This window comes from Strix uralensis, chromosome 1 (genome assembly GCF_047716275.1).
Source record: "Strix uralensis isolate ZFMK-TIS-50842 chromosome 1, bStrUra1, whole genome shotgun sequence".
Taxonomy (NCBI): domain Eukaryota; kingdom Metazoa; phylum Chordata; class Aves; order Strigiformes; family Strigidae; genus Strix; species Strix uralensis.
Genome location: NC_133972.1, coordinates 74,396,402 through 74,468,490, shown reverse-complemented (window position 1 = coordinate 74,468,490; position 72,089 = coordinate 74,396,402). Strand labels below are relative to the sequence as shown.

At 42.1% G+C, this 72,089-nt stretch overlaps 1 long non-coding RNA gene across 1 annotated transcript; it reads right to left on the bottom strand.

Moving 5' to 3' along the window:
* Positions 1 to 34,323: 34,323 nt before the first annotated feature.
* LOC141953865 (uncharacterized) lies at positions 34,324 to 46,791 on the bottom strand. Its single transcript, XR_012632025.1, has 2 exons — positions 46,634 to 46,791; positions 34,324 to 34,970 (listed from the first exon to the last, which is right to left on the bottom strand). It is a non-coding gene; the product is annotated as an uncharacterized LOC141953865 (long non-coding RNA).
* Between the last annotated feature and the right edge of the window lie 25,298 nt (positions 46,792 to 72,089).

The following is a 72,089-nucleotide window of genomic DNA, read 5'->3' as shown; positions in this document are numbered from 1 at the left end:
TCTTTATTTGTGTACCCATGGCTGCCCTCCCTGTGGTGCAGGAGGAGGGTGCTTGGGAGCATTTTGTCAAAGTCCCTTTCAGTGGGGCAAAATTCCAATATCTGGGGCCAGGGGTCCAACCTGAAGCACTTGGTACTCTTAACAGTTTGATCTCAACTTTTTTTTAACAGAAGTGTATTTGCAAAGAGGAAACCACTGTTCAGTATTTCACTTAGCAGCTCTGAAATAAGGCCATATTCAAGCTATCTGCAGGGATGTGTTTGCAGAGATTTCATCACTAGTAAACAATTCTTGGTAGGCTCACAGTGTAAAATAAAGACCTATTATTTCCCATCTGTTTTGCCATTTAGCGTTTGTCCATCTTGCACTGACACTTCAGGCTGGATTGCTGTGATTAGCTTAGTGTGGCAGAGAGATTGCTTACATCATCAGTCAGAGCTCAGGCTCACAGTCCTGGGCTGAAGCTGTAGGTTAAATCCACACTAAACACTTTTACTGTCATAACAGCACTGGTGGCTATGGGAAAATTATTTCCTTTTTTCTTTCTTTCTTAGAAAGTTTTGGTGAGTAAGGTCTAGAAACAAGAAAGGTGTGGGGGTGAGGAAGCAGCTGTAGCAGAGGAAGGGCAGAAGAAACAACTTATTTCATACATATGTGCTGTGCATATGTCACGACTCACCAGGATCTGAATCTGCAGTGGGAATTAAAGAGCAAAGGGAAAAGACAGGGCAGGTTTTTCATTTGGAGTCACAGTGACTTAGAAAGTCTTCTTGGTCTTAGCTTCCCACAGTGATGGGACTGGTCAAGGCGTTTTTAATTAAGGAACAGTTCCAGCTAAAGCTGTGAGTAATAAGAGGGCTGGCTGGCTTATGTGAGCAATGATCAGTCAGCCGGGTCACCGGTTGAAATATGCTCAGCTTTGTATAGTAGCAGTTCCGATTGGATGTTGCTTGCAGTGGTGGCCTGTGTGAGTTTGGAGATCTTGGTACAGTTTTCCTTGGCCACAGATCCACATCATAAAAAGGAAGAACAAGCTCTCATTTGAGAGTTTCCATGAAAGTCTCTGCAGAGACCATGAAAGCACAGACATAAATGAGAAAATCCTACAAAGTGGACAACTTGCCATTCAGTAGAAGGCAAGCCCTTCACAGACCTATCACAGATAGGAGAGAACCTCCTGTGCAGGATTGTTGGGCACCTTATTCTGCTGAAGACATAGAAAATGCCTGACATTCACTTTTTATTACTGCCTGGCTGCCATGGGAGTCCCTTCATGCTGTAAGAAATCATTATAACAAAGAACAGTAATCATATCACTTTAATTTATGCAGCCAGCAAGGATGCAGAATTTTGAGGCAAATATGTAGAAAAACACCACCCATCTCCCTTGGGGAAGGCTGCATATAGAGACCTATAGCAAAATGAGGATTTCCAGAATGACAACTCACCTGTATAAGAAAAGAACAAGATTTAGTTTAGGGTTTTTTTCCACCTATCACTAAATACTGCTTGTATTTAGCCTGAAGCTCCTTTAACCAGGAGCTAGTCCTGGTCCCACAGACTACAAGACAAATATGCTCGTTCAGTTGATAGATGCAGAACCAAGCCCTGAATTTCCCAGAATCCAGATACTTGAAGAATTTTTAATTTAGTAGTTTCCACTGAATTAAGAATTGATGACATTTTTTTCACCACAGTAAATGGAAGGTACTGTTGCCAAAATTCCTGCTACTGTTTGAGCGTGGAAAACCTGATGGTTTCTTGAGACATCTGAATAACTCCTATTGACTTCTTGTTGTTTCCTCCCAGTGAAGAGCTACAGTCCTTTTAAATGTGAGTTGCAGGAAAACTAATTAATACATAAGGCACATGCCATGTTAAAACCGAGGGAGGTGTTGTGAGATGGATAAGGAACTTGTTCTCTTGGACTAAGATGCCTCAATAGGTAACCAAGGCCACTTCAGGCACTCTCATAGATGAGAAAGGGCTGTTTTTACCCTTATTTTGACCATGAGTGTCAAAGGCCAGATGACAAGCTCTGGATACTTGTTTAAGGGAATAAGGCTGCACATTATGTTATCCTGTTAGTGCTTCTCAGCACAGCAACAGATCCACTGTATACCTAGACACATGACTACATGCCTCAGTTCCCTGTTGTTATAGCACACTTTTGAGAAGAACAGGGTCTCAGAGGTCATTTATTCACCTGTTGTAACATCTTTGAGATCACAGAATCACAGAAGGGTTGAGGTGGGAAGGGACTCCTGGAAGTCGTCTTGCCCAAGTCAAGTAAAGTCACCTAGAGCAGGCTGCCCAGGACCATGTCCAGACAGCTTCTGAATGTCTCCAAGAAGGGAGAGTCTACCACCTTTCTGGGCAATATGTGCCAGTGCTTGGTCACTCTCACAGTGTAAACTTTTTCCTCATGTTCAGAGGGACCCTCCTGTGTTTCAGTTTGTGCCTGTTGCCTCTTGTCCTGTCACTCGGGCACTGAAAAGAACCTGTCTCTTCTTTGCACCTTCCCGTTAGGTATTTATATACTTTATATACTTTGATAAGATCCCTCCTGAGCCTTCTCTCCTCCAGACCGAACAGTCCCAGTTTCTCTCAGCCTCTCCTCATAGGAGAGATGCTCCAGTCCCTTAATAATTTTTGTGGTACTTTGCTGGACTCTCACCAATATGTCCATGCCTCTCTGCTAATGAGGAGCCCAGAACTAAACACAAGACTCCAGGTGTGACCTTACCAGAATCACCTCCCTTGACATGCTGGCAATACTTCTCCTAATGCAGCCCAGAATACCATTTGCCTTCTTTGCTGCATGAGCACATTGTTGACTCATGTTCAACTTGGTGTCCACCAGGACATCCCAGGTCCTTTTCTGCAATCTGCTTTCCAGCTGGTAGCCCCAAGCCTGTCCTCATGCAGGGAGTTGTTACTCCCTAGGTGCAGGACTTGGCCCTTCTCCTTGTTAAACTTTATGATCTTCCTGTCAGCTCATTTCTCCAGCCTGTTGAGTTCCTTCTGAATGGCAGCATGACCCTCTGGCATATGAGCCACTCCTCCGAGATTTGTGTCATCTGTAAACTTGCGGAGGATACACTTTGCCCAATCATCCTGATCATTAATGAAGATGTTAAACAGGACTGAACCCAGTACTGTCCCCTGGGGTACAGTGCTGGTTACTGGCCTCTAACTAGGTGTCATGCCACTGATCACCAGACTGAGCCTGGCCATTTGGCCAGTTTTCAATCCACCTCACTGTCTGCTCATCCAGCCCATACATCGACAGTTTGTCTATAAGGATCTTATAGGAGACAGTGTCAAAGGCCATGCTGAAGTCCCAGTAGATACTAGCCACTGCATCCACCTAATCCACAATATCCACTGTGATGAGATCATCACAAAAGTGACAGGGATTGTACAGCTGAAAAAGCGGAAATCCCTGCTTCCTTCATGAGAGGCTTTTGTGAGGGGAGTGGGAAGCAACCATGGGAACTTCCCATGGCACAACCTGCAATGAGTGCTCCAGGGCTTCAGGAAAAGTCCCCATCTTGTCGTCACTAACCCAATGAAGTCAGGTAACTCTTGAGTTCTCTCTCTGAAGTATTCCACATTATTCACTCTGGACTCCTTAAACAGAGCTAGCAGTTGTGAACATTAAATCAAGGTTTATCATCTTGTTTGTTCTCAAGGCAAATAGCTTCTGGCAGGCTTGTGTGCAGTTGGTTGTACAAACAGACCCTGAAGGGGAAACAACATCATGGAGCTGAGAGCCACTTTACTGACTTCTGAAGAAGAACTTTCTTTTCTCACTCATATCCTTCATTAGTGGTGAGCCCAGACCAGACAACTGAGAGTTGAAATTGACTCATGAGAGCAGATAGTAAAAGAGGTAATGCACACTGTGAGTAGGCCATAGTGATCAGATTGCTAAGACCATATATTTTATCCACAGAGGATAAAAGTTGTGTGTAGTCAGACCTAGAGGCAAACATTTCCTGTTACGGAGGGAGGATACAGACTCAGTACAAACCCTAGTGCTGTCACGATCCTCTTCAGTGACAGGAATAATTTATAAAAACCCAGAATATCAGATCACATCTGAAGTAATTCTCACCTAATACCATTCATGGTGAGGTGGATAATGTCTGGTTCAGGTTGTCTCTGGTGATTCATGAATACACATGTGAGCATGTATATATGAATGTGTTGATATAGGTAGTCTTTGCTATCTAAATTCTAGATAGATAAAAATAAAATTTGTATGGTTTCAGGTTTTAAAACCCATTTTTTCTGTATGTTTTTAGTCCTTGAGTCTTTCTCTCTTCCCCCCACTTTCTCTCAGATGTTTCCACAGCTACCTGGTGATCAGCTTCAGTTAAATCTGAAATACAGTTTTCACTGCTGTGCAAGTGGTGAAGAAGAGAAGCTTGCAGGTGATTTACAAGAGCTCAGATGCTGGGAACTGTACAGTGAGCTAAATTGTCTCTGTCAATAAAAATCTATCTAAGCGTTATTTTCAAATAAGAAATAATTTCAGGTTTGAGGTTCATTGTTCCTGAAACACAGATGAATGCATGCCATTCTCTCCCCCTCCCGCCTCCACTCAGACCCAAAACTGGTATCAAAACTAGCAACTGTCTTTACTTTTTTTTTATTTTTTGTTCTTCATTCATGAACAACATGGCTAACATTGTTTCTGGGAGAGAAAAGATGTGAAGACAGTAAATATCACATTTTGTCAAATGTACCCCCTTCTACCTTCACATTTTAAAGTAGTTTGGACCAGTTTCATCAGAAAGGGCAAATCCCTGAGTCCAGAGACCAAAAGGTAAGTCATGCCACCCTCACCCTCTACCCATTCATAGATGAGTGGGACTGCAGATGTCAAGGGTGCGGGGTGCCCAGGAGGAGCACCCCAAGCATTGGTGCCCATCCCAGATGGTGCCCATCTGCCATGGTATTTGTCACTCCTGAGCCACACTCAGCACCGTCCGACTGGGGAGGAAGCTGGCACTGCAGCAGCACAGGCAGAAGTGTTCATGCTTCTCATGGTACTGTCAAAGGCACCCAACCGCTACAAGTCCTGCTTTCCGTGGGAGCTCAGTGAGGTGGGGGACCACATCACCTCCTGACAGAAACCCACTCCAGGCTCTGACAGACTCTCTTGGTCCACGAGCTGTATGATGGAGGCCAGGCTGGTGGGACCATCCTGACCCTGTGCCTTGCCCTCATGCTGGCAGCAGAAGTGCCTCACCTAGGTTTGGCCACTGCACAGGGCCACAGAACTAGCAGCCACCTCAGATCACCCACATCCTAAATCATTCAGGGCTGGTTCTCTCCCTCACACACAGTAACGAGATTGATAGATTGAGATTTAATTAAAAATGATCAGCTACTGCAAGGACAGGCTTTTTCTTTTTTTTTTTTTTCCCCAGGCACTTGGTTTACATGTTTACTGTGCTAAAAACAGTTACGAGCAATCTGGATAGCCCTCTGTTAGCTGTGATGAAAACATTCTCCACTATATCTGATGGTGCCTGCCACTGAAGAGGCCTGAAAAACACTACAGCTAGATGGGGAATGAGCCTTGCTTTCTACAAATCATATGCTGAAGACTTGATGCTGGCTTTCACCTGGGGTCAGTGCTGTGGCATCATCCCTGGTAGGAACTCCTACTTGTTCACAGTGAGGTCCCTTTGGTGATTCCAACAGCCATGACCCAGGCAGTGATGCCCGTGGGCTGCTCTGGGATACAATGTGTGCCCATCTTCCCTCCACCATGCCACACTGCTCACAGACCTGTGGGAGACATGGATGTGGTTGGCACAGAACTCGCTGTCAGTGCCTGATGATCTTGGGGGTGACTGCCACATTCCGCTGGGTGACTAACATAAATCCTTATGACACCTGGCCTTTGGTGAGCTCAGGCACACAGAAATAAGCTTATACCCAAAATCTTTGCAGAAATATTACCCTGACAGGAGGCTGGCTCAGGACACAGTAGCAGCTCAGAGCTCTCAAGCCAGATGCATCTCTGCCTCAGAAACAACTGACCATTGCGGGACACAGCTGAGCACCACTGCCCATTCAGCAGCAATGTGGGGCTATGGCCCACATCTCTCCTTCACCTCACTTCACTCTCCAGGGCACCTCACGGCACCTTTCTCCAGAAGCAGTTATACAAGCCCTTTTCCTGACTGCAAAGCTGTTTTCTGCTCCCAAGTGCCACTGCTTATTCCGACACCCACCCTGCAGTTCACCACCCTCCCTCTCGTGCCAGTCTGGGGCCACCTGCACACTGGGTCAGTGTTAAAATATCCTCAGTGCAGAGTTGCACTGAGCTCAGTGGTCAAAGGGGGACACTCCTGCAAGCAGGACTGGCAAAAAGAAAAGAAAATTCATCTCTCCCTTTTGGTGATAAAGCATCCATGCATTACCAACTCACTATTCCTGAAAGTCCTTCTGGTTTGCTCACAGACCTCTACTGATAACACAAAAATTGTTCTTCCTTCCCACCTCACACACAATATGAACATACGTGCACATATGCACACACAAATATAAACATTCAATTAATCTCATGGTTAGGATGTTTTTTTTAGGTGCTTGTGGGCTGTAGCGAGTCAGAACATTCCCAAAGCAAAGCTGCTTTATTACCAATTTTGAAAACACCCCTGTCCATCATTATCAAATATCCTAAATACCCATGTTCAGCAGCATTCTGCTGGTACTTAGATTATGAGTCACTGGGTAATTTAGCCCTGTGAGAGAGATTGTAAGCTGTTCTCCCCCTGTCTTTTCCAGAGAGGAGATACCAGTGGGGGACCTTCATTAATATTCACTGTAATGTACATCTGTTTGCCCCCTCAGCCACTGCATGAAAATACACAGGGAGAGGGGGAAGGGTAGAGGGAGAGCTTCAAAATGTTTGTAGCTAAGGCAGGAGCCAGAGATGCACCCCGAGCTGTTTCTGTCAGTTTGACAGGGATGGCAAACATTTACCATCTCTAGGAGCCATTCTTTGTGGCTTTATAAGCACTGAAGCATTTGAAATAAGAAAAGCACTAGCTCTGGCTGAGGAATAATAACGGAGCTCAGGTTGATAATGCTCCTCAACAGCTCAATGTTAGGGCTGGATCTTGGGTGTGGATGTGAGTGACCCACTTAAGATTTTTTGTTGCTGTTGTTCAGAAAACCTCACCATCTACCTTCTGTCCCATTGAGACTCAGCTACGACAGAGTCATACTTCATATTCATCTATAGGAACATCTGGCCCATGTCTAACATTTAATTTCCACACCATTAGAGTCAAACAATACGTGTACATCAGTAGATAATGTAATGCATTATCACGCAAGGCAGAGAGCAGCAATTTATTAGCCTAATTTAAAATAGCCTTCAGCAAAAAATAGTGCATCTTAATTCGTGGATCTGAAAGGAATGACATATTTTCCTGTAAAATGCAAAGGTATGAACAGAGACATGCTTTTCCACAGTGGTGCATATATTATTTCTTTTTCTTGTAAATCTTTTAAAAGATGAAATATCAGTTCTCTGTACAAGAAAAAAAAAAAAAAGAAAAAAAGGAAAAGTTCAAAACCAAGGTACATCCATAATAATACAAAAGGAGAGATCTTACCAAGGGGACAAAAGAGAAAAAGCTGCCCCAGAACACAAGCAAAAGTGACCTTTCCTTTACAGTGAAGTTGTGATCTGAATGAGAAGATCACTCAGACTTTCCATGCTCATATTTGAACAAATCCAGGCTCCTCAAGTGCACATCAAGCATTTCCTCCTTTTTTTTAATCTATTTCTTTAATCTGTCTTTTCCAATAAAGATATTCCCTAGATAGGACCAAAAATATCAAAACAAATTAGAAGCCTTTGCCACCCTAGCAAAATGACTCACTTTTCACAACCCTTTGATTAAAGAACATAACTTCCTTCTAGGGGGAAATTCACTTCCCAAATGCCAGAGCAACTCTAGGCTTACGTGCCACCCAAAGTTCACTTCAGTTCTCTGAAGCAGGATGAATTTTCTTACTTTTGGTTAATAAATACATCATGGGTTCTGGCCAAGCTGCTCAGCTCCTATCTCTAATGCACCCAAAGTTTACAGCTGTCTGAAATGGAGATTTGTATTTGGCATCATTTCTGTCTATCCTTCTTTTATTTGACACCAAAATGTCATTGAAAAAATATATAGGCAGGGGCCTTGGAGCAAAGTCTAACCCAATAAATCCTGAATTGTTTTTTCCACAGTGGAACAACTGTGCTAGGAGAACTATGGAACTGCCCTGCCCAGCCTGGCGGTGGCAGAGTGCCCGCTCCCTCAAAAGTACTTTAGAAGAAAGCAGTATTACATGGGCAGCTCAATCCTGCCAGCATGTGTCAGGTGCTTTGAGCGCTTCTTGGGAATCTTAGGTAGGAGGACTGGCAGATCTGGATTTGATCAGGTTGAGCCCTGCCAAAACTGAAACCATGCAATATTTGAAGCAGAACTTTTAGATGACCAGGAAGTGTTTAAGGTAAAAAAAAAAAAAAAAAAAAAAAACAACAACAAAAAAACATGCTTATCTCAAAAATATGTGTCAGCACCACCCTTGTTTGGCAGCACCTGAATGGGGATTCCCAAGATCTCAGCTGTGGACTTTGCCCCATACTACATATAAATGAAAATCAAAACCAAAAGAAGCCTTACTGTTAGTTATTCTTTCAGCATCAAAGCCAGTTATCTCCAATTCATCACGATGAAGTGCTCCATTCAGTGGGCTTGCACAGAATAGCATAGGGATGATTGGTCATGGGGAATTATAAACATTAAAAAAAAAAGACACAACACTGCTATGAATGGAGAGAGAAAAGTCAGCAGACCCAGATTCACATGGGAGCTCTTCTGGTCAGCCAGGGGCAGGACCTGCCCAAGCACCACCTAAAGCATCACAGCTGTGCCAAGGCTGAGGGGCTAGGCTGGGAGGAAAAGGGCGAGAGAAGTATTAGTTGTTCCACTTCGCCTGCTGGCAGGTTTCTGAATAGGTCTATGAGCACACTTTGGTCAGGTCAAGTACAGTCTGGTGGAGACTCTGTGAGAGAGCTGCAAGTGCCAAGGACAATGAAACTGGAGATGCAGCCCTGTGAGGAGCATCCCAGAGCAAAACTGTCACGGGGCATGCCTGTCAGCAGTGGCAAAGGGAATTCTGGAACTGAAGCTGAAAGGTTGATGTGTTTGACCAAATTAAACAAGCCTTCAACCAGGGAGACAGTCTCCCTGCTCAGAGGCGAACTGGTACTCTTGTACTTGGAAAAATACTCTGCTACTGACTTAACATCAACAACAGCAAGAACAGGTAGGATCCAAGATCCAGGCACGTGATCCAGCTCAGCAGTCAAATAGACCACTGTTCTTCTGAAAAGAAGAGGACTATAAAAGCATAAGGTCTTGGAGATTTAGAAAGAGTCACACTTAACACATGTCCACTTGACACATGTCAAGAGGAAGAAAAAAATCAAAAAAGTCTTATACCAAACAAAAGTCACTTTATCCAACTGGCTGGTGTACTCGAAGGCTTCATTTGGATGGTTTACTAATTGGCTGCAATACAGCACCATGGCTTGGGAGGGGGCGGGGTGTGCAGTCTTAGTTTGTGTGTGAAAGAAGAGAAAAATGGCACATTAACAAAAGATTTTGGCTACCTATCTCAGCTACAAAAGAGGAGAGAATCTTCTGTCTATCTGACCCCACTGTATATAAAGTGGCCTGGAATAAAGCTGGTATATCTTACCTGACCTTTTTTTTATCATCCCTTTACTAAGAGGCAGCTGGACATATTCTCCTGGAACAGTTACTACCCTTGTAAGGGTATAGCTTATGCCGAGATACCTGCATCTCTCAAGGAAGGAAATAAGACAAAGAAAAGGTGCTTGCATTAATGCTGCCTCAGGGCACCAGCAAGTTACGGGTTGGTGGGTTTTACAAGACTACTTACTATGCTATTCAATTAAAAAAAAGAGCAGTTACCATAGCAACACCCACATCTAATGGCTCTTATGCTACCTCTGAGATACAAAGCACCTTCTTACAGAGATACATTGACCAATACAGCATGTCGTGGGAAGTTTTATGCTTCTAGCAATGGTTTAAGGGGGAGAATGTGCGTTCCAATAACCAGACATATTTATATCCCCAGGTTGTAATATTAATTTATAACAAATTATTTTGGTTCCTTGATATCTCTTTTCTTCTCATTACCATTTCCTTTCTAATAGAGCCTTCATTTTTTCTTTTCCTCCCCCCTGGATGGATGATATTTGATTAAGTACAGGATGAGATTTGCATATGGGAGCTCAGGGATATGTCCAGCAGTTAGGTGGGTCATATCTGTCTGTAGATTTCGTATCTAGGAAATACTACCACTTTATCACAGTTGAGCAGTCACGGACAAGTGGAAGCCAGGGGCTAGAAGGTGTTTGTGGAATGCAGCCTGACACTATCGTTGGTAAAGTATGGCTTTGCGGTCCTGAAAAGAGGTGGAAGGCAACATTTTTTATTTCTCTTGCCCAGGAGGGAAAAGTGGGAAGGTGAGAGGGTGGTGTATCTCCCCCAGGGGTGGAGAAGAGGGTGTGGAAGTCTCTTTCCTGTCCTTCATTGCAGGCGTGGTCAAATGGGAGAGAAGTTACATGACCCCTTGAACATGTCAAGGGCCAAGCTAACATTCCCACAGGCACCTTGGAGCTGGAGGGACACTGTAAGAAATGTGAAGAAGAGAGAAGGGACAGCTGGGCCTCAGGATGTCCTCCTTACCTCTTGGCCCTCTCTGTGGACATCTTATTTCTTTGCAACAAGTCACAGAGGGCATGTGCACTATTCATCGAAGAGCAAGATACTGCAGGATGCTGCATCTCCCTGTCCCCAGCCACTGCTTTGAATATATCCCTACAAAGAGGCACATTGCTGGACCATCATCACTTGGGTAGGCAGGACTGTCTCTTGTCCCATGGGGAGCTTGGAGGGGTGAGAGGCAATGCAAGAGTCACAGAGTTTCTTACCCTTCCCTGGGCAAAGCCTGCTACTTGAGCTCCCACCATGTTTTTGAAAAGTGGGGGTCAAAGTTGACAATTAGTTTCCAGAAAGAAAAAAAGAAAGCAAATCTTCAGTAACCTCTGATTTTCAGTCTTCTAATTATCTAGTCAGCCCAGTAGGAGAGGAACAATGTGTTTGTCCTTCCTACACCAAATATTCCTTGTAATCTAAAAAAAAATCCAGAAAAACCCTAAAGATTTGAAGAAAGAGATAGATACAGATTAATCACAGTAATTACTATTTAGATATAGATTATCTGCATAAACACAGGACACTGCTAATTTGTAACTGCAGCATCACTGAAAAATGTTTTTCATTCAAACTGCAAGACGGAGTATCAGTTCCATGTTATTTTTCCATGAGCATAGGGCTCCATGTATTATTTGCAATGCTCCTAATTTTTAATTACCCCAAATTAAAACAATGGGATGATATATGATGAGTGAAATCAAGCATATGTTAAAAACGTCTAAACAGTTTTACCTGGGAAAATGAACAGAAACATAAATTGCTTGTAGTGCATATTTAAAAATTCAATAGCAAGCTAAAATTATCATTTGCATTAATGTATTCTGAAATATGAATTATTAAGTGATTCACACTGGTGCAACAAAAGCCAGTTTGGAGAACCTAGCTTTAGCCTGAAGCATTCCTCAGCAGCCTTATCTTTCCAGTCCCCTCTAAATAGTGCTAAATATATACAGGAGATTCTTTTAATTGGAAAAATGTATACACAACACCTGTATGACCCCCCCCTCCACATTTCCAAGCAGCTTTAAAAAAAACCCCTCTCAAACAAAAGACATTCAAATATTCAACGCTATTCAAGTCTCGCGTCTCTTTTTCTCTCTTTCCTTTTTTAACCCCCTTTGTACTTTGCACTCCTATAATTTTTTTTCTTTGCTTTAATCCCAGCTATCTCTTGCTTTCTTCTTTTTTTTTTTTTTTAATCCCTTCGTTCTTCAAATACAGTTCCATTGTTTCGAGGTCAAGGCAACGACCTGCCAGAGGGAAGCGTGGCAGGCGCCCGCGCCTGGGGTACTGGCGGGCGGTGGGGGGTGCAGAGGCGGGTGTGCGGAGCTGGGCCCCGGGCCTGCTGCAGCGGCCCAGAGGAGCACCGGGCGGTGGGATGAGGAGGTTTCTCTGCCTGTGGGGCAGGAGTGCTGCCTTTCTTCTCTACACAGCAGCTGGGGACAGGAGGGAGCGTGCGGGATGGGGAGGTGGGGGGGTTGACAGCAAGCAGAAACGTTACTCAGTGCTTCATCCAGCGGAATCTTAGTTCATGGAGTAATATTTCCCCCTCTGCATTGTTTAAAAAGGGAGAAACGTGTCAGCAAGGTTTTCTGGGACTGGGGCTTGGACTTAGTAATTCAGGAGCCCTTTATATGGGATTTTTTCCCTCCCTGCCTTTTTCTTTTGGCCTGAGGAAATGCGATCCTCATGGATAGCAAGACAAACAAGTGCTGGTTAAAGAGGGACAGCCCGATGATGGAAAAGCAGCCCCAGATCACTCTTGTACTCCTGTCCTTCTTCTGATGTGCTGAAGGTCAAGCAATGAGTTTATGGCAGAGCCAAAGGTAGCAGCCTGTGTTCCCAGCGCTCTGCTTTCACTGTACAAGCTCAATTTCCCAGAACACTTCCTTAGCTCCAGTGAGAGGACTGTTGCAAAATATCTTTGACTAATCAGGGCTGAGATGCTGCTGCTTCTCAAAACAGTTTATCAGTCATAAATGCCAGATCTGTGATGTGTGTTGTACAGCTCAAGTTTGCAGACTTCCTCCTGCACTGAGACACAAAGCTCAGCATTTCTGAAATTGAATTTCTCTTCATGCCATGTGATTACAGAAATATTCTGACTCACTATTTCCATTTATCTTATGTATTAGTAAAAGGGAAAAAATGGTTGGAAAAAAGTATCTCTGTAGCATTAGTTTTATAAAAATTCATTTCATATGCAAAGTGTTAGTTACACTGCTCTGGGAAAAGTGACACCAAAGGACTTATGTGTAATTATGTCTATGTGTTGTGCATATACAAACACACATACACACAGAGCGCCTTAGGAGCTATGCTAATAAAGAGACAAAAAGTGGACGTGGCATTTACCCAATACAATAAACATAGGTCAAAAAATAAGTTGCTGTGGGATCATTAGGAGCACAGTTATGCACGAATTGCTTTACATGGCCAGCAGTATTGCTAGTCCAGTGTCTTGTCCCCACACAAGCATCCTTAGGAACCCTGGTTCCCAGGAACATTTTAATCCTAGTCTCCACTCATTAGAAATTTTGAAATTGAAGAGTTTCTTTTGCTTTTGTCAAATTTGTTAACCTGGCTGGATATTTTTGTTATCTTGTTAGGTATCATGTCCTTTTAAAAAAAAAAAAAATCTGCTATGTTCTTGGCCTCTGAGATCTGCTGGAGCAGTGAATAAATTAGTTAGATGCATGCAGGCATAAGAAATCATCTGTCTTTCATTAGCTTTGAATTTTCCACTTTCCTATGTCTTTGAATTTCCCCATGTTCTGGTACCAGGGTGCCATCACGCTTGCTGGGAGAGGAGCAGGGACGGAAGGAGCTGCAGAACAGATGCCTCCTTATACAAAGCTCCCATGTTTCTGCCTAGGAGACCCCAGCCCAAAGTGCAGATCTCAAGCTTGCCCAATGAGGCCATGCTTTGTGCATGCCCTGTGTTGATTGACCCAGGGAGACTGAACATCACTCAGTATGCGGAGATCAAAGTATGTGGAGATACTGCTCCATGTGAACTTCCAGGTGGCCAGAAAATGCTGACAGATGAACTGTAAGAGGAGTATCTACTTTGGCCCATGCTTACTTCAGGTTTCCGTCTCACACTTTGCTGCTTTTCATGACATGTGGTCCCTAGTCTGAAGTAAATAAGCATGGGTAAGGTGACCTGGCTGCACCTACCCCTGAAGATGCATTCCCAGGTAAACACACCGGCCCCTGAACGGATGCTTCCAGTCACTGGTGGTCTAGAGTGGCCAGATCCCCCTGATTCTTCACACAGGACAGAATTGAAGCCAACATTCCCCCAATCCATCCCATACCTCATCTTTACCCATATCAAACCACATCTGTGGAAAGGGGTGCCTCACCAGGAAATCCTGGGGGCTGAACACCCTGCTTCACATTCCTTTTTGGCAAGATTTTGAACCTCCTACTACCCCAGCAAGCCCAGAGTGGAAAGACCCCCTTTTGGGCATCCCATGGGTCCCAAGACCTCTCCCCTTGCATCTATCTGCCGAGCATCGTGAACTGGGGCAATGATTTCTGCTTGGGCCCCTTCTTGGAGACAGCTTGCTCCCACCTGCCGAGCTCAGCCGGGCAGTGGTGAGTCAGGGGCCATGCTTGCCCATTTCTCTACATTGTTTCACGTTCAGTTAAAAACAAAGCTGTCAGTAATTAACAAAACATGAGATATTTGAGAAACCAGATTTGCCAAGCTGCTATTTTAGCAAATCATAACGGTGTCGCTGCCAAAATCATCACTTCTCTTCTCCCCTCTGCCCCCCCTCCAGAATCAGTGGTGCGCTGTGAAATTGAAAAACTCTGTGTGCAGGAAGAAAGTGAGGTTCAAAGAGAGCTGTGGTTTTCAGTTTGTTACACTACCAATGCAAAACATGCCATAAACAAATTAATGTCACCATCTAAAAAATTCACGCTTCTTTGAATTTTTCTTGCTGTCTGAGTAGTAATAAGCACGCTGGTCGTAATCAAAGCATGCACCTACCAAAGAGCTTTGCGAAAAAAATATCATTCTCTTCCTTTAAATGGAGGGAAATCCAGGCTGGCAGAGTTGTAGTAATCCATACAGCATGGTTTGTAGGCCAGAAGTAAAGTACACAGTTCCAAAGGCCCAGTCCAGCATATTAACTGCTGGACTGCAACGTTGTCCCCTCCAGTTGATGAGCTTGGTTGCAGGACAGATTCCCAACATCAGAAGTTATTACAGGCCTGATTCTGCACCATGTTTATTTAGTGTTTTAAGGAGTGCATAACTCTTGTATCTCACAAACTGTAACTGGAACAGAGACCTCTCACCAGAATTGCATAATAGGCAAAAAACAATGAATCCTATACTCTGTAAAATCTTACTGCCTAGATGTGTATGTTTTTAAAGACGCTACATATTCACCAGCCTTTAGGCTTTGTTCTAAGTTCAACTGTGCTAGCAAATGGCCTTGCAATTTCTAAGAAATTAGGCAGAAGTCAGGTGCTGGACAGAATGAGATTCCCTAGGAGTTTTGTTACAGGAACAAAGCTGTATGAGGTCAGACATTAAATAGGGTGGAAAAAGCCATATTAAAAGCGTGAGTCAGGACTTGTTGGAGTCATCAAAAATTTTCTGTCTGACTTCTGTGGACACTGAATCAGGCTGTGAAAGTACATTATGATTTCACATTTCAGTATTAAAACTTCAGGATGTCAAAGTCAGGCTATTTACACTGCTCCAAGGCGTTTGGATTTGATAGCGTAAAGGTTGCTACTATTTTTCATATAACCCAAGCTAATAGGAGACAACTTCTTTTAGTAGCCATATATTAAACATTGAAGAATTAATTTAATACTGGGATGTTAATGTTAAACTCACTGATGTAATCAATTAGCACATCTTTGTTGACTCATGGTGACATTTTCTGAAGTGCTTAAACAGCTGAAGAATACAAACCAATTAAAATGAATTTACGTCCCTTTGAAAAAGGAGGCATTTTCAAAGGTATCCAATTTGGATACCCTTTTCTCACTAGAAATGAGGGAGAATTGAGTGTCAACTTTCTACAACTAGTTTGGAAAATCTCACCTTTAATTCTTTCTGTGGACCATATTTTAATATTTTTCCATCCCAATAGATTTACACATGCACTGTCTCTCCATCTTGATCTTCTAACAGGTACTTTCACCAAACACAGCAATACTGCAATACCCACGTGACCAAGATACTCCTCCACTGCTACAGCATCACACTTCTCAGTGTGAGATGACATATATCTGGGGATTTGATGGTGTTTCCTAGAGTGCTTTAGCTTCTTTCCAGTTTCTCACACTCCTCTTGCTGGTTGTTTCTTATCACAGACAGTCCCTTGAAATTCAAATAGTCTGCCACTGGCTGTGAGCGCATAAGTAGACACAAAGTTACTCTGTTATTCCTAACAGTGACCTGTTGTGGCTGAGAACTTTTCCGAGGATTTTTATTCCATAATGCTCCTTCATGGGAGCTGTAGACACTCAATCTACCTGATGCGCTGCAATATGGGCATTAGGTTTTATGATTACTCTGACCTCTTCATACAGGCATTTGCATAATAATTTCATGCTAAGTAGAACAGCTTCATATCTTGAGGAAGCTTCTTTGCACCATTTCCAACAGTGCACGTGGGAGCACTAGATTTCCTTCTAGTGTTCCTTCAAAATTGGGTCTCTCATATCTGAAGTTATTGGGTACATGGTCACTCCTCCCCTTCCCTCCTCCTAGCACTGGCCCTCAAGTGCAAGTTAGGTATGGTCTGGGAGCACATGTTTAGTTGGGCATACAAGCTATTAAAGTCAGGGAAAACCCAGAGTTTGAGAAACCCACCAGACCTTTGATGTGAAGTATGCCTCTGAGCAGCTCAGCAGTTACACATCTTAAATGGTTTTGCAGGTCAGCACAATCAGAAAGGTGGCCATTGCAGGACTCTAGGTACCTCTACAGTTAACAGGCAATTGGAGGTTGTAATGAGAAGGTCCATGGTGTTCAAACATTGAAGCTAGACTGTTCTCAGAGATGCTGTTCAGGCTGCTGCTGATTCACACCAAGATATTGCCTCTTCTAGAACAGCCCCAGGTGTCTGGCATGATTTGACGGCTACCACATCCATAGCACATCTCGAGGCTTGTACTCCAACCAAGTTAAGGCAGAAGAAGCTTGTTTAGCCTTAACATTTTTGATAGGATTTTTTTTTATACTTAGACCATTTTGGCCAGCTGGGGAGTGACAGTGATACTGGCAGACCTGAACTGAAAGGGGAGGGAGGCAAACGCCCATGAGGAAGATAACTGATGAACAGCTTTGAACAGGGTGTATTTGGTAATCCCTCAGTCCATATCAGCTGCAGCCAAAAGTGCTGTTTTATATCTGATTATAACCTTTGTCTTCTGAAGAGCTCTGAGTCCCTTGGTGGGTCTTAGCAGTTTCAAGAAATTATCTGTTATCTGCATATCCTACATTGCTTAGGTATACAAGTAAGATATTCCTTACTGCTCCTCTCTCAGACACTCTGGAGACATGAGACAGACGATTCCAGTCTGGATCCATTCCACTCCAATTATCCACTGTTTTTTTGTAACATATTTTTTATTTAAATAAATCAAGAGGTTCCATTTAGCACATTGCGTTTGTCTTGGCATACACTTCACACATGCAGAAACTCTATATTAAGGCTTTCATACAGCCGTTAGCAAAAGAATCAGCCAAATGTATCCCTGGTGTAACTCTACTGACTTCAGTGAAGTTTCATGAGGGTATCCCTGTTCTGTTGATTTGTCCCCCTTGTTCTCATTCCAAAAGAGAAAACCCAAGAAAATGTATGTTTGTATTTAGTTAATACAATGTATTCTCTGTTTGATACCCATGTAATCTCCTGTACTTTCCTTCATTGTCTGCTATACTGCTTGCTGGTTTATAGGAATGATTTTCACATTTATGTATCATTCTGGTTTTACAACAGATGACATAACAACATAGATGTTGCACGAACAAGCAGCAGGAAGTCAGGAAACATTAAACTTTAAGTCACCATTTGCCCTATGAACATAAGCCAGCAACCTTGAAGTGAGTCTGTTGGCACCAGCAAATGTAAGAGCAGCAGGAGTCACTTAGGTGATGAATTATGAGTGCCAATCTCCAAGGATCAGTTCTTGGCCCTATTTCAATGTAAGGGTTAGAGCAGCAGCATCAAAAAGGTGAGAAGAGCAGATCTAATAACAGCATGTTGGTCTGGTGTGAGAGGTGGTCAGCACTTCACCTGGCTTGCAATATGGTACATTGCATTGTCTGGACTGTCCTGTCATGGCTCCATGTTTCCTTCAACAGGTGTCAAGAGACGTACCTCTCTGTGCTGCATGAAAACCAGGTAAGCAGAGCACTGCCTACTACGAGAGTCAGTTCAGGAAGAATTAAAGCAGAGTGACTTCGGTCAAGGAGGTGAGACTTGAACAAGCTCCCTTACAAATTAATTTTTGCCTCTCTGCTATCAAACACTTTTATCAATGACAGGGATGGAAACGTAACTTCATTACAGAGTAAGTCTACCCTGACAAAAAGTCAGTGGGAGTGATAAAGATCGCAGATCACCAGTCTGGAGCACTTGCTAAATTAGGCATGAGCAAATGACATGCTTGATGATACAGGCCTATATCTGCCAACAGAGAATCCCTCACACTGAAGGGGTGCACAGGCTATCCCGACAGTCAGTACCCAGAGGTGTGGTAGGTGACATGATAGGTGGCATCTCACGATGATGCGTCAGCCATTGCAGTGCTCAGTTATATTAACAGAAAATACCATTTCTCCTGCCACTCATGGGTCTCCTAGGTATTTGGCAGTGGCATGATCTCTGCAGTACTGTGTCTGTTTTGGGATGTTGAAGCACTATGAGCATTCAGAAAAGATCCACTCAGGGGAATGATGGGCTCAGGGCACATGACTAGGGCACAGGCCTGAAGGTGACAGTATGGTTAGCATGTCAAGGAGAAGGCAGAAGACTTATTTAATCACCATCAAAACAGGCAGTGGAAACCTGATAATGTGTGGGCTTTCTAGTTTAGCAGATATATAACATTCTGTGGCTGGAAGTTGAAACCAGTCAAATTCAGAATAAAACTGACATGCAGATTTTTAACATTCAGGATAATTAACCAGTGGAATTATTTCCCAAGGGCTACAATAGACTGTACATCATTGGAAAAGTTTTCAATCAAGAGAGAATGCGGGTTTGGGTTTTTTTTCCCAAACAGATATGCTCTAATTCAAGGAGGACTTAATTGAGGCCAGTACTGCAGTCTGCACAATACAGAAGATCACATTAAATGTAACCCTCAATGTTTTGGGCATCTTCTACTGGGCATAGAGGCCCAAAAGCAGGATTGTACATATACAAAAATAGTCTTATTTATTGTTAACACACACAGCAGTGGGCCAGGACTAACATTATTAGGCTAAGCATTCATATGCTCAGTATCCACGGGGCAGTCACCTTGTGAGTCTCTGCTGGCCAAGGTGCTGTCAATCAAGAAGAGACCTGTCAACCTCTGTTCCGCCTTAGAACAGGCTGATCCTCAGTCCTCTTGATGCACTGCTTTCCTCTCTGCCTCTTTGCATAGGGTTTTATATCTTGTCAAGTCAATGATGGTATTCTGCTTTTTTCCCCTGCTGCATCTCTGATGATTTTACTTCTCTGCTTCAAACTGTTACTAACTGGTACTGACTCAAGAAGCTCACCTCTGTGGTCCCCCTTTGTTTTCACCTTGCCTGGCTTAGATGCTTATAAAAATCTCTCACCTCCAGATTAAAGTGGGAGTGACACCTACAGCTCATCTCCATGAAAACTGAACCCTGAATCACATAAATAATTCCAGTGGTACATTTTGATTTTACAGTCAACAAACATACAAGGACCCTAGCTGCTCCAAGACTTCCCCTCACAGGTTGCATCCCATATGCACATATATCTTAACAAAAAGTGTCAGCTCAGCCTGCTTATGCATGAGGGTTGCAGGCATACCCAAAGAAATAGAAGGAATGGTTCCCACCTTACTTACCTCCATGTAATGTGACCCATGACTATGGAAAGCTAGAAAATCAATAATTAAAAACAAATTCTGATGCTGTACACAAATACTGAGGGGTATGTACAAGGCATGTGCTTTAGATTTCATAGAGGCAAATGAAACTGTTAGATAAATAGATAGTACTAGGTACTGCTGTGCTCTTATGTTTCACATTTTATCTTTCTCAATAACTATTTGGAAAACCCAAAGGCACGACTGTGGTGGGGGATAATGTATGTGCCAAAGTTCAAACATCTACACCAATTCTCTAAGGTGTTAGAGTTGCTTAAAAGCCATAACAAAAAGAGTACATTTTTTCCCTGTTCTCTGTAATTCAAAACTTAATTACAAACCAAAATCCAGCAACTTCACTCTGGGTCTTTCAAGGGATATATAACATTTTGGGCAAAATGTTGACAGAATAATAAACATTCTACAGATGCCCTGTAGAATAGAATTATTTTAACTAAGGGAGTCTCCAGAATGTAAAGGATTTTCTAGCACAGATAACAAGTGGTACCAGTCCTTAATGTCCTGCTTCATAAGCCTGTGTAGCATGTCACCGTCCTGCGAGCTACATGGAACCTGTGCATGTGTCCCACTCAAAAATGCTATTGCAAGCAGAGGGAAAAAAAGTTACTTCAGCTTTCGTGCAAGCCTTTTTTGGTGGATAGGCAAGTAATGTTTGTTCTGGCTGTAGTAACTCTTTTAAATGTTATCTATTGCAGTTCCTGGAAACTCCACTAATGGCTGTGTGTGAAACTGTGACAGATGTATTACAGAGATACATAACACTGGACATTTTTATGTGCTTGTAACCTGATCAAAAATATTTCATTTTTATGTCCATGGATAACTTCAGAGAGTAGAACAAGAGGAAAAAAACCCAAAACACTAGCAGAGATACAAAAAAATCTGAGAGGACAATGAAATTAATTATATACACATCAACATCACCTTGAAATAAGATTCAAGTGAAATTTTAGCAAGAATCATGCTGGTATGTAGAGCTAAGTGATTTTTTTACATGAAGCTCGAGGGAGATAAGACCAAGCAACTTCATCCGATTTGCACTGCCTTGAGTTTGACCACTCTGGTGGTACCGCTGCAGGTCCACAGCCCGTGAGGCTGCACCTTGTCACCTCCACTCACTGTTATGTTGCTGTCTACAGGACTGCCTGTACTCTTGTGGAAAGTTAGGGTACACCAAAAAGAGCTCTCCAAAGCTCCCCGTGGGAACTTCCTGCAGTGGGATGTGACATGCTTTCAGTCTGGCTCACAATGGAGAGCCCACCTGATGAATTTGGCTGCATTTAAAACTCACTAATCTGAATGTCACTTCATGGCTTTATGCTTATGAGACAAGTATCTCTTCTTCCTTCAGTTTGTGGAAAAGAAATGCAACTCATCTCTTCTTCCTTGTCTCCTCACCCAAAGAGCATCAGCACCAGCAGAAATTTGTAAACACTGTTTATTTTTGTTCCTTTTTCAAAGAGTGAGGAAGATTACACAGTAACTGTTCTCCAAACAGTACGCTACTTCTGCTTTGAACAGAGAAAGTACAGGGCAGATCTGTGCAAACAATTTGTTGGTTTTGCTTTAAATTAAAGCACTTCCATTCTCAGAGAGACTGTTTCAATCTGGATGTTGAGGCAATGTTTGGGTTGCTTCTTATTCAAAAGTGCTCATCCATTCTCAGTCATGGCAGAGACTGAGCGCAGCATTACTTAGGTGTCTGCCTGGGGTGTATATGTGTGTGTATGCATGTGTCCTATTTTTGAGCTATTTGAACTTACGCTTCATATTCTAGTGCTTTCTGATAAGTAGAGTTTATGTCAGAATAATTGGCCTGAGGATTTTTCTTTCCAGTCCAGTACATTTCTGAGGTACAGCTACATGGGAGATAATGGAAATGCCTCTAGAGTATCTGTCTGACAAGGGAAATAGCAAGAGTAAGGAGTGAACACAAAACAGGGACCTTGTCAAAGAGTGTGCAAGTGAATCAGTCCAATCAGTCACTGTGGGTGACGTATCTGAACAAATTGAAGCTGACACAATGGTCAATTTGACTGGTGAAAGTATAATTTTGGATTAGGGTGAACACCTTTAATCTGTCAATTGTGGCAGTCTTAAACCTGTAATTGAAAGAGCACAGCACCGCTTTACTCCAGATGTCAGTCAAACCCATTCACCCTTTTCTGATCACTGATCAGTTTGCAGTCTCTTCTGCATTTACTTGTTAGACTCCTATTTATTTCCTCTTTTAGACAAATTTCTTTGCTCCACTTTAAGAAAATCTCAATCTAATAAGGACAGCCCTTCAGAACAACACTTTGATTCACCTGATTTTCAAGCAGATGGTATTCAGGGCACAGGAAACAACAAAACAGAGTATCACCATGTGTTTAATTTTAGCTCTCACTCCCTGAATTGCCATTTCAACTGTAAAACACTATCTTATTTTTAGTCTGCTTGTGTGCCTGAATAGTGTCAGCCCTGCCACTCCAGAACTGCAACCATGCCTCTCTAGTGTAATTCAGAATGGGCTAATTTCTGCCCTGAGAGCGCCACTCTCAGAAGATAGTTGAGTTTCCAGCCCAGCTTGCTTATCCTCCTGTCCCAGACTGGGACAGGTAAGTGAATGATTTCCGTAGGCATCTTACCCACAGACCTGTCTGTGAAATTACAGATCAAGGATACTGACTCATGGGATACAAGGATCTCTTAACAGCTTCAGGAGAAGATTTACTCCATCCCTGCCCACTTGCAGGCAGATGGTTCTATGATTTATCAAGAGAAATGGTCCATATGTTGCCCACAATCTCCCGAGACTTTTACCCCAACATCACCTCTTCTAATGTTTAGATTAAAGCAACGTGAAATGGAGAATAAAATTAGCCTGACCTTGCAATAAACAAACAGATAACAGAATGACTTGCTGTGTGAGAGGCCCTCCAGTTCTATTCAGCATCTCAGGAAAATTCAAGACAAGAGTTTCCTTATCTTTGCTCATGCTTCAGGTAAGCCATGTACCACACTAACATCCTTCTCTGAATATTGAACCTGACATTGTCCATGGCATTTTCAATTCTAGCCTCTTTAATTTTATGGTCATCACAGATACAGTTGTTTTACATGTTTGCTGGGCCCCTTGTCTTGCAGCTCTAGAGGCAAAAGGAGACAGAAACCTCTTGTTATGCTTAACAGCAATCTTGTGTTTGGGAGGCAGACCACAGGGAAGCACTGAAGAGAGAAGCAGATCCCCGTCTCCTGGTAGGAGAAAATGCAGCAAAGGATTAAAGCAGCTAAGCAAACTCGTTTCTTCAGCATGTGAGGTTGAAATAAGCAGGCAAAGAAGCTTCTCAAGAGTAAATCATCCAAACTATTAGTTATCCATCCTCTACTCTGTCATTATTCTCTGCCTGTCAGCTCCTTGTAGGGGCTGTCTGTTTCATCCCTCTTGTGTTATTAAGGTTGCCATGTCCTCCTCTCAATGGTTCCTATCAGTTATAATGAAACAGTGTGGGGAAAAAACCCAAACACTTGGTCTCCCAAATTACCAGGAATTAAAGGAACAACAACAAAATTGTTTTTAAAAAACTCCAAAACTAACAAACAGAAGAAAATGAAAACCAAAAAGAGAGAGTGAGAGAATTTTGCAATCTGTAGATGATTTCTGCTTCTGGGATTGCATACGTCATTAAGATTTATAGGTCAGTCCAGAGCTTAAATAGCAGATGTTTTCTTATTATTTATCTTCCTAGCTAAGGCACAACATTCCTTTTTAAGGAAATCTGCGTAACACATGCAATGAAAATAGACCATGTCCTAAGATCAGCCCTTCTAATCAGCTCATAAAGGCTGAGCTGAAACACCTATCAAAGAGAAGTTTCATTTCATCCTTCCATGATGGAAAGAAATGTGCTTACTAGGGTCTGATCCTGAAAATTTCAAATAACAGAACTGAATTTTGCCTCTTATCTGGTTGTCCTCTGACTATAGTTATGAACAATGGAGGAGTTTCTTGTATGAACAGTCAACTGGCTAGCAGGCTTCAGCTTCTGCACCCCATCCCAAGACCTGTTTTTTTGAGCTTTAATCAAAAGATAGCATAGCAAGTACTACTCTGAGTAACATCACTGCTCTATGTGTTCTTTATAAAGCACAACCTGTTAGTACTATGCTGCAGTCACCCAAACTGATCAAAGTGATGTCACTTCCACAAGCATCTCTCCTCATAAGAACCCTTCTAGGCTTTTTCCATATGTAACCACAGGACTGAAACCGCTTGCAAGGATCTACTTTTCTAATCATTGCACCCCTTTGTGTGCAAATCAGTGGCCAATTTCTTTCAAGCTGTTTGCGCATGCCATCCTCTGTTGTGGAGGTGGAAGGGAAAAATCAAAAGAAGCAAAATATCCCAATAACTTGAATTCTGAACTTTCTTCCTTACACCAGAAGCACCTTCTGATTCAGAACTACAGAATACCCTTTCCATCCTGTAACATACTTCTAAAACTTATGAGTTGTACACATTTATAACCTCCACAACTTTTGCACGTACTGTTCGGTCTCTCTTGTCAGTGTAATTGGGCTGAATAAGGATCTCACATGCTCCCAAACCAGCTGGGTCTGGGTCTGACCTTGGAATCGTTTTTAACTCTGGAACCACAGAATGGCTTGCATGTGAAGATCCCCTTTCTGGCTGCTCTTCCCTGAGTGCAGACTTCTGCAATTCTCCTGCTCCAGGCCTTACAAGCACTGTTGAGACCACTCATGCCTGAACAACCTACTCAAAACCACACACCTCCAGGGTGATAGATTCATTTTAGAATCAAAAGTAATTAAGAGAAAAAGGAGCACACATTTGCACAGCAACCTCACTCTCAATCCACACAAGTGTTGCAGCTCTTCAAGTAAAGCATCAAAAGCCTTCATAATCCTCTGTAGTGTCAACAGCCTCTTCTTGGGAGTCCATGGGACCTCCTTGCCCATGCAGATGTTGAGGCATGGAATGAAAGAAACCTTGTCCCTTTTCCTGACATCTCAGTTTTTTACACTAGCTGCCCTGTTTCTTGGCATCTTCAGGCAGTTAAAGCCCAAACCCCATTGCAGATGAACTGGACCAACCAGTTCCCTTGAGCCTGCCTGCCCTCTTTAGCAAATCTTTTGCTCTGAGAAATATCACTGCTGACCCCCACAGCAGCTGTGATGGTGAGGTGCCATGTGAGACTTTAACTATAAGCACTGCCCTGCACAAGCGTTGTGTAAGCATCATTCCTCCTGCTATACCTCTGTACTCAAGGACACTGTTTCTTCATTTGCTGCTGGTCTAGAGTTTCAGACCACTGAAGTCAGCTACGGCCCAGTCTCTCAGCTAGATCACAGACAACAGTAACTGTGCAGGAAATATGAAGAGCCTGTATTTCATAATTAACTACAGGCTCGTCAGTCTGACCTGTCATATAACTACAGACCTGTCAGTCTGACCTTGGTGCCAGGGCAGGTTATGGAGCAGACCATCCTGAGTGCCATCACATGGCACACATAGGACAACCAGGTGATCAGGCCCAGTCAGCACAGGTTTATGAAAAGCAGGTCTTGCTTGACTAACCTGATCTCCTTCTATGACAAGATGACCTGTTTAGTGAATGAGGGAAAGGCTGTGGATGTTGTTTACCTGGACTTTGGTAAGCCTTGGACACCATTTCCCACAGCATTCTCCTGGAGAAACTGGCTGCTCATGGCTTGGACAGGTGTGTGCTTTGCTGGGTAAAAAACTGGCTGGGTGGCCAAGCCCAAAGAGTTGTGGTGAATGGAGTTAAATCCAGTTGGTGGCTGATCACAAGTGGTGTTCCCTAGGGCTCGGTACTGTGGTCATTTCTGTTTAATATCTTTATCAACGACCTGGACGAGGGGATCAAGTGCACCCTCAGTAAGTTTGCAGACACCACCAAGTTGGGCAGGAGTCTTGATCTGCTTGAGGGTAGGAAGGCTCTACAGAGGGATCTGGACAGGCCAGATTGATGAGCTGTGGCCAATTGTATGAGATTCAACAAGACTAAGTGCTGGGTCCTGCACTTGGGTCACAACAACCCCATGCAGTGCTACAGGCTTGAGGAAGAGTGACTGGAAAGCTGCCTGGCAGAAAAGGACCTTAGGGTGTTGGTTGACAGCTGTCTGAATATGGGCTGGCAGTGTGCCCAGGTGGCCAAGAAAGCAAATAGCATCCTGGCTTGTATCGGAAATAGTGTGGCCAGCAGGTCTAGGGAAGTGATTGTCCCCCTGCACTCGGCACTGGTGAGGCTGCACCTCAAATTCTGTGTTCAGTTTTGGGCACTTCACTACAAGAAAGACATTGAGGTGTTTGAGAGTATCCAAAGAAGGGCAACCAAGCTGGTGAAGGGTCTGGAGCACATGTCTTATGAGGAGCGGCTGAGGGACCTGGGGTTGTTTAGCCTGGAGAAAAGGAGGCTGAGGGGAGACCTTATCACTCTTTACAACTATCTGAAAGGAGGTTGTGGTGAGGTGAGTGTCGGCCTCTTCTCACAAGTAACAAGTGATAGGACAAAAGGAAATGGCCTCAAGTTGTACCAGGGGAGGTTTACATTGGATATCAGCAAAAATTTCTTCACCAAAAGGGTTATCAAGCATTGGAACAGGCTACCCAGGGAAGTGGTTGAGTCACCATCCCTGGAGGTATTTAAAAGATGTGTAGACATGGCGCTGAGGGACATGGTTTAGTGGTGGACTTGGCAGTGTTAGGATAACAGTTGAACTTGATGATCTTATTAAAGGTCTTTTCCAACCTAAGCGATTCTATGATACTACAGGCAAATACTTGACCCTTATCTTCCTCTCTTGACAATCAGCACACACTGTAACAAGATGGCGAGAAGCCTTTGCCCTGCCAAGAAGCAGCTGTTGTACATTAGGGCTGCTACAGCAGATGACAGAAAAGCCCCTCCTGGTGTCCACCTCAAGACCGGTGGACTCTTTAGCCCGTTGCCAACTAATCATTCATGTGCAATGTCTTACAGGATAACACTCCTTGACATTGCATAATTGTTTGCTAGAGTTCACACAATATTATCCTATGACTATAGAGGCTCTGATACTGTGAGGAAGCACTGTGAGGAACTACTCTTTTGGATGGACCTCTCAGAGCTAGGTCAGAGCTTGTCATGCAGAACTATAGGCATAGCATAACCTATTATTCTATTCTATTCTATTCTATTCTATTCTATTCTATTCTATTCTATTCTATTCTATTCTATTCTATTCTATTCTATTCTATTCTATTCTATTCCCTGTGCTCACCATGAGTTGAATAACGAGACTGTTATTTGCCTGAAATGCTGGGGGATTTCAGCTCCAAGAACACTTTCAAGGACACAAATCAGAAAGGTTACAAGTGGAACCAGGATTTTATTTTAGGCTATTTAATGATATTTTATATTATTTTCTGTTATTTTTCTGAATCTGTTTCAGACCTGATGCTCACAAGCAGTAACACAATGTGCATGTGTAGCCAGGAGCAGGCTCATTCATTCTTCAGTTTAGCTTGAAAAAACATCCCTTGCAGTCTGGCAAAGGCAGGTCACAGAGATTCAGAAACTAGAAGCAGGAATACAGGGCAAGCAGACTGTTTTCTGAAGAGTGACAACTTGAAGAATGAGGATCAGGACCAACCACCCACAAGTGAAGAAGAAGAAGAAAAGGAAGAAGAGAAAGAAGAAGAAAAGGAAGAGGAAGAAGAAGAAGAGGTGTGTGGTACTGTGGGGTATTTTCCAAAGTAGGATTCATATTGACAACAGGGATCCTTTTTGTCTCCCAAAACTTGCTCCGCTGTGCTTCTTGGCCAGTGATGGATGAAGAACACTCTCATGCCTGCCCCACGCTTGTATTACACACAGGGAGAGCTGGAAAGTGGCAGCTCCAGATGGTGCAGCAAGCCTGGAGCCCTTCCAAGCACGGGCTGTTTTGCACAGGCAAGAACCCCTGGAGAAATGAAGCCAAGGGAAGAGCAGAGCTCACTCCTGCTACAAACTTGCGATGGGAAAGAGAGCCCGAGAGAGCCAGGGTACAAGTAGCACCTTGGAGGTGTAAGAGCTGCAGGCAAGAACCTCTCCAAAATGTCCCAGAGGAGCCCTGACAAGGGGCTGTGCTCAGTGCTACAGAGGACAAGAAGCAACCCGCTGGGGCCACCCATGGGGCCCACCCTGGGAGTCTAGAAAGCTTTCTCCCCCCAGATGCAGGGCACAAGGGCCACTTTCGTGAAGCAGGAGCAGCAGGCACCTGACCAAAATGGCCCAAAGGGACCCTGGCAAGGGGCCGTGCTCAGTGCTGCAGAGGAAGGCAAAAAACCCCGGGGACACCTGCTAGCCCACCTTGGGGGAAAAAAAAGCCTTTCTCCCCCAGCTGCAGGGCATGAGAGGCCATCTTCATGGTGTGTGAGCAGCAGGCAGTAACGCAGCCAAAATGGACCAGAGGAGCCCTGACAAGTGGTCACACTCAATGCTGCAGAGGAAGGCGAAAAACCCCAGGGGACCAGTGCCAATCTGCCCCGGGGGAAAATTCCTTCCTGACCCCAGCGCTGGCGATCGGCTACTCCCTGAGCATGTGAGCAAGACCTGCCTCCTCCTCCCACAGGCTGGTCACGCGTCCCAGGAGATGCCCAAGCCCTATTCTCCCTCAACCTGGAGCCATCTCAGGGGCATCCAAGAGTGGCAAAAGGCCCCAGCTTGATTGACCTTGAGGCAAGAATCCTTCCCGTGCTTGGCAGAGCACCCAAAATACTGGGACCCCTGGCAACATCTCTGCATCTCATTTCTTACCGCTGCTGGCCCTGGCTCTGCAGGGGATGAGTACGGTGAGCTCTGCAGTGTTCCTCAAGAAAGCATTTCCTTGGTCTTGCCACTGCTGTCCAGCTGAAAAGACCTGATAGCCTTGGGCACCTCCAGCTCCTACCAGTGTTCTTCTCTCCAGCAGCCTCATCCAGCCTCCTGTCTTCCTCCCTCAGCCCCCTTCAAGTAATTCCACTGGCTCCTCAAGGACTTCCTCTTGGATGTCTTTGGACTGCCCCCAGGCCAGCTCCGGCAGCAGGACATGGAGGATGCTGCCTTTTATACTTCCCCAGGGCACCATGACTGCTGTGTTGCTGGGTGGTGACACTGTGACATGGGGGTGACAGGGCCCCATGCGCAGCCCTGCCCACTGCCCCTCGGCCCAGCACCCTTCAGAGGAAGGCTTGTGGGGTGCTGGCCCCGAGGCAGTCCCTGCCCTTGGTGGCTGTGCACTGGGCACAGCTGCTGGGCGCCCCTGTAAATTCATCTGCATGTCCAGACCGTGTAAAGAAGGGCATGTATACCATATATGCTCATTTGGAGATGCCAGAGGTAAAAGAGAGTTCACTTCCTTCTGCATGAACTCTGCAGTGTTGTAGAGAGCATGCATGATTTCCTCACCATCCCTTAGCGTTGCACCAAGGGACATTTGCTACTACACTGTTGATGGTGAAGTCTTCCTCTTGGAAAGAAGAACTGAACTGGTTTGTGTTCTTGACCATATTTTTCCATACATTTCAAGAGCTCTCCTCCTCCTTTGGCCTTCACCCTTGATATCTTTCTTGAAAGTGATGGCAGCCCTCTCAGCCTTTGTGTTGCTCCTTCTAGTCATCTTCTCCTATAGGTCCTCCATGCCCCTAATGAACTGCTTAGTCTTTGTCTGCCTTCACCCCAGACAGAATTTCTCTTTCTTGAGCCTGAGGAATGAGAATTGTCCACAGTATTAATGGTGAGTTCTCAAAAGGGCCTTGCACAATGCTTGCCTTTCCTACAAAAATATCTTTGCCTGACCCACAAGAAGGTATTTGCCTCTATCACATTGGTGGCTCATAGTCACCCCATGACCTACTCATACCTCCAGGAACATTTGCCTACTGCCGTATGTCCAAACTGGAGCAGAAAATCATGGTGCTCCACCTGACAGTGTGTTACCTATTTCTTCATGCATGGTTTATTGATGTAGGGGTAATCTGTCTTGTCAGAGCTTCAGCTGGTATGGAGCATGGAGTCATAGAAATACACCATGAGATACAGCTTTTCCTGATTCATGGATGCCACAAAATCCATAATATGATGTGGACAATGACTATATCTTTTGGAGAAGGAAGCCTACATATCTTAACAACAGTTTTTTGCAATCTAAATTCAAAAGACCTGACCATGAACTTCACCATTTCATACAGTTGATGACATCAAAGCATGAAGGGTGAAGCCTGAGAGATGTGTTAATGAGGCTTTCACCCATGAGTAGCCTGCTGGAGTACAGCTCCACACAGTCATGACCAGCAGATCCAGCCCTCCACCAGCCGGGTGAGCAACGGACAGAGTGTGTGGGTCGGCCTGAGCATGAAGCTGGTGGTGTCAGTCCAGTCACTTTAGAAATGGATGTCTCCTCCTAGGAAAGGAAATAACCACAGCTGGCATTAACTGAGCTTCCATTTTGGAGTTTTCATTGGAGAAAGTACCAAATCAGCCCAGACACTGAAAAAGCTCCAAGAGACAAAACACTGGTGGGTCAGTACGATGTAGTTCATAGCACTGCTGTCTGTGGGGATAAGCTTTACTCTCCAGGAGTGTGCATACAGGTCACCAAGTTTTAAAATGAATTCTGCAGGTATTTAATAAAGTGGAAGATTGTTGCTGATAATGCTGATGTGGGTAAGGACTTGGCTGGCCAGGTAGTCATCTGACACTAAAAGACAACTGCCTCTCTTTAAGAGTCCTATGCATCTGTAAGATAGCTACCAAGAAGGACTGAGGATTTTGTTTTTTATATGACCACCTGAAACCACTTGAGAATGTCGGTGTGATGAAATTACTAGTGATGTTATTCAGACACAAAAGAACTTCATTGATTTTTTACATTGATAAAAGAAACTACAAAAAACACTCTTCTAGCACACACTTGGTAATTAGTTTGCAAAACTGATGCAATTAGTGCAGAAAGCTGCTAGACTATGTTTGTTCAGTTAGATTCTCAACATTATGATACAAGGTCAATGTGAAGAGACTACAGGCCTTTGCATGTGTCCAAACATGGATTTGGTGGATCAGCAAGCAGAGTGAGGCTAGAGACAAATGCTCTTGCCAGGAGGGCCCCCTGTCCAGAGGGCTTTTAGGAAGAAGACAGTCCTTAAGCAGCAAGGATTTCAAACGACATTGAGTTTGCAAACTAAAATCTACATTTTGAGTTACACTTTGAGTTACAAACTGGTAGCCAGTGCATTTTCAGACCATGTTTTCCTCTTTGCAAAGGGCCCCACAAGGCAAATGCATGCTGAAGTAGCCCATCCTGAAAGAATTCACTATAGCTGTATAATTGTGTTCCCATACTGTGGGGGAACACAGTACGGGAATGCAATCCCGTCAGTTGGGCCCCGCAATTTCAAAAGGATGTTAACGTACTTGAATGTGTCCAGAAGACAGCATCAAAGCTGGTGAAGGGGCTAGAAGACATGACCTATGAGGAGCAGCTGAGGACACTGAATTTGTGTAGCTTGGAGAGGAGGAGGCTGAGGGGCGACCTCACTGCTCCCTACAGCTTACTGAGGAGGGGAAGTAGAGGGGGAGGTGCTGATCTCTTCTCCCTGGGATCCAGTGCAAGGACATGTGGGAACAGTATAAAGGTGCATCAGGGGAGGTTCAGACTTGACATTTGGAAACATTTCTTTACTAAGAGGGTGTTCAAACCCTGGAACTGACTTGCTAGAGAGGTGGTCAATATCCTATACTGATGAATGTTGAAGAGGCATTTGGACAATGCCCTTAATAGCATGTTTTAACTTTTGGTCAGCCCTGAAGTGGTTAGGCAGTTGGACTTGATGATCATTGTAGGTCCCTTCCAACTCAACTCTTCTCTTCCATTCCATTCTACCTACAACACAGCTCAAACAGAGATGGAGGCCCAGGCCTGAGCTGAAATGGGGCTTTTGGGTCCATGTGAAGGGATGTGAGTGGGACCCCCAAGTGAGGCTGGTCATGACCTTTAAGGCCTATTAGTACTCTCAAGGCCCTGACATCCACCATGGGGCATTAACCTGTCTACCTTTAGGCATCCTAGTGAGGCACCTCAGCAAGGCTGACCTCTCTATATCACTCATAGCAGATATTCAGATTCACTTGGACAATATAATGTGAATTTGCATAGATTAGCTAGATGGTGTGACTATCCCACTGCAGGTCTCACTACCTTACCCTCTCTCAGGAAGTATGATAGTTATTCTGTTCTTGGGGCCCTCATGCTCTGCAGGATTTTGCTCTAGGTGGACTGCACTTTTGCTTTAATCCTGTGAGTCCCAAAGTTTGCTCAGTTGTTGTCAGAGAAAGACACCCTTTGGTTCTTGTCTAACCTTTTTCCCATGTATCTTCATACTAGCTCAATGAACTGTCTGTAGTGTCAGTCTATCCAAGCTCTGTTCCAGTACACCTGTGAGGAGGTAAAGAAAATGCATTTAAAAACTGTAAAGTCAGTGCTGTGTGCTAACTGTCTGTGTCCCTTGGAAAATATTTGCACTGTCTGTTACTGACATGAAAATTCTCTTGGTAATTTGTACACTGCTTTTAGCTCTTCAGGGTACCTTCCCTCTTTGGCTTCCCTAAAGAAATGTGCTGTACAGGCTAATATGAGTGTTCAGCTGAGCTCCAGCCCAGTACTTTTCTGTATTAGGCAAAAATGTTGTTTTCATTACCAATCTTTAATCCTTTAAAAAAAAAATTAAAAATCCCTGCAAATGAAACTGTTTCTCATAAAGTCCACATTGCATAAACATTTGCCCCAGGTCCTGGGAACAACAGCCAGTCCACACATGGACTACACCACAAAAGCAACAGCTCATAGTGGTCAGGCCAGGGCAGAACAAGGACATGCTCTCTTTAAGGGACAGATGGTATCTATTTAGCCAAACATTCTTCCACTAAGGCTGTTTTAATGCTCAGATCATTTTTATCAGCTTCTTATCACATTTGGGAGCCCAGCATGCTTCTGATGGAGGCTATGTAAGTGCTTCTCAGAGTGCTGTAGTTTCAGGGTTCAAGGCAACATATCAGCCTGAAGAGGAGGTGTGTGGATGTGAAGGGGGGGAATAAAAACAACCCCTTGCCATGTTTGCTGATTTTGAAATGTTCTTGGATGAATTTCCAGGTAGAATATAGATACAAGAACGTGGGAGGCTTCCTTCATCCATACTCAGTTTTGCTATACGTTCAGGGCCAGACTGTGAGCCTTTAACTCATCTATGTCTGTGCACTGTTTTGTAGGCTAATATGAAGGAGGTCTGCCACTGCTCTGAACAACTCAGAGATGCCTCACTGGCATCTGTAGCATGGTATTAAGCCCAAGTTATCGTGCCTCACATCTGACTGCAAAATTCAGTGTAGACATGCAACTTATCCTGGCACCCATTCCTAGGAATGCTTCCTTTCCCAGATACTTCTGTTGTGAGGACAAGGTGTTACTCATCATTACTACGCATATCACAGAGTGTCTTACTGTTAGACTGTCAGGCAGAGCTGTCATCTGAAACCTCCAGTGCAGTGAGGCGATACAGCCCTGTGTCACTCCTCTTGAACTGTGAAAGTACCACATGAAACTAGTAGCATGACATCTGCACAGTGTAGCATGAACCAAGGCACCTTGATGTAAAGAATGGAAGAGTGTTCAGAGAGAGCAGAGAGGAAAGTATGGGACACCTATGAAAGCAAAGAAAAGTCTTTCTCTCTTTTTCTTGCTTCACCAGGGAACTGGCTTACACAGTACTACAATAACAAGCACTGGCAGGCTGCCCAGCATCACTGTACTCTGGTTGTAAGTGAACTATGAGGCTCAAGCTATCTTCTGGGAAAAGTTCACACCAAATGTATTGTATGTTATGTTTTCCCCTTATTGTATTTTTTTTCCAAACCAGTCTATTATATTCCTTCACTGTTGCATTATGGATTTCTTTAAGATCCCTAGGAGCTGCCCTTTTAAAACCAACCATTGAGTAATCAAACAGATCTGCTTTTTAAAGTAACAGAGATAAACTAGTAATCCTCCTCTCAGAGACAGCCCTCAGAATAAAACCAGAGCACAACTCATTAAATGGTGTTGGGAATTTGTTTGCTTGAGTTTTTTCTCAGATAAAATGAAGAAGTTCAGAGAAAGAAGTGCGTTATTAAAACATTATCATTATCTATACAATGTACATCTTCCATGGAGTGGAAGCCAAAGCAGAGCAGACTTTACAACCGTAGTGCAGTGAAAGGAAAAATGTTCCTGAACCTTTCAAAACAAGTTTGATGTGGTTTTACATGATAGTCCTGGTCACCTCAAAGATGCCAGGTGTAAATCCCACTGTCAATTTAATGGGTGCACAAAGATTTTATTAAAAGTACATGAATCCGTAGCGCTTGAAGAGTGAAGGGAAGAGTCACTCATTCTGTGCTGAAGGCAATAACATGCATACATTTAATTTTGACTGTTTCTCAATATGGCTTTCACAGAGTCATAAAAAGACAAATTTTCTAAGTTTACAAAAACTATGAACACATTGGACATAATTTATCTGACCAATCAGGCCACAGACAGTCAGTTGGAAACTAGGTAGGCCCATTTATACATAAACACACCAAGTACGTATTTTCCCCATTTCCCTGCAAATACAGATACTTTAAATTTATATTCTACTGCTGTTTTTACTAATTAATTTTACTGCATTAGTTCCTGGAGGCCTTTGCTAAGTTTTGTATTGCATTGTGTGAGGTATTGTACCTATGCATAGAAAGTTTCTGCCTCAAAAGGCTTAGGAGGTTAACTTAGGGTTGTTTTGCAGATGTGATGGCACTGTACAGAAAGCAAACTCACAGGAAACATGAAACAGTTCATTCAGCTTTAATTTGCAGTGGTATTGAGTATCTGTAATTCCTGGAGACCTCAGTAGGAGTTTTGGGTGTTCAGCACTTTTGAGAGTCAGACTGAAGTTCCTTGCTATGCTTCTAACAAAAGGTCCTTAGAAATTAGAGACAGAAAAGACTTATTAGGTTATCAGGCCAAATTCATCCCAGAAGAAAACCCATTGAAGTCAATGGCATTTCATTGGGGATGGATTTACCATAGAAAGATTGTTCCCTATAGTATATTTAGAAGTACTTTGTCCTATAGAGTTTTAATTAGCTCTACATTAGTCAAGGTACTGTACCATTGTTTCAATCAGCTGCCCTCACAGACAGCTATCCTTGTCCATGTTTCCTCTCCCACCCCCATCCCTTGCTGCCTCCTTCTCACCCCCTCACCATTTCATGTTTAATTTGGTAGTGAATTTCTCACAGAGCTTTCTTTCATGTTTGAGAAAGACCTAGCCTGTGTTTAAGTTAAAAGAAAAAACCAAAAACCACAAAACAAAACAAGACCAGGAAGAGAGAACAAATCCTTCTGTTGAGAAAAGCAAAGGTGTTTATGAAGCCTTAAGCTTTTCTTTGTCACTCCATCAATCCATATATAGCTAGGCTACAGTTTTTCACCACATATTCTGTGTGAAGATGGACATGGGTACTTTAGTCTTGACTTTCCAGTTTCATCACTGAGTCACTGCATTGTTAGGGTAAGTGGCTTCACTTTCCAAACCTCTGCTCTACCACTATTGCAAGAGCCCTAGTCATACACATGTAAAGAATTCCTCAAGTTGCTTTACAGAAATCAGGAAACCATATAAAGTTCCACAGTGGAAAAGCACAGTAGTACAAGTAGTACAAGGCAAAGGACTGTTGCCATCAGTACTACAGTCTTTTTTTGTTTTTAAAATCATTCTAACACATACATTCATCTTTCCTCTGAGTCTTTTTTTTTTTGCCTTCTCTAATGAAAGTTCTAACAAGATTATAGGGAATTTGTAGTCTCTGTATGCTTTCAGTCATATAATTACAACTAAAACAACTGTGTCAAGAATAACTGCAGAAACTCTGGGTTCAGTGCTGCCTTCTGCCAAAAGAAAAAAATGTCCACAACTAAGAAAAAAACTCTAAAACCACATCGGACAAGTTACTAAATCCCATCTACGTAAAGATGTGTGTGTTCACTTCTGAGTCACTGTATCATTTGACCACGCAAGAAGCAAGACAGTTTGCTGGAGGAATGTCAGGAAGACCAGAATATAATTAAAAAATAGCCACGTTTTCAGTTTTCTTAATGCTCTTCTAGAATAGGCACACACTCACTTTAAAATTAACCACAGAGCTTAATTAAGCTGCTTCTGATCATGCCGGGAGGGTTCCATGTTGTCTTCCTATGGTCATTTCATCAGTCAGGGCTTTTCATGTAAGAATGTGCTGCATGCATGTCACAGCATGGGATCTCATCACAGACACCTGCTCTCAGCCTGTAAACACAGATTTTAATCCCCCTCCCTACAAAAATGGTGACAGAAGGGCATATTATTTAATTACTCATGCATGCTCTCCAAGACAGGGTCCACAGCTCCACTTGTTTCTAGGGTTTGTGCTGGTTTTGGGGGGTGATCAAATAGGATTGTTGTTAAAACAGGAGAAAGCTTCACCATAGACTTCTTGTTGCTATTCAATGAGAACAATACATGAAAAGACTGGCAAGAGGAGAACAGTTAGAGCAGGAACTAAAGAAAATCTAGGTATGGTAAATATAGTTATAAAATTATTTGTGATTTCTTTAGCTCTCACTGTGAAGCTAAGCTGTACTGTGTAACTTCACTCTCCTCCACTACAAGACCATAGATCCAGCAAAAATTAACTGTGGTAGTCATCTGTAACTGAAGAAGTTGAAACCAACTTAAACTTACTAAAGCCTTCATCTAAGTTAGATCTGCAGTAGTGGTTAAGTTTCCCTCAGGTGCTAGAAGTGTGAAAACCAGGAAGAAGATGAAAGGAGAAGTAATAACTTTTAGCTCTGCTTAAACAATGCATTTATTAAATCATTTCAGTCAAAATCATTCAGCAATTTCTGCAAAATCCTATCATGGACCAAAGCAAAGCACAGCTAAATGAAACGTTATATATTGTATCCGGCAAGCAATCACCATACTTGCATTCTTATTGCCCTCAGCAGCACCTGCATTCTTTGATCACAGTCCTTTCATGTGCTACACTGTATACAAAAGACCAATCCAGCAATTAGCCATTCTAGCACTGGGTCCTGAAATCTCTTCAAATGCTTCAGTCCTTTAATGAATTCCTAAATAGAAGGAAGTTGCAAACAAAGTTCAGCTTGTGTATTTTATGCCAGGTTCCCACAGCACTGTAGGTTCTTAGAGCTTAATTAATGACACTTGCATCCTGTATGGCTTCCAAAGTTTTAGTGGAAATTCTACTGGTCACTTCAGACTCTGACATCTTTTGGACAATTGTCCTCAGGATATTGGGCAACCTCACCAGTCTTTGGAAGGAAAGGACAAGACTTTGCTGCTAATCATGACTCATCTGTATCAATGGGACAGACAAAAACTGGAGGGACAAAACGTGCATCATTTCAAGTAAACTACTCATCAGAAATCCTATGCATTGTATAGGAACCAAAATGGGTGATGAAAATGAAAACCACAGCCCAATATACCAGCATTTGGGAACTCTGCCAATGCCCCTAATTAAAATTTTGTACTAATCTCTTCAGGGAATCCAAGAAATTCTTTCAGAAAATAGAACATTCTATGCACATCCAACTACTTATCCTGTACGAGGGAATATAAAGGAGATTGTATACGATCAGACAGAGGTCAGTGGAGTGGAAAGGACAGTGTGAAAGCTACAGGAAATGAGCCATCTATGAATGAAAATACTGGAATTCCTTCTTGAACCCTGACTCACATAATGTATGATTTTGCTGGTCCTGGTCTAAGGATCATTACATCAATGGAAAGACTTCATTAATTTTAGTGAGGTTTTAATCAGTTCCCAAAACAGGAGAATACAAAATAGGTATTTAAAATACAAGGTATGCCAACATGTCCTTTCCCCTCTTTTTCTTTTGTCCTACCATCATTAGAGAGCTTGGTGAGAGTGGTTTGAGATGAATGAGAAGTGTAGAGGCTGGACTGGAGAGGGTCTAAGACAGCACCTCTGACATTGGCTTACAGGCAATAAACAACACATTCAGTGCTGTTAGAGATGCAATTAGAGATGAAAGGAAGGAAAGAGTTGGTAATTGGTTGGTAACCGGAGAGGGAAGGGATGTTGATAGACAAGTATTTCTAAGAAGGGAAAGACCAAATCTGCTTTATTGTTAATAAAAAAGAGTGAGATTTTAAGAAGAAAAATAGGGTGATACACAGGTGTGAAGGAGAGGGGAATAAGGTACCTTGAGTAAGTGTACAAGGCTAGGTTAGAACCTCATTCGTCTGGATAGAAAAAGAGACAAGATAGGTAGGAGGCATAAGGCAAGTCACAGACAGCAGGGAAACTGCATCATACTTTGTCAGTTTTCTCTTTGAAGAAACCAGCAGGGTCTTATAAAGAAAAATAAGTGAAGGCAGTAGAAGAGAACTACCAAAGATGAATCTAGGCTGGCTCTGCAATGAGTAGATCTGTTTAGCTATGCAACTGAGCCTCATAAGTCAAGCAATCCTATCATGAGCTTGAATTATTCAAATCTAAGGCTTTTATTTGGCCAGTGTGGAGCTACAGGGTTTAGTCATTGATTGTCTTACACTTTCCATAGCCCCTGACACTCAGGCAGACTGGCTGAACCTAGCTAAATGGAAATGGAGGTACAAGCATCCTCCCTTTGTGTGGCTGTAAATGACTATATTCAAATCAAGACAGTGGGGACTGTTCCGTCAGCTAATTCTCCCAAATGAGTATGATCTACAGTGAACCTAAACAGGACTTTAGCTCCAATCCACTTGTCATTTGCAGAGCTTTCCCTCTTCTCCCTGGCTTAGAAACAAACAAACCTTCCTCTCTGCTACCTTTTTCTAAAGAATCTTTCTGTGACTGAGCCATTTATGTGTCTATATTACATGTAATTCTCTGATGTCAGATGAGATAACAGAGATAATCCTCACAAAGGATTTGAGGCATTATAGATTACAGCTTCTATTTGTATGTTGCAAGCATTGCCTTCAAGAGGCCTTGAGTGATGCTATAAGATCTCTGTATTCAGATTATAAGATACTTGCATTCAGCACTGCCTTATTAGAGGTTTAGAAATACCAACAACCCAACTAAGTGACCAGCTGTTCAGATCCTGCTGTTCTCTTAATCCATGCAAAGGTAAAATGCTATTATGGTCAGTGGGATCCTTGCCAGAATAACAAGATTTAAACCATTTTCCTTATATTTCTTGATCTTCCATTCCACTATAAAATAAAGTGATTGCTTAGCAGACAGAACAATTTATTCCAGAAATAAGTCATCTTTGTTTCAATCATAGTTTATCCAAGCCAGAAAGGTACTTAATTACTGTGTCTTTTCTTTTCTTTCTTTTTTTTTTTAAAAAAAAAAAAAAATCTGAACTCCCACTGACACAACCAGCAGGAATCTTGACATTGGGTTTTATGTATAGTTCAGGGGGCCTACCTAGGGCTTAAATACTTTTGTGGATCTGCCTGAAGGTGCTCTCACTGGGTATCTCTCAGGAAAAAGCTGAATAGTTACAGCTGCTCCAGAACTCTTTCTCCATCAGAATGAATATGGCATTAATACTTCCAGGACGTGATAATCACGAGGAAGATCTTTAGTTGTGTTTCCTGCTGTGCAACGCATGCTCCTCTGAAGAAGGAACTGAATAATTTTGGGAAATACAGAAGAGCTATGCTCAGTGACTTCACAATATGACTGTTACAATACAAGGCCAACTCTGGCTCCCAAGCCTGCAAAACAATATAGCCAATCTCTGTGATACAGGATGGTGTGAAACACTGTTCACACAAAAGTATATCCTGCTTAGAACCTACGGTATATTCCCAGAAGGAACATGGCTGATAATAAATTCAGGTGACGTTAACACATGTCATGTACAATGTTCTTTTGACTAATTATTAGTGTATTTATGTTTCTTGAATTTTGCAGTGATAATTTTTTTAATTTCCTCTCCAGTGAGAGCATTTAGTAGAGTGGGGAAATTTGTGTTTGCTCTCCAATGATCTCTATCAGTCTCTACAGCAAAAATCTGCATTTTCTAGCCTCACTCACACTGACATTTTGCCTGCTGCAGTTGAGATCCTGAATGGATCAGCAACGTTCAACCAACAACAGCCGTTTCCAATGTGGAACAATGGTCTACGTCTTCAAAGAAGTCTAGGCACCTCTTGATTTCAGCTACTTGAAAAGAGAGAGTGGCATATGTAGCATAATTCTGCTACATACAAGCAGGCAAACATCTAATGGAAATACCCCTTTAGCAGCTTGTGTCTGTGTGATTTAGGATGTCACAGATCTCAGCTATTTGTTGTCTTTCTGACTCCCCTGGCTGTGTTGAAATCACCACTGTGACAGCCAAGATGAAGTAGCTGACTGTGTGAGCATTCCTCGTCCTTTCCAATACACAGCAAAACTACTTAGCTTAAATCACCACTGACAGGAACTAACTTCTTAAACAGGTTTGAACTTGATCCTTGTTGAGCACATCTGACTGTGCCCCAGATTGCCTAGTTCAGCTCAAAGCCAGCACATGTACCCTATTATCAGCAGCAGCAGCTCTACATCAGTCAGCAGCTGGCAGACGGGCCCTTGGGGACTTTTCTAGCCAAGGCTAGTGCAGCCCTATGGCTGCTTCAATACATTCTCCGTGCGCAAAACAGGACGTATCTCTGTGCAAATGTTGTTATTGCACAATGGGTGTCATTGATAGCAGGAAAAAGACAATGCTTGGGATCTGGACATGTTGTTCAAACATCATTCCAGTCTTTTTATATACTCTGATTAAGGCCCCGTTACTTAGAACTGCCGTCATGCTGTTGCTGGTTACTTTGAGTGCACAGAGAATATCTAAAATCCCTTTTTACTCTTCCTTAAAGGGTGAATTGAACTGTATTTCAATGCCTGGATTTCTAGACTTTATGGCATTGTCTTAATGTAGATTCTGTCTTATCTATATCCAAATACATACAGATCTACCTACACAAACAGGTACATCCATAGTACTCATCTTTTCAAGCACTACATACATTTTCACTATTAGCCCATCCAGTTTCTCCACTACATTTCCAGGTCATAACCCTGCTGTTGTCACCAATGCTTAGCCCTTGACTCCCTAGCAGTATTTCTTTGGCAGTGGCAGACAGGGCTGTTAGACAACCAGGAAATCCAAAACAAAGGAAAACTGTTACAAGGAGAACATGGGACAGGCAGAAGAGCAAGTGGAATTAACAGACTAAAGGCCCAAGGGAAAGAAATGAAGTGAGGCTGGGAATAAGGATAGCAACCTTTGGAAAGATTTGCTCCCAGTGCAGGCAGCAGCAGCAGCTGCTGATACTGCTAGGGACAGTGTCAGATCAAGCAGGATTTCACCTGTTGTGAAAAGTACAGCACCAACATGGGGCTAAACATCTTAGCATCTCACGTTTGAAACAATACACAACTAAGCACAAAGAACGTGTAACTGACTGAAGGGATTAATTTCTGAAACCTGGATGTCTCTTTCAGATGGCCAAAGTCTCTACCACAGGACCTGTGATGCATCTACCAGCCCTGTGCCAATGCTGCAGATACCTCAGATCTCTACATTTAGGCTACTGAATAGTAACCACTGTATCCTGTTTTAGGCTTTGACCCACTGCTCCTCATCCTCAAAGCATGACAATGAATGGGGACCAACTCCAACCAGCTTGAGGTAGGACAGCTCTGTGATGACCCAGATTGTACCTGCAGCTCACTGACGGATCTAACCCAGGGTAACAGGCAGTTCATCTTCCTGCCTGACTCAACCACGTGGCTACTTCTAACAGCTTACAGAAACCCCTGCTCCCTGTCACATGCGTTGAATGCAAACTGTGCAGCTGAGCACTGTCATTTCCCACAATCACAGCTGTAGAACTCAGAAGAAATAGTGTAATCAGGCACCAGGCATCCCCCATTACCATAACCACGCGATCGAAGCCTTGCCACAACACAGCCTTTTTCCCCTACCCATTCCATTTGCTTTTACTCGGTCTCTTTCAGTCACTGCCATTCCTCAGTGAAGCTCTCAAGTGGCCGTGACAGGAATGTCTGAGGAGATGAGATAGAAGCACCTACAGCAAATAAATAAACCAATAAAGCAATAAAAAGACAAAGCGAGAGAACAAGGGGGACATGAGCTGTTCAGAGGCTTGAAGGCCAGCCCATAGAGTCACTCAGTCTAGACTCCAGATGTGAACGCAGAGCCTCAGTGAGTGCAATACGGGACTGCGTAAATATCTCAGCCAGATGTCTCAGGGCCCAAGCTACAAATCCTCACAAATGGTGACAGAGTTGGCTGTTGCTGTTCACATAGCTCTGCTTCCAAGAGAATCAGTGGTCATTCAGTCAGCAGCAGTTCATTTTTACTGCCAGATGGGAGGGAAAACCAGGCTCAGAGTTGCAGTTAGTCTCATAGCAAACTCAGCAGTCAGTGGATGGGTCATGGAGCCCTCTGTGGGTACTGAGGTTAGCTCAAAATAGCAATCTGGGGAAAGAGCTGAAAAGATTATAGTAAACATAAAAGCACATGATCCTAAACTCCTAAATAGACTAAAGTAATGGGCTGCCATGTTAGGCACCTGAATTCAAATTTAGATCTTCAAGATCTCTCACATTTGGTTAACTAAGTTTACAGATGCTTAATGTTACACGACAGAGTTACCTTACATTTCAGTTGCTGGAGACCTGTTACACTGTCTCTAAGAAGCTTGATGCTTGTCCCTACACTTTCACAAACTAAACATTCCTCTGCCTGACTTCCATGTTCCCAGAACTTGTCTTCTAGGTGGGTGCCTCACAGAAAGCACCTGGAGGGAACATGGCCACCTTCCTGTCTGCTGGTAGGTGGATCTGCCCCTTGGGAGGCTGGAGATTAGTTTCAGCTCCCTCTTCTGCCTGAGTTAGACCAGAGAACTGAGCCTGTCTCTCCCAGGAAATGTCTCTAACGACTAAGCTATAGTGTATTTTAAACCAAAGTTTTCCCAGTCTCTTAGATTTATCCCATACTCCATAAAAAAAATTAAGTATTTATTGCAGCAGGGGATAGGACCTGGTGCTCTGCAGTGAAAGTCCTTATATAATCCACCCTGTCACTGGCCCAATTTAGGATCTATCAAATTTATGATCCAGATTCTCTCCAGCAAGTCACCCAAAATTGGAACTGGCTGAATTATTTATGAGATGATTTGTAAGCAAAACCCCTGAGTTGGGTTACTCCGATTCACAGAGATAACATTATTTATGATTTTTTGTTCAGACATAAGGCATGAACATGTTTTAGGATGGCCAATAATTGTCCTGAGATTTGCAGAAGGATTGTTTCATTCTCCTGTTGTAGAGTGCCAATAGCAAAGTGACTCATACAATATAAAAGACAAGCTTTTGAACCAAACAGCCCAGAAAAAACTTGACAAAGAGACATGTGCTACCATATCAATCTCCTATTCCTGTAGGTACAGTTACAGCCTGAGGTTGGGCCCACCAGAGAAGTATCTAAAAAGGCCATTGTTCCTCTCTCCTTTTTAGACATAGGCTCACAGAGATAACTCAGAGTCAAAAAAGATTAGGATAAATTGCATTATTTCATACTCACCACAGGCTAAGAGCTCACATATGAGCAGTAGCTGATGCAGGGTTACTAGTTAAGCTGTCACGGCAACCCACTTGGGACTGTGAGCCCCAACTCACATGCGCTTTTCTCTCATTCCCAAGGTCCTAAGGGAGGTCAGACCTGCCAAAAGATGTTCTGAACAACACCGGGCTCCCACAGTGGTACGTTTCCCATAAAGGTTGCAGGGGCTTACTCCGATTTATGCCTGTACCACATCTGACCCTCAAACCCTTGCTGGGATCCACTTAGTTCTAAACAAGATATTTCCCAAGCTGCCACATTCAACCCTGAGTCTAAATCAGATTTACCTGAACTGACAGGTGTATAGTTTTAAGGTTTAATTTACTTCCCTCCCTATTGTGAACAACACAACATTACCCCCAAAAACATAGTAGAGAGAGACCTGTGCTGGACACATACATTATTTTCCTTATTATTCTGCACTTTCTCAAGAGAAAAGGCATTGCGTATAATAGTCTAAATAAGAGTTAACTCCAAGATCTAAACAAATATATTGAACAATTTATTCAGAGCACATTGTGCTGTTCTTCCACCTCTTTGGTAATGAATGCACAGCATCACTGTGGCTGAAAGTTAAAGGGGATATTTCTTCTGGCAGTGCCCTCCAGGTCCCTTAGGCAAGCTTATCCAGCAATTGTGTTGGCAGTTTGGAGTTTTTCCCAGGATCTTCTATGGCCAGGGATGCTACAGGCCATTTTATTAAATGTCAATGCCCACTGCTGATTAATTTTTGAAAAAAATCAACCTTAGAATATTTTTTTTTCTTCTGCTCCACATCACAAACACATCTATTTAAGGGTCTTCTTGGAATGAAATAGCATGAAAGAGTTGTATTTGTAACACTACTGTGCACCACTGACTTTCCCATACCAGGAGACAGCAAATTTTCGTTGTCTTGCCCTTGAATCTGTAGCAGTGTTGCAACTCCTCTTCCAGCATAGGCTTAGAACTCACCTCTGACTCATAAATGCCAACTCCAGTGCAGTGGGTAAACAGTCAATCAGCAAGTAGACAGAAACATAAGATAAGTGAAACTTTTTCTCTTGCTGTACAGATCTCAGAGAGGTGGAACTCATGTAGGTCAGTAAAAAAGGAGGTGTTGAGATACAATTTAGGAGGAGGGTACAGAAATTCCAGAATCCTTATCTCCATCATGAAAAAAATCAAAGTCCCTCCAACCACAGACCACAGCATATTCCCCTGTGGAAGATCAGATTTATTTTGCCAGTCATGCAAATGCAGTAGCCATCTGACAGTCTCAAAGCTGCATTCCTCAGTGCCTGTGGCCATATCAAATTTTGGGAAGACAGGAGGAACCATTTTCAAGAAAATGGTGTTTCATTTACTCTTTGACTCTCAAAGAATGTTTTGTCTTCCTCTCTGTTTTGTGAAGTGCTGTCAACACTTACAGTGAAGTTTATTGTAAATACACAATAATAACAACTGCGCACATTCATCTCTGATTCAATTCCTATGTAAATTTATGTTAATATATATGCAGATTAAGTCTGCCCCCCTTGGTCCTGGAAAGTTGTCAGAATGACACATGGGTTCTGAAAAGGTTGTGTACTACTGATCTGCAGTTTTTGTATAGTATTCAATAATTGGCAAACCAACAACAAGAGACTGTGGATATTTCTCTTCCCTTTTGCTGGATAAATCAGTGGAGTCTTCTAGATAGAGTTAAAAAAACATCTCTAAAACCAGTCTCTAAAACCATGACCTGCTCATTTTTATTTCTATTTCACAACAGAACAAATATTCACAGGTGGGACCTTTTGAGGAATGGGGTGGTACAAGGGAGTCTTGCTTGTAAGCCTTCCAGAACTGACATGCCATCTTCTAGACAGAGAAGCAATTTTTCTCCCTAATATTTAGTAACCGCTAAACCAATGCCTAGAGTTTATGGATAGTCCTCCTTACTTTTTGCTGTCTAAATTAGTGCTGGTTTTAAGAGAGCTCAAAAAGGTCATTTATTTTATTTTCTCCTTCTCAGCCTCCCTTTACTCTGTTTTAACACATAAATACAGCCAGAGCCATTCTGAGCACTCATGTCACACCAGTGGTGAGGTAGCTGGAGTGCCACAGCTAGCTGTTCTCTACTTTCTGCCAGGGATGTTTGTCTGTGATGCTTTCTGGTACTTTGCAGTGAACAGAAACTAATCTTTAGTTCACCCCAGGGCTGAGTCCCTACAAGTCTCCCAGGCACTTCTTAAATAATCACAACAGGACATAAATTGGGACTTCAAGAGATACATGTGCTCTTTGCACAAGGATGAATTTCTGCTAATCCAAAAGGGGATGGGGAAATTGCTATCAGAAACAGCAGGAGCCACACTTGTTGGCTAGGAAGATACACCAGACAACAGAAGTCCAATTGCCAGAAAGTATTTATACTCCTGCAGTTCACAGCTGAGGACTTGATCCCGACCTTTGATACGCAAAACAGATTTGTTCTGCAGCTGGAAAACTGGTTGCAGCATTTGTGCTTGGAGGGTAAGACTGTGCCCAGAGCTGATGAAGGTGGAACCTGAGTCATCAGTTCTGAAGTAAGGCAGCAATCTCCTGACCAAAATCACTTCCATCCTAATAACACTGAATGGGCTTAGAAGGCCAGTGACTTTTGGAAAAAAATCAAAGAACAGAAGAACTGTACGCCATACAGTGATAAGAAACTTCAATCACCCATTTCATTTGGGCCTTTCAGACTGACACTGAGAAAAACCCTTTCTTCTCCAAGCTCTTCTCACTTGACTCTGGTTTAGAGTGTTATTTCACTCTACTTTTTTAATCTCATTTTATTGAAGGCAATCTTAGCCCCAAGAGCAAAACAAGTAAAATAAAAGCAATTAAAGCCTGGAAGGAATCTGTATTTTTTCTTTGAAATAGAGCCCCATGTCAGACAGCTTTCCACGTACCTTGTTCAGTGTAGGTTACATTATGGCATCCCATCAGGCCCATTCAAACCAGGTTGCAGAAGTATTGTGGCTGGGATCCAACGCTGCCTTCCTGCCTGCAGTAGCTGTTGGTGGTGATTTCATCTCAATCATTTTCTCTTTCCACCTCTCATGCAGCTGCCTGCCTGTCTTGATAGGACCAAAGTGTAGCTCATGGAATCTATATGATAATCACAAAAATAGTTATTTCTGCTGAAAAATGGATTTAATTCCCCCTCTAAACCTTTGTGGATTGCCAACTGGGGGTGTGAAACCAGCTGGCAAAAGATGCGTTCATTTCAATTTCATGACTTTCATATACTGCAGCTTCCTGACTTTAAATGGTTCCTCCCCTCTCTAATGAGAGCACCAAGGCCTTGATTAACAGCCCTCACTTTAAACAAAGTTTTGAAGAAGGTTCTTTTCATGGTAACTTCTCTGGGGATGTCTGACAGGCTGCTCAATCCAGGGCAGCTGAATGCCTCTTCTTTCACAGCATGAGCATTTGTCAGAGAACCTAGGAGTCAGGCTTGGTGAAGATTTGTATCCCTGAGTACTCTGCAAGTAACTTGCACAACAGCGTGGGAAGGAAGCTTGAAAGTAGTGCTGGTAAAACAGTGAAAAACTAATTTCATCAATGTTTTCAAAATGTAAAGGCTTGGAATGAACTCTGTTTTACTTTTTTAACTCTTTCAACCCATTTTAATAAAATACGTTTTTATTTACTGAAAATCTTGTCTTCAGTACGTTGTTTGCTAATTATTTTAGTCCAAAGAGGATTTTAGAGCGATGACTAGGCAATGTGGGAGAAAAGCCTGATATGTTTTTTGACGGTTAATCACAAAGAATGGAAAGGCTATCTCTTGAGAAAGAGTCCTTTAAGCCAGGTAGAGCCATCTGGATCACAGCTTTCTAATGGTTGAATAGTGATTTAGGATGTAAATATTGAAATCAAAGGCATCATCCATGGAAAAGTACCATTTGTTTGCAGACTCTGGCTTTTCAGACTCTTCCAGCTGCCCACTTAGTCAGTGGAAGTCTTTAATAGACAGTAGATGAGGGCCTTAATCATAACTGAGTCCTTGAATCTGGACTTACGGAGATTTTAAATGGGCTCTACGAGCAAGCTTGCTTGAAAAGGACTGCAGTGTACATCCTCCCTGGTCACAGGCCAAGATGCTCCTACTTTGTGACCTTGCCTCCTTTTCACTGATCTCCCCTGGGAGATCGGAGAACAACAAGGCCCTGTTTCAGTGCAAGACTGCTGACAGTACTTGAAGTTATATCTAAATTGCAGTCATATGGTGGCTGCTGTGTAGTGCAGGCTAGTACATACCCCAAGCTAGACTTAAAAACTATCTGCGAACCAACAGTAGTCATGTCAACACAGAGCTCAGCAAACCTATATGAAAAAGTGCTGCTAATTAACGTCTTCTGAGAACTGCATTGCCATAACTTGACTGCTACCAGCATTTAAACTAATTTAAACTTTTCTGGGTGTTTGTGTACCAGACTGCTGCCACTGTAGTAGCCACATGCAGGAGAACTAGTACCCTGCTACTAACTTCACAACCCCAGAGGGCATGATTGAGCTAGGGTTTGACCAGAGTTTTTGTTTGACGTTTAAATGAAGTTTTGCTTTGGTCACGCTTATTTATAGGTTTGCTCTTGGCAGTCAGAACATTTCATTTACATTCAGCCAAAGCATGAAAGGAAATAGTGGGGCTCAGTAGTGGGGAAGGAAAATGGAGAGAGAGGGAAAAAACAACCCTAAACAAAAGCTCTCATGAAGTTGATAGCATCACCAGACTAGCAAAACAAGCAAAAGAGAGTCAAAAATTGCAGGCACAGAAGTCAGAAACCATATCTCTCTTCCAGGTAAAAAATACACTGCATCTCATTTCTGCTGCACCTACTGATACCATCTACAGAAAATCCATCACCAATCGAAAGAGGACTGCATTCATTGTCAATGCATTCTACCACTTTGGTGTCCCAGCTTTCATGACTTTATTAGATGCACAGTCATGGACTTTTCTATGAAATAGAAAGACATTACAAGCTCCTTTAGTGTTGCCTTATAGAACTATTAGGAACTCTGTTCCTTTATATATTAATTTCCCTCCTTTTATTGCTTCAGCTATCAACAACTACTATAAATTTACCTTAAAGCAAACTGTGACATATATCTGTATATATACTTACACACACAGACGTGTATATATACAGACACACACACAAATACATACATACAGATATATGCATATGCACACACAAAGCCCAACAGTGAATAGAATTCACTGAAAGGCAAGAAAAAACTAGTATATTCAGAAACAGGAGAAAACTAACACTTGATTGTGAAATATTACAGCTTAGATATTAGATATCTTTCACATTGTCTTCTTCTGTCATAATTCTGTTTCTATGATTATGAAGTTTTCTTCTTGCATGCCTATCCTTCAGGAAGATAGCCTTTTGGAAGATCTCACTGAACTGGGATACTCACAGAAAATGATCTGACTAGCTTGTATAGAGGGAAGGAATAGCTTTGGAAACAAGTGCCTGAAAAGAGCAAGGCTAAAGTAAAGCTTAGATTATAGCACAGTCAGTGAAAAGTGGGAATAGCTATGGAGCCTTTGTTTTTGAGCAGGAACTGAAAAGGACAAATAGGTTCAAGCTAACAGTGTCAGAATGGCAACTCAGTGGTCATTGTGCACATCCCCACCAACTCCAAGGAGCTTTGGTCCAACATTAGGAATTGTTCCTGTGCTATAGCTTCTTATCATGTAATACCTCCCTCCATACATATTTGCTTCTAATACAGCTGCAAACTTCACTCAAGGGAGGGGGTTGGACTGGGACAGCAGAGCGTGCTTGAAACCTGATTTAACAGAACTCCATCAGAGTTGGAGTCAGCCCTTCCATCCCTAAGACTTAAGAAAATGGTAAGTCTCTGATCATCTTAAAAGATTCTTCTCTCTTGATTTGAATTTAGGAATGTCTACAAGAGTCATAATACATTCTCATTTTCACCTAGTCAGTGCCAAGCACAATGAATAAAAAATAAAGAAAATCACCTGGAAGTAATTGCTGTACCTCATAAACAGAGCACAGAACTGTTAGTCACATTAAAGACAATAAAAACAAGACTCTTCACCCGGAGAACCTGTGAAGTCGCTGCTTGTGAAACATCATTCAATCCTTGTCCTCAGCCAAAAATGGTGGGAAGTGAAGCTGCTCTGCCTCTTCACTGAATGAAGAGTTTCAGCCATTAATACAACACACAACCAGAGTCAGAGCTCCACTAATGGACCTTGCTGCTGGCAGGGATGGTGTGAGGTCCATGTCAGGATCAATACTAGAGATCTTGCGTTGTCATATGCCCTTGGTGCACTGTTAGTGAAAATATTATAGTCTCAAGCTTCAGACCCAAGGCTGTACATACGGTTTCTCTTAGCGCTTCATTATGTACCAGAGACAACTGTTATATAAACCAATAAAGATGTACATATCCCAACCCAGAAGACAAGACAGACATGCAAGTCCCACTTGTAATTCAGATTGAAACATTAGCCAGTGGCAGGCATCCCAGGATCATAACTTAGAAAATGAGCATTTCAGAGCTTTCACAAAAAAATAAAAAAAAAAGGAAAAAGGAAATCAAATACTACCCTGACATCTTGAAAGGAGGCAGTCACCTCTCCAGGACTTCTTCCTGAATTCAGCAGGGCTCCTTGCCTTGGTTGTATAACAAATGCAGTTTCATAAGCTCAGACATCTGTAACGCAACAGTTTATTCCATAGCCAAAAGGCATTTTTAATTTCCCTAACTAGTAAGGGGAGAGCTCAAGCTGATACCACTCACCCTTTGTGCCTCACAAGACAGTTCTAATATAACAATGGAGGGAAAGTATAATTGGTGGGAAAGGAGGAAAGTAAGTTTGACCTTGCATAGGTCACTTCTGTAGTCTTTTAGAAGATCTCACTGAATGGCATTCTCTTTATGTGCTGATGAAACTGGACCTGAAATCTGCTCTGTCTCCCAAAAAAATCAGTCTTTTGCATTGAGGATGGGCTTGTTTCAGTTGATCTGTCCCAAGCAAAGCACCATAAAAATGATACGATATAGGATCCTCCTCAGAAACATCATTTTGTGTCAGAGGATCTCAGAGTCTAAACATTTCCTATCAGACACTTTATTCTCAGGGGAGCCTGGCTTTCTGCAAGAGTCCTTTGTAGTCCAGCTGGATGTCATTACATAATTAAGCATATGAGCCAGGAGGTAGTCTTGAGCATGGCAATTTTACAATGTAAGATCAAAATGTTATTCTTCCTTTCAAAAGATCTAGTACCATTTGTTGTAATACCTTCATGCAAGGGATCAAATATAGTATTGATTATTCATTATTACCTTTAAAGAGGTCAGTAAGATTCTGGAATTCAGAAGACTTCTGGGGATCTGAAGGGATATAAGGCCTCAGGGCTTGATGACTCATCCTGACCTGAAGCTTTGAAACATCACCTGCTGTCTGGATTGTTCCTGCTTGCTGCCTGGGATTTCAAAGTCTCTGTCTCTCCCATTTCCCCCCCAAGGCATCAGTCTTACAGACATTGCCAGATCAAGAGAAGCAAAGAATGCAAAAGAAAGTGAAAGTGAGAAGACCATGAGCTAGGAGCCCAGCTGGTATACATCTGCTTTGCTAAGCTTGAATTGAAAATGAGTATCATTATTCTTGTTCTGCGTGCATCCTACTGTGTTTAGTTATTGCATCACATAGAAGAGTCAATGGGCATATCCTGTGGCTAGCTCCATTGTGTTCAACATGGGTTAACTAACTGTTCAATATCCTAACACAGGGAGTTTTTCATCTTTCCTGTGTAATTTGATCTCTAGGCATGTTCAAATGGAGGAATGTTTAGAAGAGACTGGGGGTGTCATTATGTAGAGACCCTGACAAAATTTAACATGCTATCTTTATCAACTTAAGAAAAAAAATAATGTCATATTCATCTATACACTGTATTAAAAGTTTCCATTTTCAACAACATTGCCTGTATGTTGTAGAATAAACCTCCAAGAATGCTTTTTGGCAGATGGTTAAATATTTAAGTAGTTGGCCACAGATTTTAAAAAATTGAGATAATTAGAAGACTTGAAGCAGTTAATATTTATTAGTCACGAAGAGTTTGACAGATTGGATGTTTTCCTACCCACACATTCTCTAGCAGAAAAACATAAAGCCCTTATCTTTCATTGTATATGAAGCATGCTTTTATATGAGGCAGAAGTAGAAGGCGTGGACTTCCCAGGTTTCTGACTATGACAGTGGCTACCACTTAATTCAAGAACAGGCCAGAAAATAACATGGAAATGATGAGGTCTCTGGAAATGCACCAAGTTCACCCTAGAAAATGCCCAGGACTGAAACCTAAGGACTGACTCTTCTGCACTACTTCAGCTTTCACTATAAATTATAGTGTCTCTAGCAAGGTTGTAGGGCTACTCCAGTCATGGAGGATTATGAGACAACACATTTTCTATTAGCTTTGCCCCTTCTGTTGGCCTTCCTTGCAGGAGAGGAGATGCATGGAGCAAAGGCAGACCAGTTGTTCTGCACTCCAGAACTGTATAGAAGCCTCCTTAAACAGTAAAGTGGCACACAGGAGGCCAAGAACTGACAGATTACTAAGGCTACTCTAGGAGCCAGTTTCACCAGACATGTCCTCTTTTATCTGTCCATAAATCTGATGGACAAGAAGCATTGGGACATTTGCCTAAGCTTGCTGGCTGCCCCACAGACAGGTCTGTGCAAGAGCAGTAACACGCTTCTCACTAGGCTGAGGGTGTTCAGCTACACTGAACACACCAAGGAGCCCTGTTCAGCACTTCCCATGCCAAGTCAGGCCCATACAACTGCACTGAGACAACAGCCAGGCCTCACAGACAGCAGGTTGGATGAGCTTAGGATGGATGTACGGGCATCTGCACAAGCACATACATGGTAGGTCTAATGTGTTATCCATCTGTCAGACTGTCAATACATGCAAATGTTCAAACAGTATGTGTGCAGACGGTCTGTGCAATGGGCATACAGGTTTCTAATGTACAATAGAGCAGCCACTTGAAACTGTTACCTTCTTTCATAAGATTGATACTGACTTTGTCAGTGATTCATGAAAAACATGAAAGTAGCATCAGTGTTATACTATGTAGCTGACTAGCTAGAAAGAGATGCATCTCCATTATATCTTACTTCTCTTTTCTTAATAGCACCACTGAATGGCCAGTATGTGCCCCAGTATGAAATCCCTTGGGCTCCTTTACATTCAAGGGCAAATAGAATGTAAGATAAACCCAAACAAGGCATCTTAGTAATAACGTTTGCATGTATCCACGTGCAGCATTAAAAAGAATGAGTGCATAGGGTTAACTGCGTCAGGCAGGGGATGAGTGGAAAGGGTTTTCATCAGCACAGCAAGGCCAAGGGCAGACAGTAATATATAATATACCTGCTATAACTCTTATCTGGTACAAACCAACAGGGCAGGACCAACTGCCCTGGCAGGCTGAACACAGTCCTGATCTGGAGTCACCCAGTACTGCCCTCAAGGGAACCCAAGAGAGGGATGGGAAAGCAGCCTTGAATACAGACCTGCGCTGATGTCAGTTTGCTCTCTAAGGGGATGGTACCTGGCGCAGAGTGATTCCCTGGCTATACCCTCGCTTACTGTGGTCTGAAGATGTGAACTGCTGAAACCACTGAGGGGATTTTTCTTTATCCTACAAAAATCTTTAAGGACCATCCCTATCATATACAAAATGATAGGATGTTTTTTTCAGCTTTTTTTTTCTTTATTAATATTATTTTTGAGATATTTTCCCCAGTGCTTTCTTTTTAGACAATAGCAATTCATGCTTTATTTATCTCATTACTACAGTGAGACTCTGGAGGACTGGAAAACTGGTAGGGTTATGAGATACAATTAAAGCAAAACCTATTTTAAATGAACAAAACCTCAGAAGTTCCAAGCTTTCATAGTCTTTCCTTGATTGCTGAAAAGCATGTTGGTGAAAGTCTGTTAAAGTTTCAGTGTCCTTTCTCTTCCTCAGCCCTAAGAGTTCCAGCAAGACTCATTGCAAACCAGAAGACAAGAATAGAGCCTAGCAATAAAAAAAGAAGCCACAACCTTTTAAAAAACAAACATCACAGGATTCCTTTACACACCATAAGAAACAAAACGGAAACAAACCCCCATTGTTTCCTCTTCGAGTACCCAGAAGAAAAATCTGCACCTTAAAAAGGTTTGACCTCAATATAGGCCATAATGTAAAAATGTGAGGATCTTGGAAACTTGTGCTTTTCCTGGACTGAGGCCCAGATTTTGTAATATATCTTGCCTGTTACTATTTTTCTTGCTTCTTCCAAAGTAGAAAAGGCTCTTTTGAAGAAACGTGTGTTCTAGGCACTTTGATGCGCCAGAATTGGGGTCTGTTTAAATACTTCAAGTTTGATATATACACATCTAGTTGTAACATTTTCTGGAAATGAGCCAACATTGCCTGTCTGCATCCAGTTCTTACTATCAATATGTTGTGAGACACTAGACAGAGCGGTCTTTACCGTAACATGTACAGTATATGCTAGGCCAGACAGATAATAACAACTTGCTGTTGCCTTTATCTTCTTCACCACAGTTTTAATGAGCAGCACCTGAAAGAATTTATGCCCATATTGAAATCTTCTGCCTAAGTGAAAAGAAGATTGCTAGCACACACTGGTAGTGCATCACATCCGCTTGGAAAAGGAGCTTTTTTTTTTTCCCCCTTACTTCACACAAGGAAATCTGTGGACAATTTGATCCAGTGACTATCAATGGGACAAGTACTCTTTCAGAGGCCATTTTTCCAGGCTGGCCACAATGTGCTTTTGCACACTGACCTGCTCTTCTGTTCCTGATGCTCTCCAGGCTGAACTGAAACTGCGACTACAAACCATTAAGCCTACCATAAGCAGCACATGGACTGTCACATACATCTCTTTGCTTACTCTTTTTGCTATCTAGAGAATATACATGCAAATGCTTTCCTGTCTCATACCAGTTGACTGAGGACATCAGAGCAGCTGAGAGACAGAACCGGATTAATATTTTTCCTCCAGATACACCTCTAAATCCAGCTAGGAGGGGGCCAGCCATACAATAATTTATATTCACTAGCCCCAGTGAAAGTTAATTCCTGCTATATCTTATCAAACAATTGGCTGTGGGAGAAAGTTTTCCCTACTGGAACATGCATAAGTCACTCTAACTTTTGTGGCTGTGAACTGAAAGCAATTCCTTCCCCACCTTCCAATGTTTGCTCAGGTGCAATTTGGTTTCTACGTGAACTGGTTCAGGAGAACCTGCCTCAACCAGCAAGCTAACAGGAGTCACCAACCAACTTGCACTGACTGCAAACCAAGTCCTCATCCTGAAAGGGTCTGTTACGTAAAAGTACACTACAAAAAACCATCTTTGAATTTGTGACTTATTGTAAGTCCTTAGGTGATTTGCCTCTAAGGATGACTACATTTTTAATCAATCAGCAAGGCACGCAGTATGTAAAGTTCATGCTAGCTTGAGTGGCAGTGGACTGTATTTTTCCCCTAGTGAACAGCCCCCTCGTAGCCTGTGAGGTTTAGCTGGTGAGGTTATGCAGCCTGTATATTAGGACTGCTTTCAGCCACATGCCTGACTGCACTCTCAAGTCTCAGGGCCAAGAGAGACCCTGCCAATTAAATGTAAGAAGAAAACAAAGAGTGTATTTTTAACCAAAGCAAATGTGATCAGAAATATTCTCATGATGCTTGTATCAATAATTATTCTTATTATTTTGCATTCAATTGAATTTGAATATTAAAATCTGTCTAATTTAATGAAAATGAAGCTATCTAAATATTAGAGTTGATCAAATTGTCCACTGGCCATTGGAAGTAAATTAAATACATTTTACTAGTGGTGAAAAGTAAGCCCAATTTCAAAAGACAGTAAAGATTTTCTGTATCAAAAGTTTTATAGTCTTGCTTTGTGGATCTTACGAGGGAAAACAAAAAGCCTAATGGCATATATTAACTACAAGAGGCAAAGACAAAACATTGCAGAAAGGTTATCCCAGATGAATTCCAGTAAAGCTTTTATATCATATCATAGTCCAAATAGACTAGTGCAGGTTGCAGAAAACATGTCTGAGGAATGACATAGGGAATTTTATAGAATGTACTTGGATTAGTTCTTGTACTCTCTCCATTTTAAATAGAATTGATTCAGTCCTCAGTTCACATAAAATAATATTCCAGCTTCAGTGCTTAACTGTTCTGCTGGATTGGGACCCTACCTACAATGAATCCAACTGCACAGACAGACTCCAAAGAGGTTTTCTGTACTTAAAAATGTCAACATTTTCAATCCCTTTATCTTGTTTTTCTTTTCAACATTAAAAGCAAGTGGTGAGCGTACTACTAGGGAGCTCTTCTCCAGTGCTCAAAGGGCCTTGATTCTAATCTTGTCACACTATGAGACAGCTAAAAGCTATGACAGGGGAGATGGTCATCTGTTTGTTAAGAGTCTATCCAGAGCTTCTAGTGCAGTCTGGGCAGCATACTACCAGGAAAAGCAAGAAGCATAAAAAAAATTTCAGAGTGTTCAAAACAAACACTAGGTTGTCTACTATGCTGCATCAACAGATTTCTTGGAAAGAGATCTTGCAGGCATGTATTGGATTCATTTCTTTTGGGGCCTCCCAACACCCTCCTGAAAGTCTCAGGTACATACTGAACAAAAGGGAGAACAAAGCATTCTGCCTTGAAAAGGCCTCTGATCAGATGAACTTTTGTTTAAAAGAGAAGCGAGAATGTGACCATTCCAAAGGGATCCTGGTAATTTCTGCCATGATTTCCACAATTTAATACCTTACAATTATGCATTTCAAAGTCATCTGAAAGAACCAGTAAAGACAGATTGATTACTTTATTTGTATACATCACTATGAGACATTATCACTCAATGCTGCCAAAACCAATTCCATGCCAGCCCTTGATCTAAAATTAGATTAAGGGCAAGGAAGTGTTTTTTCTCTACAGTGATCACCTAAACCCAAATGAGCCAACAGAGACTGAGAGTCTGCAAAGCAGTCAGTGCCAATGGGTGATTGCTGATGAAAAACCTCATGACCTCAAGAACAGGCCCCTCAGGACTTTCCTGAGAATGTGTAAAAACTTCAGTACCCAGTAAGCAGGACATTCAAAATATGCACTAGGGATAGGTCTTGAAATTTACTCGGAGAAGGTAACTAGGCATGGAAGACAAACATCTAGTGCAGAAGCTTGAAGTACTGAGAGTGGTTCTGGTTTCCCAGAAACTGTAATCAACCATAACAGAAGTAGAAAATATTCTGCACTGGCCTTTTGTCCCAGCAGTTGTTCTGCTAGGAAGAACAGGGATCTCACAGCCTCGGTCCCTGCAGTTCTTCCCAGCCTGAACAGTGTGGAAAATTTCAGCTCTGTATCTGGGTGGAGGTAGCACCAATTAACAGAGCTTCTCTTTCTCAGAAACATGCGTGCTATTTCACAGATACTGAGTGGAGGTCAAGGAAATGTCCTTTGGCTCTGACTTCTGCAGACAGTTTTAGCATTTCTTCACACTCATCTGATTGCACTTGGACTTGAGTACTTGCTTAAGTCAAGAATACATTTGCTGCTCCGTCGAAGACAATGCCTTCCACATAATCATGACCTAACACAAATATAGGTGAGCACTAAGCTTCCACCACAGCTGCTCCATCTGGGACCACCTGTGAGAGCTTACACTAAGCAACGGATTGTCCTCATCTAACTCCACAACTGCTCAGCCTGCTTATCACCTTAAAATACAAGATGGGCTTGTATATGTGTATGTAGGGACATATGCCTCATGTTATTTTCTATGCATACCTCATGTGCACACAGCACGTGTAGGCCTAGATCCATGAGTGTGTGTGTGCATGCGGATAGATAAACAGATAATCTGGAATTATTTCAAAGCAAGTGAAACATTTTTCTTTCTTTCTAGCTATTTCGCAACAACTTGGCCTTGGGATCTTCCAAGGAGCTGTATGTATGAGTGACATACTTGCCTGTTTTTATAGCTCCTGCCTTATGTCAATTTAAGCATCTTTCCTACACCTGGAGGAGTTCAACAAACATCAGCTCACAGGTGTCACCCTCCATTGGCTGAAGGCTGGCTCCAGAGAGTCTAGCCAATATCTGCTTTGGCTATTAACAGCCTTGGAGAGGCCAAGCTCAGTGTGTGGGGGGAAGCAGGGGGAGGATAAGGTGGAAGGAAAAGGAAGGGGGGGTACATGTATGTGCATGTGCATTTGCTGCTGCTTTAACTTTCCATCCATTTAAGAGTTTAAATACTACTCAAGCACTTAAAATAACATTAGGACACATTCCAGCTTTCTCTGCCAGTCAGAGGGAAAAAATGTTTGAAACCCTGCATCTCAGCACCCCAAGGGCTTTATGATTTGTTAGGTTTAGTAGTTCGGAGGATTAAAAAGACAGAAATATTAGTAGAAAAAGAAGAGGAAAAAGTCAATGTATTCACTGAAGCAAAACTAATGGGTTGCTGGGCCAGAGAAGAAAAGGTTCTACTACCTGACTGAATCTTATTTATATTTCTTTCTCCACAATAAAAAATAATTTTCTAGACATTTTGTGTCCCCCCCCCCCCTTTTTTTTTTTTTGCTATGCTAGTCACATTTCCTAAATCCTTTATCAACGGCTGCTCTGCATATGAATGGGCTGTAATTGAACTGTCACATTCATGAAGGTCAGTAACCTTTCATTAGGAAGAATGTGTCTTTCTTGATAAATTGGAAAGTCCCTGAGGATTTAAAAGCATTATTTTTTATTTAATTCTTTCAAATATACCTTAAAAATCTAATACAGGTCTTTCTCTCGCTCTCTTTTCATAGCACTCTGACAACCCCTCGTCTTTGTCTTTGTCACAGGCAGTTCCATGCAAAATATTCAATCACAAGCTTTCACTGTGACCTTCTTAAAAGCAAAATGGGAAGCATAAGCCCCCCACCCTCAACCTCTCACTTTGAATTGCAGATAGCTGATACTTCTGCTTTAAAAAAAAAACAAAACAAAACCTTGAGATTAGAGTTTTAGCCATGTTCTTGCTTCTTCAGACTGACTTGAGTATCTCCTGTAAAGTGACCTAAATCGAACTGTGTTGGTGCCAGTATATCTGTCCATCTTTTTGGTGTATCCATTTATCTACAGGGATGGACAGCCAAACACCTCAAGTAGTGACAGGCTGTATGTGAAAAACAAATTGTGGGAGAGAACCGTGCTTAAAAAACCCCTTAGTACTGCAGACAGCTTTCGATCCTTGCCACAGGTTATCTCCATACAACTCGGTCTTCCCTAAGGAAAATAAACTCTTCAGAGGAATGTTTTAGCACCTTGATCTGCACCCTGACACAGCAGGGTCTTTAAAAGAAACTTTGTGGCTATCAAACTCATAATCGCTGCCAGAAGCTCAATTCCTCCTCCAGATTTCAATCAGAAAGCATGCAGCAAGATGCATGGAAATGTGTTGAGCTTCCCACCCTCACCAGTGCGAAGGTGCCTTCAGATGTCTTAAAAATACTACCAAGGCTGCTGATCACAGAGGCAGAAGCCATCTGTTCCTGTAAATCCAAAGACTAGGCCATGTTCTAGCTAGCTAAGCCTAGGGTCCATCTTCAGTCTGATGACCAGCTTGATGTCAAGGGGTCAGAAAAAAAGCACTTTGGTGACAAAGTCAGTCATTATCAAGATAGAAACACCAGCATGGAAAAGGGGAGACTTGATAAATGGAAGCAAGCATCTGGCCTTTCATGTTAGCTAGTCAAATACTTTAAGAAGCAATAAGAATTACAGGTTCTCCAGAGCTGTCAGAAGACTGTCCTTTTATTGTCACCACCAACAAAACTGTGGTGATTGAAGGTTCACCACTATAAGATGGAATATAGAGGAAAGAGGAAGAAGGTATAATTGCAAAGCAGCTGGAGTCCTTTAATGGTGCAGGCCATACTGGAAGCTTTTCAGCTGGAAAAACGGAAGAAGCAAAACATTTCTTTTGATTTTTGCAGGAATGGTTGAAGAATTAATACTTTCATTAATTAGGTTTAACTTACTTTTCTCAAGTGCTCTCTCAGCTAGTGGACTTCCGTTGAGTTTATATGCCCAGCTTTGAATGGGAATGCTTTACTGCAGTGCCACAATATGGATCTTCTTGTACTAGGAAGGGAAGCCATAAAAAAAAGACTCTCAAAGAAAAAAAAAAAAAAAAAAAAGGTGCTACCTGACTTCCATATTAATGTCCTCCTCCAGCAACAAGACTATGTCTCAATTCATATGGAGAAGGTGTTTATTTAAAACCTAGATGTCCTCTTATGCTCCAGTTCTGCCACCACTCTCTAGAGACAGAGTTCATGGTGGAGGCTAGCCAGGTGTGCTGAGAAGCATACATTAGCCTAGATAATCATGAGAATTCTCTCTGCCACTGGTGAAGTGCAAGTACCTGTGATAACATTGTAAAGAAAAAGACCAGCCTTTATCAGTGGCTAAAGGTATGTGGCAAACACTACCTAGGACTCTAAAACAACAGAAGGGGCTTCACAGACCATCACTTTCAGTGCCATGTTCAGGCTGCCCAATGTCTGACTAACTTAGAAACCCCTGCTACAATGGTGTCTAAGGCCAATAAGCAAGGAGTGATTCAGACTCCGACCTTTTGTGAGCAGCAGTCACAATGTGTCACATAGGCAGGAGTGACTTCTCTACGTGCCTAACTTGGGTACCAAGATGACTTTTTTTTTCCACTGACTGTGCAGGAAGCCAAGGTCTAGCAACTTGGCATAACAGGTGGTCAGAATTGCTCATCAGTCTCTTGACCTGACATGCTGTCATTGCTCCCGTGTTTCATTGCAGGCAATGGGAATACAGCTCACAGTTTCTACCTCTCAGCGTGATCCTTGCTCTGTGGAATAAATAGATACATTCTTGTGTGGTACTTTTCAACTACATGTCAGGAGATGACTCTATAGTGAGCCCTGTTTTGAGGCAAGATCCTGGCTGCTTTACCAAGGGGAGACTAGTAAAGTGAAGAAGAAAAGCAAAGTTACATTTTAATGTAAAGCACAGTTTATGGACCAGTTTTCCCAAGAGTTAATTTGGAGATCATTGCTGTTGTAATCTCCTGCAATGTATGTGGGTGTGCCAGTGATCTGAAGAACGGTTTCATGCAAGCGCCCAAACATTCAGATACTTTCAGTTGCCAAAGAAACAGAAGTAACTGCCAGTCAAACCAACTCAAGTGGAAGACTGCAATCTTGGGAAAGAAATCTCAACAAAATAAATATTTTTAAAAGATATTTTCTAGCATGCCTAGCTTAAAATACCCCTGGGGCAACACTTCATATGTTGTACTGTTATTGCTCTTCTCAGATACAAGGTTAATAACCAAGTAGATGTGAGGTAACTACTTACAAATCTCTGGGGAGATTCTGTTCTGATTCACGCTCTTGTGTCCTCTGTCCAGAGTATCCAAATTTCTTTCCTCACTTGAAATTGGAGTTTCCTACATCTCAGTACTTGGATTCATACAAACTAAACCTTTTTGAATATCAAGGAATCTGAATTCTAAGATTTCAGTTCAGGTCTGTCTCAAATGAAGCTCTGATAACTGCATATGGAAAAAACAAGAGTGGCATATCACATCATTATATATACCCAGACCACAACAATGAGGCTTCTCAAGCACTCTGAAATGTGTATAAAATAAAAGCGGTTAAAGAATTTGTTTAGAACTGTGTTAAGCATTTTCCAGGCAGGCGGTGAATAAATCCACTTTACCACTTCATGGCTTTACAAAGAAGCCCATCCATTAACATGGGAACCCTCTTGTTTGCATTTCTTAACAGCTGACATTTGTACCTTTCGAAGGAAAGTGAAGGGCATCTCATTGCCTCATTGTTTAAATCAGTGTGGAAATAATGGGGATGATAGGGAATTGGAGCTAATTTCCTTTGTCTCCTATTCAGCAGATAATGGTGGTATGTGCGGGATGCTAAAGGCCAGGCAGAGGAGGTGACCTGAAGATGACTTCATTCTTATGAGGTTTATCAAAGGCTCCTGTCAGTCAAATGCATGCTGAGAGATTGGGGACTGGCCATCTGGTCCAAAGTTAATCAAAGAGGAAAAAGGAAAGTGAGGAGGTGAAAAATCCCCGTCAGATTTGTGCAAGGTGGAGGAAGATGCAGACAGAAGAGGGAACTCCTGTGCTACAGCAGCCCAGCACCCAGGCTGGATGGCCATGCTGCATGCAGAGGAGTAAATGCAGTGAAGAGGGGTGGAGGAGTGGAAAGGGAAAGATAATGTTTTGAATTTTCACTGGGATGATCCCACACCAGTTTTAAGTGGCAAGCCTGAAGGTCACTGCTGCTGTTAGCCATGCAGAGCAGAGGCAGAATTGTTTCACTTATCCTCAGAAAAAAAGGGGGAGTGACTCACTCACAGTAGGGAACCAGTGTAATATAAAACACAGGGCTTTCTGTCAGAGCGCCAGACTTCTTTCCTCAGAGTTTTGTTTCTTGCAAGCAGGAACAAGATGTACAGCCATGCCACCTTCATGTCCTGCAGACACAACCTTACCCAGCTCCTCACCCTCTAGCCCCTCCACCCACTGGGCTCAAAACCAGGTGTCCTGCAAGCACTAGTCGCTTCTGAGAGATTTGTGTAACTGGCCCATAATGGCTTTCCTGTCAATACGGACCCTCACACATTTTTACACTGTGTGTAAGCTAAGAAGGGTATAGAAAGGGGATTTAACAACAAAGGGTTTGGTTTGGTTTATGCTGAAGGGGTATCACATAATGCTTGTAAGACTGAAGACACCAATCAGATAATTGAAATGCTGTTTAAATGTGTATGTTATGTAAAAATACACTATTTCACCGTGGATGTATTCTGAAGTAAAACACCAGAGTGTGACAGCCTGTTAGTCTGATTTCCATAACCAGCCCTGTTCAGCTGCTCAAATCAGCTAAATAGAGACATGTTTTTAAAACTACAAATGTCCAGATTGTGAATCCCTCCCTCACGCTGGCAAGTAGTCATGCTAATGAGTAGTCTCCTTGACTCCAGGGGAAAAATTCTTGCCAGCAAAGGTTTCACAATCCCAGCCCTAAACATTTCTAAAATGATTAATCAATGTGAACTAACTTAAAACAAAAAGAAAAAAAAAAAAAAAGAAGAGGAAATAGGGGAAGGTTCTTTTGAAGGGCTGCAAATTAAGGCTGAGAACTAGATGTTTTTGTGGGTGCAGACAGAACAAGGGATGTGCTGCCTCTAGTACTAGTACACTCCCCCCCCCACCCCCCCAGGACAGAAACATGCTAAAACCAGAGAGAATGAGAACAAAAGAGTTTGGCTGCTTCATATACCTGGGGGTGGGACTTGTTTCTCCATCGCGTTTCCATTCTGCTTCCTCCTCAGGTCGAGGTCCAGTCAGGCCCCCATAGAGAGGAACATATGGAAAACAGTGGCAGTGAGTTCTGCTCTACCTGCAGCTTTGCTGGGCTGAGTCTACTCCAATGCCCTGTTTGGGAGCATCATTTTGCACGGCCAAGCGCTGTAAAATAGAGCCGACAATAGTGAGAGTGGAAGCACACAGGGCTTTAAAACCAAACCCAAACTTTACAAAGCACCTAACCCCAAAGAACCTCTGCTGAACAGAGCATTTCAGCCAAGAACATACAGTTGCGTCTGTATATACACGGTATATACATGGCTATACACTGCTTGTTGCCCTTATATTTTTAGTGTTTTTAAAATAGCAAGCAACCTGCTGCACTCTAGGCAGCTTAAAACAGGCACAGCAAAAGATGAACAAGAGTGGAGATTGAGGGGCCTTAGATTTTCTTGATGCTAATGGCTGACATAACCCTTATGCATGGGAATAAAAGTCCGTGAAGAATCTCATGGACACCAAACACGCACTGTAATTTTACTTACCCTGACTTGCACTTGCTATCTACTGAACTTCCTTACCTGAGCTGTGATGACTTCAGAAGGAAGGGAGCTAGTAGCAGTAAGATTTTTTGGCTTCATTTTTTAGCACAGCTCTAGATCTGAGAGCAATCTGACTAAGAAAATGATCTTTCCCAACCCCTGGAAAGAAAATGCAGCCATGTGCATCCCAACATAAAAACAAGCATCAGCATGTCTGAAATACTGTGCCTGCTATAATTAAAACCCACAAGCAACTACAAAACAACTCTATTTCTGTCTTTACGGCAAGAAACCCGCAGAAATTTAGAAATGGTCTGACAAAAAAGTCAGCAATCAAATTTCACCAGAAACCTGCTATCCCTTGGATGAATTAGGTTTTTTATCAGGCAGCAAGCCATTATAATATGTTTATGAGTCCCCCTGCCCAGTTCCTGCTGGATCTCACAGAAGGAAAAAGCTTTAGACTTACCTGTGTCTGCAAGGATTCCTAGTCTAACACATTTGTTGGATACACAAGCATGAACATGCTGTCATCAGCATGTCCTCCTCTTTTTTGTGGTCTTGAAATAATTTGACATGTCAAGTTAGACAATGCCTTAAATCAAACAGTAGCTCGATTATCTTCAGTAGCTGAGACTATTTCCAAAAGCACGTAGGGGATTTAGCTACATAACCCTAAACTGATGGAAGGTAAGTGACTACATCCCCTTGAAGACATTGAGAACATCCAGCTGTGGTCTTTTCCCCACACCCTCCACAACCCCCTTATTTCTAGTTAGAAATCATGTAATTAATTGCAAATATTACAATATTAAGTCCTTCCTGAAGAACCTGTTCACCGTTCTTTGGTATGCTGCATGGTCAACAACAAGCATGCTGAACATACGCTTTAATGATTGCCACAGCAATAATTCACAGAGAACCAGTTTTCTTTCAAAACACTTCAGAATAGCAAGGAGTTGGGGGACAGAAGTTATCAGGATGCTGGAAAACACTAATACAATTTATTAGACAAGCTCTGTGTGGATGCAATGGCAGGTCTGCTATCAAAGGCAAAAACCTTCAGGCATTTTACATCCCATAATCCCAATGAAAGCTTGTTTTTGCAGATACCCTGCAGTTCATGAATCAGTGGCTGTAGCATACAAAATCCCCTATTTAAGTAATTACAGTACAATACACAAATCTGCACAGTGGCTGATGTTATATAAAATATTCCAACTCAGTCTCAAAACTACAACATAAAAAAAAATCCCAACTGGAAACAAGTGTCTTGAAGCAAGTGTATTTCATGAAGTAGGGGATGCTCTGATCTAATCATATTAGCTCTGTCCTAGGGACTGGAAGAGGTCTGGCAATACAGGGACCCAAGGAAACCATGGATAGAGAATGTCTCCTGTCTCCAGACATTGTTTTGCAATTGCTTTCACTTGGACTTCAAGTAGACCCTCAAGCTCCCCATTTTTACATAGTTGGATTGTTTTGTTATTGCTACCTTAGTTTTCAAACATCAAAGAACACAGAAAGATCTCAAACTGCAACCTTGGCCTTGGCCATGCATTGCACCAGTAATGGGGCTGGCTTCCATTTCTTCAACAGAATGAACCAAAAGCCTGATATTTTAGGAGGATACCTAAATTCCACCAGGCAGTATGAAGTCTTATCTCTGTACGCAGTTCTGATTTATTTCCACACTTGGGCAGTTCAGCTTCTACATTCAGCAATAGGGAAGATCGGCTTTCTTTTGTGAAGAACCCTTATTTGCCTTACTTTGGTTTAATCTATAGACTACATATTTCACCAAAGTTTGTACCCTGCAGCTGCTCTGTAAATCAGGTTTAGAGTGACAAGTTTTGTATTTTGCCAGGTCACTTCCAGATCAGACCAGCAATTCCCAGTCATACCCACATAACCAGAGCACCAATGAAAAAGGATAAAGAAAGGCGGAATTGCATTTTGATTTACAGAGCATGATGAATGTGTTCAATTCAGATTAGTTAGAAAATATGTTCTACTCTTCTACCTACCATTTAAGATCTGGCAAAGGTCACAGCAGAAAAAAAATCTGAACTAGAAAATGAGCATTACTTTTATTGTAAGGGTTTGCTTACTTCCTCTTTCAGAGGAAGGACACAGCCCTCCTTCAGCAAAAGTCATGGTTTTAGAAATGTTGATCTGAATCAGATCAGATCAGCTCTGAATCAGATCTTCAGAAAGATCCTGTATGTCCCCCAAGGTCCAGCTCTTCAGTACAAACTTTATCTTTGTGTTCTTGGTGCAAGAAATCCACAGAACAACTGGAACTTGGTTTGCGAAGAGAAAAATTAAAATGGCCCACAAAACATAAGGTCAGTTGACGTTCTGGAAGTGTTTTATGAACTGGAAATCTTTCTCCAAAGTATTTTGCTATAGCCCAATAAAACATTACATGTTGGTGGAATTTTATCCTGTTAAAATTGGCAAAGGTTTCTTCACCAAAGAGTAAGTTTTGTTCAGGTTTAATTTACTTTCCTACTCCCCCAAAAATCAATGTAATTGCTCAGGTGCAGGTTGACAGGTTCCTGAGATAGTCTACATTAAGTGACACACAGCAACCAAGGTACAGACACCAACTACACAGTGAAAACAGAGAGCAACAGCAATTATCATCTCATGCAAAGGCTGCATGTGGGGAGCTCCCAGGGCAGGCTGTTAAATTGGACATAAGTTTTTGTTTGAAGAAAGGCAGAGCCGTGATGCAGAAGGCTTTCTTGGGTTAGGTCTGCCTTTTGCTACAAGCATTAATCACAAAAAATGCAAACGGATTGAGTTAAAAACACAATGAAGAGTTTGGCAGAAATTTGGACTGCTCTGTATGGGGGACGTTGTGATTCCTCCAGCTGCAATTCCCTAGGATGCATTTCACCTAGCCAACACCTGACAGGAAATATTTAGGAGGTTATAAGTCTTCTTTAGAAGAAAATTACAGCCTAAAGAGGTCCAATATAACTACTAAAACATGAGAAAAAGATTTCTCACAGCTTGTGTTCTAGGTGCCCGGCTGAAGTCCTGGGTCCATAAAAAGTCTTTTGCCAAGCACTTCTAGGAGGTTAAGTTTGTCAAAGTCTAGCTAGCTTTCATATATATATTTGACTTGCTATGCTGCCTAGAATTATGCTCAAAGAAGAGTAGATTCCATCTCACTGTGAAGAACATAGTCTACACCAAGATGGAAAACTGTTTGGTTTGCATAGGCCCTATGCACCTCAGCAGACAGCCATTTAATAATACAAAGAAGGTGTCTCCATCCTTTTCATTTATTGGATTTATTTGCCAGAGGCAGGGAGGCAGAATTTTAAGACCATTTTTTTGCATAGCTGATGTGTTGATGCTGATTTTATTTTTCTCTAAAGAGTTTTATTGACTCAGCAGAGTACCAAGATTTTTGATTCAGGGGTCATATTGCTACAGCATGTCAACTGATTTGTCTGTTATACCAGAGATAGAGTTGTACCGCAGTATCTAATCATCCGTTTCCATATGCATATAGGTTGTTTTATAGCTTTAATTTAAAGAATAGAGCAAACAATCCAGCCTTATGAAAAGGGTAGTTGTGGCTGTCATACAGATGTTTTGCTAAAAAAATCCTGACTCACAATCAAAGTAAATCAAAGAGGTGGGAAAGAAAGGGTACAACCTATTCAGTCCTACTATTTTATGTCAGTTTAACAGATCCAATTGCAGCAGTAATATAACAGACAAGATAGACAGTATCTTCTCCTCATCTTCTCAGCATCTAAACACAAAAACCAAGAAACAGAAATAAAAGTTTAAAAAGCAGGCCATTTTTTCATGAGGCATGTCCAATGCCTAATATCTGCTTTTTTCCTGTGTTCATGGTCAAACTATCAACGTGAATGAGCACTGAAAGGAGTGTGCATCCTGGTAGGGTGGATGAGCTCATGATTCATGGATGAGATTAGACCAGAGTTTCCAGAAAAACCAGGTATTAATCTATGCCCCTTTTCTTGCACTTCCCCTTAGCAGCTATCCTTCCAAAACCCAGAGAATGAAATGATCATCAGAACAGCATTAAAAAGAAAGATAAAAACGCCACAGCTCTGCTAATCACTTGGAATAGTCTGTATAGCCACCAACTGAAGCAGGGATCTTTGGTCTATTGCGGTGTATTATGTGACTTCAAGAAAATGAGATGGGAAGGTAAATATAAGAAGTAGGATTTAGCAAGGCGTTGGGTGAAGAGGGACAAAAACCCTTCTTATGGTTGTCAGTAAAAAGGAGGGTGACACTCTTACAGAGTTAGAGGAGGTCAATAAATCACCATCCTTATCTTGCAAACAGAGCCTGTGACTTCAAAAATTAGCTCATTTATTCTGCACAATTAAATTTATTGAAGTGTGACAGAAAAAGTTTAGCAGTCGCTGATGCAGAAAGGCAGCAACAACGGAAGCAGGCAACTGACTGAATGACACAATTAGTTGATTTTCATTTTATTTATCAATATAATTATTGAATTGTATTTATCCTATTTCACAGATTTTTACCATTATTAGAGCCTGGGCCTCAAGGGAAAAATCAGTTCAAATTTTTAGTCTAAGTTAATGTGATTATAGAGCTGCTAATAAAAGGAAAGTTCTGTAAAGTGCTACACAATCTTGTATTCAATGTCACCCCACCATCAGGCTCTGAAATCCAGAATCCTTTCATGTAAAGGCAGTAAATTGAATATGAATTGTGAATGCAATACATTCCCTAGATGGCAACCAAACCTATGTATCCAGGATCCCACCTTGACGCTGCCTCGAAGGAGCCAAGATTCCTTCTTCTGAGTTTTATACTTGGGGATATGCTTGTTTCTTTAAAACAAAACAAAACCAAAACAAACCACAAAAAAACCACACCAAAAATCCCCACTGGTCCCTCTTTGTCCCCACCCTTACTTCAAGCTTCAGCAAACTTATTTGGAAATGCTGTAAAAAGAGTGTAGGAATATTGGAGAAAGACTGCCACGCCAGGGGAGCAGCAGATGACTATGGTTCTTACACAAAATTACCAACATTGACCATTTTGATACACACTGAAAAAATATAACTCCAAAGCTTCTGACAAGGTTTTTTAAAACAAAATAAAAGCTGTTGACAAATTAGAAAGGTATCTGTTAGCAAAAGTTACTTTTCTTCTTGTCCACTCCAGTTTAGAAGCCTCTAGACTAAGTTGCTCTGGCTCACTTCTTGGCATGCCTTTTTGTCATTCACAATGTCTGCTTTGGTTTTGAACTTGTAAGAGACAAAATGAGGAATGCTAGACCTGACTCATGCACATATTCCACCCTTGCCTTCTACATACATGAGGAAGCAAGCACATGTTCAGCAGTAAGCTATATAATAACTCATGTCCTTTCTCACAGGTTCAGGAAATTAGACCACATGCTATTGCAAGTGTCTAACTTTTCCAGTGTTTTGAAAGACTATTTCCATTGCAACTAGCTTATTCAGTTCTACCCTCCACTTCCATTCCATAAAAAGTAATTTATTTGCTCTGAGAAAAAGACATACAGGCCATTTTTCTAAATGTTGGTCAAAGTGTCATGGAGCATTGCCTAAAACATTAAAAAAATCGAGAGGGTCCAACATACTTCTATAGCCATAATTAATAATAATCAATATTATTACTTATAATTAATAGCTGACTTTGGGTGATAAGATGCTTCCAGAATCCCCACGGACTTAAACAACATATTCTGGTTACTGGGATCTTGATGACTGTGTGGGCTCAGACTATATATTGGGAGTTTAGTATAGTGCAGGAATGGGCAAGAAGGGAGCTTTATGTCTGTAAGACATGAATTATTAGAGCTAATAAAATGGATCTCACTGGGACTATTCAAGTTAAATTTGACATGCACTATCTATGGAAAAAGGGATCAAAAGAAAGAAAACCATATATTGCACATTTTCTTTTGTGTGTTTCTTTTGGATAAAAAGTCTGGAAAGTTGCCTCTCCGTTTACGGAGAATTATACGCCCCACTGGGACCTGGCGTTGATGGAAACCATTCCATAGCAGCACTATGTGGTGATTTGCCCACCTCCAGAAATGCAGAAGCAGGGGTAGCCCTGTCTCCACAGAGCCTTCACTTCAGCATCAGAAAGGATATAACAAAGGGACAAATGGGAACAAAAAGAGATCAAAGAACAAAAGATAATTTTAAAGGTTTGACTGAAGATGTTTCCACTTCAGCCAAGACAAGCAGAATCTTCATTGCTTTTGCTTGTATTCAGTATCAGCAGAGTAGAATAGTATACCCTCAAGGACTAACTTCTTACAATCTCTGCAGAATTCAGCAAGGCTCTCAGCACGGAGAAGCTGCATATGAGTGCAGGAAATGGGCTTCTAGACCTGCGTGAGCATTCAGCAGTTCAATAACTATGATTTCACCATACCATTTTTCCATGGTACTCTTCACTTTAAGAACCCCAAATCATCTTGCAAAGAAAGAATATCCTTGTATTACGAGATCCCAATTTAGCAGGTAAACTTCCCTTATCCAGAGCCCCTCAAAAGATATAAGAAAGGCCTTTGAACTTAAACCAAATGGATTTTGTTAGAATATAAATTAGAATCCTTAACTTCTCAAAGCAGTGTAAACTGGACTGACTAGGTCAAACACAATCACCATAAAATGGATAACATAAATCAATTTTTCTGTGCCCACTGCACCCTTACAAGGATGCCTTCTAGCCTGGTTTCATTCAGTTCTGTCAATATTTGGATCACAGCAAATCATGCATAGTCCCTTCTGGTCCCTGTGAAGCTGCTTCTTCCCATTCCAAAGACACTTGATTGTGAGTCTGCTTCTTGTTTATCTTTGCTACCTCCCAACCTGCCCACTGGGCTGGAGACCACTCTTACTGAGTGGTTGCCCCTCCCTTTTCTGTGAAATCACCTCCTCCTTGACACTACTGAATGGATAGAAAAGGTAGAAAGGCCCATCTTCCTCTCACAAGGGCTGCAGTTGAGCCAGCTATGTCTTTTTTTAAAAAAAATCTAACCTATAAACTAAGAACAAATAAAGCAGACACTGTCCATCAGAACTTGGCATTATCATTTTTCAATTGGGAAACAGGAGCTGAGAAAGGGAGACATCCAAGATAATAAAGATTACCAGGAGACCTCTGACTTCCCAGATGCCTTGCCTGACTCTCTAACCCCACTTTGCTGGCTTACACAGCATGCCATAAAAACTTAAATGAGTCCATTATAAAGTCTTTCATGCGCTGGAAGTTCTAGCAGAGCTTACACACTCATCACTCAAAAGGATATTGTTCATGTGCATATATAGAACATTGGGCTCGATCTATCTGATGTACAAGATTTTGTGTCTTTAAAATGTCACAAGCCTGGAGGATGCTTTTCTCCACCTACAGCAGTCAACATTGCTTTGTTTTTCTCTCTATTTTTCAAAACCAGGGCAGTTTTGTTGAGGGATGAACTTGATTTTTGACTGACTTCACAACCTTCCCAGATTAACCCCATGGACTACTGTATAACTGTCAGGCCTCTGAGCTGATTCTTCATTCCAAATCAACGTTTTCTAAATAATTATTTATCCACGAATAGGTCATAGAGGCCCTATGGCAATATTTTCCTCCCCCTTCCATATGCAGAAGCGTTACTTAAAAGGGCAATGTGCCTCAGGTTTCCAGGCCACTCACCAATTCATCTTTTCTTAAAGTCATATTATGCTTAAGTATTAATGTGTAGCACCAAAGCTAGAGAAAGCCTGTCCAATTCTTTAGAGGGAACAAATTAATTTAATACAATCAGTGAAAATAAAATGTAGAAGAACCCTGAGTGTATGAAGTTCCAGAGCCCCTACTAAGCTTTTCGATTAACAGGGGCCCAGGCAACAGTAAATAGCACTTCTGCAAAGCACAGGGAACAGTACCATGTAATTTCATCTTTCTATATATCAGTTTTCTTACCCCAAAAAGGAAGATTTAGCAGTTGGCCTGAAACACGCAGCACTCTGGTGCTACAGGACACTGCCAACAGGGATTATTCCGCATTATTATGGGCGAGGTGGAGGAAAGGGCAAGGATCACAGAGGTGCGTCCACAGCATGAAGGAGTGCAGTTGAAGAGGTAGAGTTGCATAATGTTTCAGGGTGAAGGAACCCACTCCTCCATATGGTTTCTGCTGGATTGAGCAACACCTCCATTTGGACCTGTCCTGAGTTCGAACACAAAGCAAAATTCTCTTACAAGAAAGCTCGAGTGCTACAAAAGCTGGCTCAGCTCTGTCAACTCCAGCTTCCGCACCAGTATTCTGCCTACCACTTCCTTTGCAGCTTCAC